General features: G+C 39.8%; 1 protein-coding gene across 1 annotated transcript; it reads left to right on the top strand.

Moving 5' to 3' along the window:
- The first annotated feature begins 18876 nt into the window (after positions 1 to 18876).
- LOC124595200 (chromatin complexes subunit BAP18) lies at positions 18877 to 64958 on the top strand. Its single transcript, XM_047133836.1, has 4 exons — positions 18877 to 19184; positions 36563 to 36654; positions 51336 to 51434; positions 64515 to 64958. The coding sequence occupies exons 1-4, from the start codon at positions 19167 to 19169 to the stop codon at positions 64744 to 64746; spliced, it is 441 nt and encodes a 146-aa protein (XP_046989792.1). The 5' UTR covers positions 18877 to 19166; the 3' UTR covers positions 64747 to 64958.
- The last annotated feature ends 7131 nt before the right edge of the window (positions 64959 to 72089 follow it).

Below are 72089 nucleotides of genomic sequence, written 5' to 3'. Positions count from 1 at the left end.
AAAGGTTTTCCCACTTCTCTTTCTCAGTTGAATTGATTCCACATGAAAAAATGAAACAATTATTAGAACAAGCACTGAAAAATTTTTAAACACATACATGAAATGATTTTTGATCAGGTCCCTGTTTGGGCGCCAATTGTAGCGTTGCTCTTGGGGGACGAAAAGAAAAAGAATTGTTATTTTATATTTTTTTTTGAAAAATGTCGAAAAAGTGAATATATTGGTGGGCCACTTGGCAACAGAATCAGAGATTGATTACACTATTATAATAACATTCGTTGAGCATTAAATACCTGAATAAGAGCAGCATATTGATATATATATTTGAGATCGTTCAGAAAAAACATTATCATTTCTGTGCATTTTTACAGCCGCGATGTAGTCATACTCAGATCAACACTAAGGGACCAGAAGATTTATAGACTTTAAAAGAAATGCAACTCTACACAAAAAAGTTGGTTCAGAAATCATAGGAAAATGATAATGTTCCTTCTGCCTCATGCTGCATTCAGCCCATCAGCGTGATCGTAATTTCTGGTGATGAAGTAACAAGAAATCTTCCTAGAAAAAATAATGTGAAAGGGTTGCAAGAAATACCCATCTCTCAGAAGTCTGGGCAATGATAAGGAGGGTCAACAATAAATCTCTGCACCTGAATCCATAAATAACTGTACTCAAGACTTTGCAGATAGTATTGCACTCCATTGGCAGAAAGATAAACGTTACAATTTAAAAACAGCAATAACAAAGTACTAGAGGCATGTAGTGATTTTTTTACTAAACAATTCACATACAAAGTACTATATGTGCTATTTAAATATTTTACTATTACAGCACCTGGAATTGATGATGATTTTCAACTTTGCAATAGTAGCAAAAATCGTACTTTCATACATATTAAATATAACGTAAAAAGCGAACTTTCTCTAGAATGGGATACAAATACTATTATATTTGCATTAAAACTCATTACAGATCCTTCGGATAAAGAGGCATTTGCGATAATTATATGAAGACTATGCTATGCAGTTTCAAATATTTGTACTTTTCAACAGTAAATCACAGTTTGGCAACAAGAATTTTTAACTGTTTGTTCCAAAAAAACTGAAATGAGTATCATGACACACAACAGAAAAAAAGAGAAATATTGTAAATAAATTGTAGCTAGTACTGGAAAATATACTTTCGTTACACAAGTCAATTGGAGACTGTGGTATGTGGTCACAAATACATGTATACATAAGTAATGAATCGAAAAGTTATTGTACATGAGTTACTATCTATTGGAAACAACATGAACTGAGTACTGCGAAAAGGTCCCTAAAGCTGAAGTGTTGAGTGTGATAACAAGTAAAAATAAAGAAAAACATGTAGTAAAGAAAAAATTGATAGAATATTAAAATTAGAAGAGACGATATTTTGTTTCTCATACACAACAGATATTAAAAATATCGTTTCTCTCGAAACCAACTAAAATATGACAACAATCACTGCTATAAAGAAATACACCTCAATATGTACACCAAGAAAATTACATCAAGCATCCATTATCATTACGACACTGGTCAAAGCCAATAGCTTGTTTCACAAATTATGCTTGAACTGATCCTTCTGCATCAGATGCAAATTGACAAATTACACAAAAACACAGTACTTGCCAAAGACTTTTGAACACCTCCTCAAGCTATGTTTCAAGTTATGGTTGGGACATAAAACAATTTTGTCAGTGTCACAGTATGACTCCCAAATCAGGAGAAGAACTGTTAAAGTATCCCAATATTGCATATCAAAAATATCTTTGCTGAGGAAGGTTATCTTACAGTTTTAGTTTTAGATATATCAGAAGTTGTAGCGGTGCTCTTGGGGGACAAAAAGAAAAATAATTGTTAGTTTATATTTTTTTTGAAAAATGTTGAAAAAGCGAATATTTTGGTGGGCCACTTGGCAACAGAATCAGGGATTGATTACACTATTATAATAACATACATTGAGCATTAAATACCTGAATAAGAGCAGCATATTGATATATATATTTGAGATCGTTCGGAAGAAACATTATCATTTCTGTGCATTTTTATAGTCGCAATGTAGTCATACGCGGATCAACACTAAGGGACCAGACGATTTATAGACTTTAAAAGAAATGCAACGCTACACAAAAAAGTTGGTTCAGAAATAACAGAAAAACGATAATGTTCCTTTTGCCTCATGCTGCGTTCGGCCCATCATTGTGATCGTTATTTCTGGTGATGAAGTAACACTGAGTAATTATAATTCAAGTAAATGAGGAGATTGAAATCATTAAGGTTAATTTACTGAAATAAGCACACTTATCTGTAACACACCTTTTTTTTTTAATGCTACGTACCTTTTCATATTAAATTACAATAGATGACCATTGTGGTTAAATACTTTATACATAACGGTCAAAATGTCCTCTTGATGCTGTCTGTTCGTAATCAGTTACAAGAAACTACATGTTTTCTGATTGAAAAAAAAATAAAATTTAGCATATTCACTCAATATTTTCAAATAGAATATAAAATACAGTTGCAGAACGCAGCAAGTCCGAGCCCGCCTTTCATAGAATACAAACAGTAAAAAGTGAGGCGCCAAAAGCCTCATTTGTCTTGAAACAACAGAATTCTTTTTTATACCATTAATCGATACATGTACATAGAGATTTACAGGCACCGCGCAAGAACGGCAAAGATAAAGAATAATAGAGTCTGTCGCTGCTATGGGATGGTTCATTTCTATTACTTTACAATTGTTCGATAACTTTAGGCAATCAGGCATTTACTATTGAGCGTATATTAATGTTTGTGAGGCGAAAATTACTAATATTACAAAGTATATGACTCTGTAGGCGTTTTCTAACAGCTGAAAATTTTAGGACACCTATGTGTTCCATATATTTGTTTTCATTTTCTTCAAAACTATTTACGTTGTAGAACGGTTTGCATCAGGCAACAAAACAACTATTTACATGGACCTTTCTCAGTGCTGAAGGAGTACTTCAAGGTATTCTAAGTCCCTTCTTATATGCGTTCTTCTCAGCAGATCTAGGAAACATAGTTTGAACCACTATTTATGCAGTAGAATATGCAGATGATGTCTACATGCATACAGCATCTATTAGCTTAGAAATGCATGGCTCATGATGAGTAATGCAACTTGTCCACTATCTGAATAGCCCTGAAAGAATGGACACAATCTGTCACTTTCAAAATCTTCTGCGGTTTTCTTTACAGGAATTTACCAAATGCACAGTGGTGGATTTACATATATGCCCACTAGGTACGGGTCTAAGCACAACACCTTAAGGGAGGCGACATTTTTTGCTCTGTATTCATTTTAATCTTTTACTTTTTAAAACAACTGCGCTTACAAACAGCAAAAATATTTTGATATTGTTAAACAACTTGCTAGTTTAAATAAACCTTAAGTACGAAATTCGAGAATACAAGTTTCGAAATATACATAGTTTACTTGGTGACTGAATGGAAATTTAACATTGGATTTCTGTCTGGTATCATCTTAATGATTGTTCAAAATATTTTGAAGTAGGCTGTCAGGATGGCAATCTACAATCCAACGTTTGAAACGTTATTATTCCAGGAATGTCGCCTTCTACTTAACTCTAACATATTTTCCCTGTGGAAATATTGGAACCCCTGAAAAGCTGTGATAAACTAATCAGCAGTTTCTTATATATAACATGTGTGGGCCTCACTATGTAAAACCTGAAGTTACTTAAATTTCTTGTAGAAAAAAAAGAATCAAGCCAACCCTCCATTACTGTAATTAATGTGAAGGCTCTGTTGTTTTTAATATCTGAGCTTTGATTTAATGACACCCTTTTAACAAATCATGTTGATACAGGGAATGTTTCACAATTTTAAACACACTTTTATACGAAAAGAACATAAGCAGAATATCTAATACTGTGTGAAATACGCTTCATAATACTTTAAAATTTTATATTTTATTTACTTAGTTACTTTTTTGGTGAGAAAAGAAGAAGAAACCAACTTTCGTTTGTCTCATTCTTTGTGCTACAGCCTGCATGATATCTAAGTTCCCACTCTGTGCAATTTAATGTAATGTGTCATTGCAAATTTTATATTAAACTCCTTAACTAAGCTTTCTTTATTTGAGGAAAGGTTATTTTTATTTTATGATGGAACAAAAGGTGCATCTGCGTGTAGACATAACAGCAATGTTCACACGAATGACAACACACCACATCAACTGCCAACAAGACTACTTAAACTTTGTAATCTGTCTTCTCTGCCCACATAAACCGCTAAAATATTATAAGAATTAGTGGGATAACAGTCGATCCAGCACACCTCACTGTAAGAAACTGCAAAAATTATTTGGCTTTTAAATTAGAGTGACAGTGTCAACCGTATTCAGAACATATTTGCGTCCCAGATAAAATTCCAGTGATGCGGGAAACAGAAGCCGCAAAAGAAACTGTCCTATTTTCTTTACGAGACAAATTCCTGCCGGCAGGTGTGCTTCTACTGTTCACTGGCAACAGAGAAACAGGCAACAATGAAATTAAATTATTCTGCATTGTCGTTCTTTTGTAGCACAGTTACGTCGAGTAATCCGAGTTGGTCAGTTCATGGCTCCGTGTTTAAAGGAAAAATCTTTGTGCTCATATGCGGTGTAGTACGATTGAAGCTGGATACAGTCTTTCCTTCTTTCCCTTTACAAATTTTTTTCTTTTGTTTTGACTGTTCGTTGACAATTTTGGAAGTGCCTTAACATAAATAACAGTGAAAAAAGCAAACGTGCAAAATCAAGAAGGGGTGGCATTTCGGGAATTATCGAAAGAATGGCGAGAACGAGATGCCAATGTTCTAAAAACGCTTGGCAGAGTAGATAAATTTTTCGCAGAAAACGTTGCAGGTTCGACTTCAAGTAGTACAGATGATATTTCTGGCACTGCAGCTGTTGCTAAAAGAAGTAAGTACAGATGAAACAAAAGTTAGCAATGAAGAAAAGCATACTGTTCCTGATTTCGAATTTCACGAAAAACTAAGTGTCGAATCTGACATTACAAAAAGAAATAACCTTGTTAGTGATGATCCTGCAGAATGGTGTGTCAGTGAATCAACAATCAACATTCTCATACAATATGATTTTTCTAATTCAAAAAGTTCAATAGGCTATAAAACCAGATATTTGAACAAACACGTATTTTACTGTGAACTTTTAAATGGAGAATCAACTTTGTGTGATTTTCTAATATACTCCTGTAGCACTGGTGCTGTTCTTTACACCATGTAAATTGTTTGGAAGTAAGGTCGCGATTGCTACTAATGGTATTGCGGATTGGAAAAATATTTCTAATATTTTATCTCATCATGAGAATTCTCTTGAACACAAAAGAGTTATCACTCTTAACAAGAAAAAAGTCACTTGGAACAATAGATAACCATTTTGAGTCATATGTTGAGACAGAAAAAATGTACTGGTGCAGTGTGTTGAAAAGGGTGTTTGCAGCAGTGAATTAGCTAACAAGTCGTGGACTTCCCCTACATGGACATATTGAAAGATTCCTATTATTACATTATGGTCAATTTATGACGTCTCTTGAATTTGTAGCAGAGTTTGATCCTTTTCTCTTAGAGCACATAAACGATATGGAAATCCAGGGCAGGGACATACAAGTTATCTTTCTTCAACAATCTGTGATGAAATAATAGAGCTGCTTTCTGAACGAATAAAAAGAATTATCATAAGCGAAATAAAACAGGCCAAATATTTATCTAGAATAGTAGATTCTTCTGAGGACATTTCACATATTAATCAATTATCTTTCGTATTAAGGTATGTGAATGAGAACAGTGAACCTGTTGAACGTTTCCTTCTGTTTTTAACAAATCCATGACATAAGTCCAAAAACTTAGCTGACAGCCTACTTAAAGTCCTGTCTACAAATTCCATTGATATTACTGACACTATAGGCCAGTCACATGACAATGCAAGCAATATGTCAGGAACCTACACTGGTTTGCAGGCCCTCATTAAAGAACGAAATCTGAAAGTGCGTTATGTGCCTTGTGCAGCACATTCTTTGAATTTAGTCGGCACTAGTGCTGCAAACTGTTCTCAAGAAGCATGTTCATTTTTCAATGTAATGCAAAATCTTTATAATTTTTTCTCTGCTTCTACACAGCGTTGGGATAAACTTCTTTCTTCCATGAAACCAGGGAGCAAAATGGTAAAAAGTTAATGAAAAACACGGTGGTTAGTAGGAGAGGATGCGCGTGTAAGTCTATATGAAAACTGGGAGGGCGTTATTAATGCCCTCAAACATATTGCCAATAATACATTTGAAAAACAACTTGTGCAAAATGAGGCTTCAGCTTTATTAAACCAACTCAGCAGACTAGAAACAATATTCATAATGACAGTTTAGAAGGACATACTCGAGAGATTTAATAGTGTAAATCTGAAATTGCGAAGTGTAAATATTGATACTAAACTAGTGCATGAATTATATGAATCACTTGTAGGATTTATTGCATCTATTCGTGGCATGTTCGACTATTATGAAAATTAGTCCATGGAGATTGTGACTGATATAGACTATGAATGCACCTACAAAAGTTCACGAAAACCCAAACTCCATCATGACAAGATGAGGAGTCTGATGAAGTCTTTCTGACTGCAAAGGGAAAAATTTACAGTCGAAAAATTTCTCCCAGCACTCGACAACTTATATGCCAAATTAGTCAGGAGGAAGGAAAGCTATACAACACTGTTGGATTCCTTCACAGTTTTCAGTAACCTTAAGAACATTGTGAAATTGGTTTCTTCTGTGTTGGGCAATAGTTTTATTGCTTTTGACAATTTATTTTCACATCTGTATGGTTTTCCCTTAAGCTACAGTTGTGGTGGCTCATTTAGTACTTTAAACAATGTAGATATTATATTCTCTATAGGTTTCCTGAGTTACACATTCACTGATTTGGCTGAAGGTCTAGCAAATAAAACTCTGCTTTGTTGGGAGATTACGACGTCTTTCTACATCAGGTTAGGCCTTCAGGTGTTTACAAGTAATTTTTTTGTTATGAAAGGAAAACGGCGTTATTCAGTAAACGTATGTCCATTATAAGAATATCGTAAATGAACTGATCTTTAATGTGCCATTTTGTACCTCCCAAAGGCCTTAGGAAACAAAGTAATGGCAAATGTGCTGTCATTTTTTATCATTGTCGATTTTTATGGCACTACATAGTCTCTATTGTAAAATGTATGTTACAAATCACTATAAACGATAGTATTCACTTTCATCCAATATTGTATTCAGGAACGTCGCTTGTTGGCCGCTTGGAGCGCTGCTATCGCTACGGGTAACGAAAACGAAACGAGTGTCTCGACTGTTATGCAAGACTGTGGTGAAACTGTCTTGTCTGTATATCTCTGAATGGAACAGAGCCACTTGTTAACATATACACATAGCACCATCGGTGGGAGATGCTAGATTCACCGCAGCAACACTTCTCTGCGATGTCACTACGTCTTTTACATGCCCAGTTTCGACCGTCTGGGACACCTACCAACTTTCATGGTTGTATCGAGTTCTGAAAATTGGAAAAAGCCCTATTTGATCAAGGGGAGCCCACAGTGCATGCACAGAACCGATATTTTTCACCATACTGCACAAACTGTGGTCAGTTAACACACACTATTATGTGTTGAAGCAAGTAAGTTTAGTATTGCTGTTGTTTGTTTTCATTTTCTATCGAGTTTATTTTGTCTGCGTGAAGTTAATAACGCCGAACTGTACTATGGCTTTATGTGAAACTGTGTTCGGAAGACTGTCATACGTTTTCCAAAGAGACTGAAATATGTGCTCGATGGGTTCAGCTCTGCAGTGCAGAGTATTAACATTAAAAATACTACTATCTGTGGCATATATTGTGAAGAAGACGATTATTTACAGGATCTCCAAGCTGAGTTAATGAAACTTCAGCTAAAGAGGATCTTAAAGATAACTGCAGTTCCTACATTGCATGTCATTAAATCCACTTCTGCTGTTGCTTCATTTTCTGTCTGACAAAGAAGTAGCAGAGGAAAAGATTGTGAAACATGTAAACATGCACTTAACACACTAGCTTCAATGTCACTGAAGGAAAAAAATGCATCAAAGCATAGAAAAGGAAAAAGGCCATGTCGATGATGAAATGTAGAGAGTTGGTAAAGGACTATCTCAACTGAGAGAAAAAAAAAACAGTGTAAAGCAGGCAGAGGAATCAATACCAAAGCTTTCAGTATCGATAAAGTGCTAAAGTGACAGCAAAAGTACATCAAACTTTAGAAAAAGTAGTTAAGGACACAAAAATTAAATGGCACTTGAAATCCAGGAAAAGCACCCATTAGAGTCAGGAAGACATAAGTAAAGCCTTATTTATGCACTCCCTGCCCAGAAAAAATCTTATATATGATTTGAGACATAATGGGTATGCCATTACTGGGATTTTCTACAGGAAGAAGACAGATACCTAATTCTTTCCGCTGTATACCTGACATTTTGAATGATGTGATGTACTTAATGAGTAAGCAAGCCACAAGCTCAAATGAAGCAGAGAGGCTCTGCTTGTTAAGCTTTGATAGACAGTCGCATATGCTACGGCCAAGAAACCGCACTATATCTGGACCACAAGTTGCTATGGCACATGGTACATGTGGCCCTGGAAGCAGTTTATATTTTAAAATTCTGATGCTACATTGAAACAGGATTTTCTGGTCAGTATCATCAAAGAGACATAGAAAGTGGGGTTTGTTGTAGTTGATATTGTATCCGATTTTTTTTTGGGGAGGGGGGGGGGTGCCGTAAAAATGGAAATGTGTGGAAGAAATTCCACTTCGACTACACAGACATACTTCATCAACCCAAATGATGAAACTAAACGTGTGGGGGTATTTGCTGATTTACCACATATTTTGAAACTTTCGAGAAACTTCTTTTTGGATGTTGGTCTTTTATTGAGCAACAGAAAAGCAATAACCAAACACGTATCCACCAACTGTTGTTGAAAGGTAATACAGAACTGAAACTGTGCTGTGAGCTTTCTGCTCATAATCTGACAATTTCTGGAAGAGATTGACAGAGCATTCATCTTGCTTGCCAACTCTCTTCCAAAACTATATTAGGGGCCATTTATTTCGTAATGTCAAAAGAAAAAGACACTGCAGAATTCTTCAAGCTGGTGAATGATACTTTTGATATTCTGAATTCGAGGGTACCGGTTTGTAAACGATCAATTGCAAGTCCTTTTGTTTATTGTATATGGCGATACAAGAGGAAGTACTTCACAGGTTCTACTCTGTGAAAAAATGAGAGTTGGAAGTCATAAAACGTTTCTGAAAGGGATTACTTACCTCGATACGGTCATTGCTATAGCGTTGACCGTTTGATCGAGCAAGCGGTCACATAACATGTACGTGTACATGGGCTAAACATACAGTGGTGTCTGGAAAGTCGCCGATCGGAGCATGTACATGCCGAGACACTTTACTCCTTTGGCACTAAAAACATGTCTTTGTTCTTCTCCAACATTCCTTTTCCATGCTCGGCCACACAAAACGTTGGGAGATACGTCGAAAACTGGGACATACTCCAGGGTGGCACAAGTTATGGATGCTGTTGAAAGATTGTCTTCTGGACACTTGTGGAAGAAACGGGCAATCTCGTCCACGAGAGACGTCGCAGTAAAACTTGAGATCTTCTTCCAGATCGTCGATGAGCAGCAGTTGCAGTGCTGACTCGTCGTTGTCGATGAACGTTTGGAGTTTACCGTCTTCTTTTTGTGCTCATGCCAGTGCAGAAAAGTCGACGGCCTACTGACACGTGAAAGACAATCGGCCACGACGTCATCGATTCCCAAGTCGTGCTTGATGTCAATATTGAACTGGGATATGAACTCTAGGTGGTTGACGTGACGAGGAGAGCAATTGGCACTGTAATGTCTGAATGCAAAAGTCAAAAATTTGTGGTGCGTGAATATCGTGAACACTCATGCTTCGACTCGAGGGCGGAAGTATTTCAATGCTTGCCAGGACCTCGAGATTGTAGGCCATCCGCATTCTCTGAGATGGTGATATTTTCCGAGAAAAAAAATGCCAATGGTTGCCACGAAACGTCTGACCACTGTTGTAGCTCCGTGCCAATAGCCGTCCGACTTGCATCCACTGCTAATGCGAGAGGTGTATCGAGCTCAGGATGAGCTAGATGTACTGCATCAGTCTATTCTGTTTCACAGCCTCGAATGCGGAACACACAGCCTCAGTCCACTGCACTGTGGAGTTGTCTTTCGTCTTAGGACCAGTCAGTGCTGTAGTCAATGGTTCCAGCAATTCTGTAGCATGAGGCAGTTGGCTACAATAAAAATTCCTCATGGCAAAGAAATAAGGCAATTCCTTGATTGTGGTTGGACTAGGTGATCTTACCTTCTATGTCAGAGGCAGGGAGACCGCAGCAGGGAATCTGTGTCCCAAGAAGGTCACTTCAGTTGTGCGAAAACGCTCTTGGCAACATTCAACACGACTCCACAATGCTCCAAACTCTTGAACATAAGTTGTAGATGCTGTCGATGTTGTTCCTCAGTCTCAGATGACATGAGCGCGTCACCAAAGTTCGCAAAACAGAACGGTAGGCCTTGAAGAAATTAATCTTTGCCATGTCTGCTAGGCGTTTCGTAATCTGATGGTCATATAGGTGCTCTCAAACAAACGAAACGGTACTATGAATGATGTCTTTGGAATTTTCTCTTTAGTCACAGACATCTGAGTATAGGCTTCAGCACAGTCTAAGATACTGAATATGTCGCACCATGCACCGTGTATCTGTTGTCTCTTAATAACAGAACAGAATATTTGCCCGGCACTGTTCTCGCGTTCAGCGCACGACAATCTGTACACGGGCGCAAGGCTCCAACTTTTATCAGCACCAGATGTAAGGCAGAGGACCATGGACTGTTTGATGGTCTAATAATGCCCTCTCGCAGCGTGATGACCAATTCGGCTTTCGCAATTGCTAGATGATCTTGTGCTAAACGTCTAGGTCGACATGAGATTGATGGTCCGTTTGTCGTCTTGATGTCATGCACTGTAGTTTGTTGAATCTGTTTAGGTGCGCCAGGTGGCCTAGTCAAATTCGGAAACTGCTTCAATGATCAGGCATATTCACCTTCATGTGCCAGCACTAGCTTTGTACTGTGGACAGTTGGACTGCGATGAAAACTGGTGGCTGTTAAACCAGTAATGCTGTCCACTAATCGGGCGTCTGCCACGTCTGGAAAGTGGTTCTAATGCACTAGGAGATATGCACTGATGATCGCTGCCCTGTCGTCTGCAACAGTGAAATATCATGTGGATGGACGACGCAGACCTAAGTTTGGCTCCATTCACTAGGTTCCACAGGTCGCAACAGTCGAGTTACTAGCAGCTGTTAGACTGAAGGCAGTTGGTGGGCAACAGCTATGCAACGAAGACTGTTTTTATGAGAAATTTCAGGGCAGAACACCTGTCGCTGATGAACAGGCGCTCGGATGGCGAAGGGCAGTCGGATGCGCCTACAATCGACTGGCGCTAGCATTTGGGAGGAAGCTGGGTGACATACATTTTTGCGCATTCTCGCCAAAACTGCGGTGGTACTAACACACAGGCTGTTGCTCTCCTTGAACAGCTCCTCGAACGTCTGCGGTAACGCTCTCTGTTGTTTCTGGCGCCGCCTTGTGACAGGAATGCTCTAACATGTGTATATAATATATCTAATTTTCCTGCGAGCAAGTCGTAATTGGCGCGCGCTATTGTTCTGCTGCTTTGCGCCGCGACCGCGCTAATCTGGGCAGCAATGATAGCTCACTGTATGCGGTCTGTCGACTCTGCCATGACATCCAATGGCATGTTAGTTTACAATGCCACTATTGTCTTAATTTGCAGCAGTAATCTACCGCTCCACAGTGTACACGATAAGTTGTCTGGCACAGTGATGGTGTCTACTTTACTGCGCAGGAGCCTCAGGTATTGCGACAGTTTACGACCACCGATGTCTTCCTGCATAAGAACTTGTCGAATGCGATCTTTCAGCGAAGCAGCGACTCTATGTATTAGTTACGCCTTCAGTTACTGCAGGTGTAGTTATGAAGTCTTGGACTTCGGTTGTGAAACGGTGGTCCAACTGGCTTACAACGAATGTGAACTCGAGGTATCGCCCGTAATTCCAGCGCAACAAATCTTGCTTCCATTTGTGCAAACCACAAGACAGGTTTACTGGGACACACTTGTGGCAAACAGACCACTAGTCTCGATATGGTGCATCCTTCAGACATCACCTGAGCTCAGTAGAAAAAACGGCTCTGGTGCCACTTCCTTCAGCTCGAGGGTCACGTCCGGGTCGCCACTTGTCAGAATCTGCGTAAATAAACCTGATCGACTTAACATTTCTAATTAATCCGATGCCAGAGGATTAAGAGCGCCAGGAAACTCTTTATTCAGTAAAAACAGGAAGCTAACTCACAATCAGTTGTAAGCCAGAGCAACAAAACACCACTAAAAACATTTAAAAAAATCATTGAACTTAAAAAATCGTGCTTGGAGGATGCACTAGTGTATGCGGAAAATAAAAAACCAGTGTCCCTGGTGGTCTAGCGCTGAACTCATTGGCAGCCGCAATTCACTATTATACACGAAACACAGGGCCCCTGGTGGCCAGCATAGAACTACCTCGACAGCCACAATTTCATTGTTACATCACGCGACACTGCAAATACACACTTTTAAGCGAAAACTTCACTTCTCTGCACTAGCGCGTAAAATCTGGAGTGTCAGACGTTGTAAGTTCATTTTTATCGCAGTCAATTGTAATTATTCTCATGAATTACAACATACTTCACACAACCACCACTCTTTTACCGTTAGGGAAGCTTGTTGTCAAGTGCTTTTCGTAATAGAAAATTGTGGTTGTAAATAACAGGTTCTCACTTCCAAAAAAGAATAGGAGAGTATAGTTTCGAAAATTTCAATGAATGTACCAGTTAAGATATGAGTTGCTGCTATTTTGTGAACAAGAATGCCTACCACGATCACTATGATATTGCGCTATTACAATATTTTTTTCGATTTCAGAAGACTTTTATAGTAATATTACATTTATTGTTCAAAGCACATTTAATTATGTATATGTAGCCAGACAAAATTACATTATGTATATGGTCCCAAAATGAATAAACCGATCACTTAGAACGAAGTCAGTTAACAGGTCAAACTGAATAAGATGAAGGAAAAATTATGTAGTAGTTGGTGTTAGAGCTGCACCTTTTTTAGATTGAAGTCAGCTGATAGGTATACCTGCTTAAAGGAAGTCCCTCACACTAAGGGCTCACCTTCTGAGGAAGTAATGTTTCCAAGTAGAGAGGGAATTAGAATATTTCATCAAAATTTAAGAGGTATTAGAGATAAAGTTGGTGAACTGCTCATAGATATTGACTCTGAAATTATTGGTATGTTGGAGCCCCACTTAAATAATTTGACAGTTCAGAGGCTTCCTTTACCAGGATAAAGATTAGCTGGCTGATTTTCAAGGAGTTCCTTGTGGGGGCATGGAGTGGCTATGTACATAAAAAACAGTATTCCATTTGAGTCCTTAGACGTATCATGGCACTGCACTGAACAGATATATGAATGCTGTGTGGGGCAGCTGAGTTTATTGAAACTAAACTTGTAATTCTTGTTGTTTATAGGTCCCTAACTCTGATTTCAGAGCAATTCTGCTGACGCTGGAGAGGGTTCTTGATTCACTTTGTACGAAGTATCAGGAATTAATTATATGTGGTGACTTCAATATATATATATTGTATATGATGGTGCAAGGAAAAGGATGTTGGCAGATATCCTAAGTTCATATGATCTGTTGAAGGCTGTGTTTTTTCCAAATAGGGTACAGGGGAACAGTAGCACAGCCATAGACAATATTTTTATTCATTCTTCATTACTAGATGGGCATTCTGTTAGTAAAAGAATGAACGGCCTTCCAGACCATGATGCACAAATTTTAACACCAAAAGGCTTTTGTACTCAAAGAGATGTCATATTTAACTACAAACTATGTAGGAAAGTTAATCCAACAGCAATAGAGAGTCTTTTAAACCTTGTCAAGGAACAAGAGTGGCAGGATGTTTATAGTGCCAATAACATAGATAATAAATACAGTGCTTTCCTCAACAAAAAAAATGGTTCAAATGGCTCTGAGCACTATGGGACTTAACATCTATGGTCATCAGTCCCCTAGAACTTAGAACTACTTAAACCTAACTAACCTAAGGACAGCACGCAACACCCAGCCATCACGAGGCAGAGAAAATCCCTGACCCCGCCGGGAATCGAACCCGGGAACCTGGGCATGGGAAGCTTTCCTCAAACATTTCTCATGCTCTTTGAGGGTTGCTTTCCATTAGAACATTTTAATAGGGGTACTAGCAGTAATAGGCAGCCCGGGTGGCTGACTAGTGGGATAAGGATATCTTGTAGAACAAAGTGGGAATTATATCAAAATGTTAGAAGTAGTCACAATCAAGCTACAGTAGCCCATTACAAACAGTATTGTAAGGTACTTAAAATTGTTATTAGGAAGGCAAAGAGTATGTGGTATGCAAATATAATAGCGAATTCATATGATAAAATTAAACTCATAAGTTCGGTTGTGAAGGAAGCGTCTGGTCAGCAGCATGAGGTCGAATCTATAAAGTCAGTTTGCAGTAAAAATATTTCTGTTACTGATAAATCAGATATATGTACATATGCACAATGATTTTCTGAGCATTGCTGATGAATTAAATAAAAGTTATTTTCTACAGGGAATTAAATAACTCTTTTGGAAAATGCATTTCCGAGACTGATGTGTGAAATACTCCTCTATGATACTGACAAGAGGGAGATTGAGGCAATAATTAAATCACTGAAGACTAAGGATTCTCATGGTTATGATGGAGAGTCTAGCTGAATATTAAAGTACTGTGCCATACATGTTAGCCCTGTATTTAGCCATATTTGTAATTTTTCCTTTAGGAATGGTCAGCTTCCTGAGCTCAGTAGTAAAGCCTCTTTATAAAAAGGGAGAAAGTGATAATGCCCATCAGTGTTTGCAAAAGTTATTGAAGAGGCTGTGTATGTAAGGATAATTGATAATTTCATATCACACAATTTGCTGTCAAATGTACAGTTCGGCTTTAGAAGTCGTTTAACAACAGAAAATCCTTTATTCTCTTTTCTCTGTGAGGTACTGGATGGGCTAAACAAAAGGTTTCGAACGCTTGGCATATTTTTTGATTTAAGTAAGGCATTTGATGGTGTTGATCACAAAATATTGCTCCAGAAGTTGTATCATTACAGAATAATGGGAGTAGCTCACACCTCTTACCTTAGCAACAGGCAGCAAAAGGTCATTATTCACAATGTTGATAATGGCTGTGATGTAGGGTCTGAGTGGGGTACTGTCTGACTAATGACCTCAGCAGTTGAGTCCCATAGTGCTCAGAGCCATTTGAACCATTTTTGGGGTACTGTCAAGTGGGAGGTGCCCCAGGGATCAGTGTTGGGGCCACTCCTGCTCCTATGTATATAAATGATATGCCCTCTAGTATTATGGGTAACTCTAAAATATTTCTGTTTGCTGATGACACTAGTTTGATAATAAAGGATGTTGTGTGTAACATTTACTCGGTTTCAAATAGTGCAGCACATGACCCAAGTTCATGGCTTGTAGAAAATAAACTAACGCTAAATCACATAAAGACTCAGTTTTTACAATTTCTAACACACAATTCAACAAAACCTGACGTTTTAATTTATGATTGGTGAAACTGAACTTTCGTGGAAAGCCCACGTTCAGGATCTTGTTCAAAGACTTAATACTGCCATTTTTACTAAGCGAATGGTATTAGAAGTGAGTGATCGTTCGACACGAAAATTGGTCTACTTTGCATATTTTCATTCGCTTATGTCGTATGGTATTATATTTTGGGGTAACTCTTCCCATTCTAAAAGGATATTTTTGGCTCAGAAACGGGTAGTTCGAGCAATAAGTGGTGTAAGTTCATGAACCTCTTGTCGACACCTGTTCACAAGACTGGGTGTTTTCACATTGGCCTCTCAATATGTATATTCATTACTGTAATTTCTTGTTAACAATATTAGCTTATTCCCAAGAATAAGCAGCTTTCACTCAGTTAATGATCGGCAGAAATCAAACCTACATTTGGATCGGACTTCCTTAACTCTTGTGCAAAAAGGTGTGCCGTATACTGCTGCATCCATTTTCAATAAGCTACCACTCGAATTCAAAAATCTTAGCAGTTATCCACGCGCTTTCAAATTGAAACTGAAGAGTTTCTTCATACGTCACTCCTTCTATTCTGTCGAGAAGTTCCTTGAAAAATTAAGCTGATTCTCATTGTATTGTTGATTGCGTTTACTTAAACTTATGGATTGACTTTTTTCTGGTTCATAAACATTTATTTTAATCTGTTATTACTATTATGTTTTAATTTCATGTACTGACACGTTCCATGACCTTGGAGATTAGCTCCCCAATTTGGTCCTACAGAACTTGACATGTAAATAAATAAAAAATAAGGGAGATGTGACTTATCCCCGTTACCTAGTCCATATATCCGTTTCAGTTTTGTAATACTAATGAGCTGCACTTAATAATTGGGCGTTTGCAGACCATTTCTGAAGAGATCATAACTTTGTTTTCCATGGGTTACTTTCATGAATGGAAATAAGTAGCTATTGAAAACAGCAACCAGTCACATTATCAGATCGATAGACTGCTATTACGAAAACGTCCCCTCTCACCTAGGTGGTAGCACGTATCAGTTCTACCACAGTCTAACGTAACAGTCGCGACGCTCAGCCTCTATTTTGTTGCCTTTTGCGCTAGCAGCGCACCAAGTGACCAGTAAATTAAACTGCTGAATTCGGCGCGATTGTGAAAGCGAAAGCGAAAAGTAGTTGTTTATTTTGGTTTGCACTGTGTTTTTTTACAAATGGAAACGTAGAGTAGCGCAGTAAATTGCAGCAAAAACAAGAAGAAGATACCACATATGTCTTTTTTAGGTGTCCTAAGCACCCTGAGAAGGATATAACAGAATGTTATTAAACTGTGTCGTCAGGATTCGCTTGCAAACTACATGTATATAGATGATTAATATTTCCTTCTATGAGCAGAAAATGATAGTGAATGTAAATAGCAGATGAGAACATCTTATGAAAAAAGACGCTGTTTACCTTTACAATAATGTTAAATTTTCGCCGCTACATGTCGAACAAAACCAGTTCATGAATGCAGACGATAATAAACTCGTGTGGAACGCAGTTAACCACATTGTTTGACGTTCCGGATAAGCCACCTCAACTGATGCTGAAGAGAAAAATGCCACAAAGGTTCGACAATCCGTCTAAAGCTGAAGCAGCCAGTTCAACCCTCCATATATCAGTGCCAGATTCATCTGAATCGTCAACACAGGCCTGCTTCGACGATGAAGTGGTAAAATTAAATGCAATTATTCGTGTCTAGAAAAAGCGTAGAATATCAGAATGTGCAGATCGCTAGACTTCGTGCAAAACTTTTATGGCACAAGGAAAGTGCCTATAATTTTATGCACAGACAGCAAAGGAAACTATCAGAAAGCTCAAGTGAAGAAGGATAAAGAAATTTTGAAGACTGTAGAATCCCGATATTTAAAAAACGATGCTCTTGACTTATTGTTAAGCCAGATAAGCATGCCTTCTGCAAGATGGAAAGACAAAAATGTGCTGTTTGCTCTAAATTTATTATATTACAGCACTCAGACATACAGGTTTTGTCAAAATGTTTTGTTTCCATCAGTGCATACATTACAGAATATGTGGAAAGGTATATAAATAAAATGTAGGATAAGTGACAATATCTTCCACCTTTTAAAGCAGAAGGTACAGCATTTCTTCGATACTGATAAACTAGTGTATATGTCATTGGATGAAAAGTTTCTAATAGCAAATTTAACATATGACAGCACTTCTAACAGTGTTATTGGTTTGAGGACCTGGGTTTTCCACTAACAGTATGTTTCTCTCACTATTTGGCACCGTAGTTGTTTGACCAACTTAGAATAATATAAAGATGAAGGTCATACTTGTGGCAACAGGCGACACTGACTAAAACACAGGAGACCAACGGAACGACAAATGCGGCGTCGATCCCTTTTGCATGTAGAGATACATGTCTATGCTTCTTATGTCTGAATCTATGTGTTTATATTCCGTTGTTATCAACTTGGTACCCTGCAGTTCTATCCAACGTTAAAAGTGTTCTTTCGCGAATGCGTTGTAAGTTGCCACTGTTCTCATGATTTTAACCCCTATTTGCGCTTATTTTAGAATCATTTTTAGAAACATCTGTGTCTTCTGATATTACACAAACTCTTGGAGGCAAAAAAGTAATTCAAGTATTTCGTAAACCACGTATGAAAGGGGTGCAAAACACACATTAAGCTTACGACCCATTTGAAGTTCTCCTTTCTCACCGCTTAGAGCGCTAGTGTTGCTCTAGCTGTCAAACGCCAACAACTTTCACAGCAGTGAATGTTGCGACTGTTATGTTAGACTGTATGCTCTAAACAGTATGAATGACCAAGAAAAAAAATGTTACCTTTTTATGTGTGTCAGTACATTTAGTTGTGATGGCTAAAAAGTTTGTATGCTAGAAGCCAATAAAAATAAAAAAAAGTTATGTTAGACTGTGGTCCCACCCTATACAACCACGAAAGTCATTGACGTACCCGACGGTCGATACTGCGCGTGGTTACGTCATAATGACGTCATGCAGGAGAGGTGAATCTAGCGTCGCCTACCAGACGTCGTTTTGTTTACCTATTGCATCTTTGGCTTAAGTATAAGCGTTAAGCGAGTAGATGTTGTCGATGTTGTTATTTATTACGATGTGATATTCTCGTGTGCGATTTAACACGTGAGGGATTATATGATTTGGAACTGCATTTTAGGTCATTAAACAGGCTGTTTTATGACAGCACTCAAGAATACTAATAACTTGTGGTGTGAAGTGTAGAAACTATTCTGTGTTGTTGCTCGTATTTAAAATGAATTCAGCTACGAAGGTAACGTTTTCATGATTTGTTTGTAAGATAAATCTTTTATATTAACATGTTTTGGTTCAAGAGAGAATATCACCCAAACCTGGTACGGATAAAAGAAAGCAAATTAAAGTCCTTGGCGATTTTGACATTAACTTTATGAAACGTTAAGATAAAAGAAATGATTTGGAATTGTCATTGAACGCATATATCTGAGTTCTGTTTCTAATTTTCCCACCAAAATTGTACACTGACATTTTAATAGGTTCACATGAAATACAAAAATTTTTACCAGTGATGAATTGCATCACTGTCAATAGGCACAGTGCATAACATTTCCTACTTTCGGCCTTGATTATCAGATACACACAATACGTAATGGACCACGTATAATACACTGATAAATCTACATGTACACATTTTTTGTTTTGGCCGTAATTGTATAAACTATTTAAATTTTTCACATATTTACATTGCAGATAAATATTCATCAACACTACAATGGCAATTCTGTTCCAAGTAGTCACTCACTGCAGTTTTGAAATTATGCATGCCAGTTATTGCCTTAATTTTTTTTAGGTAGTTTGTTATACAGTTTTTTCCTGCTTGCAAGGGTCCTTTTTGTATAGTGTTGTGTGTGAAAACTGCATATGTAAATCTTGATTATTCCTTTGTTGTATGAATTGATATTTTGGTTTTTTGGAGCAATCTTACTATTTTCATCCAAGATTTTCCTTATAAACATTATTGTTTCTAGGATATGTAATCATGGTAATGGAAGAATATGAAGCTTTTTAAATGAGGGTTTGCATGAAGATTGAGGTGCTGTGCCCTCCATCGCTCTTATAATTCTTTTTCGTGCAATAAAACAGCTTTTGCTGGGTGGGGAATTTCCCCAGCAAATTAAACCACATCTTAGTAGTGATTCTGCTTGGGCATAGTACACATTTTTTATAGCTTGTATTGATATGCATCCACCAAGAATTTTTGTACTGTAACAAAAGGTATTTAATTTGCTACGTAGGTGTTGTGTGTGTTTCTGCCATCTTAGGTCATCTTGGATCCAAACTCCCAGAAATTTGGTGTTATATACAATTTCAAGTCTTTTGATTAACAGTTCTATGGTTGCAGTTAAAGGCTGTTTATTCTGCACTGTGTGTAGATGATAGTGTTTGTTTTATGTGTGTTGATTGCGAACCATTCTGATAAATGTGAAGTGCTCTTTTTTATTTCATTTTGTTGCTCTTCTGGGGTCTTTCCTTTGATAAGCATATTTGTATCATTTGCATATTTAATGTACTTATACTTAAAGAGCTGAATGATTCCAAGTCATTTACAAACAGCAAGAACAAGACTGGTCAGGTCTAGTGTAGCAGGGGATACGACCCGTCGGCTTTGGACAATGACGTCACAAGTCGACAGAGAGCAGTTTACCATTTTCACTTTTGCTGTTATGTTTCAGTTTCGTTTTTTTACTGATTGCTTAATAAAGTGGATCTGTTTATTCTATCTCGTGAGATTTTTTTTCTTTTAAAAGCCAAAAAACACTTACCAGCCACTGAAGGGAGCTACAACACTAAGAAGAATCGCTTCTCGATTGGCGACTTGTGACGTCATTGTCCAAAGCCGACGGTTTGTATCCCCTGCTACACTAGTCCCGACTGGTCCCAGTACGGAACCCTGCGGCACACCGTATTTAACACACTGTTTCTCTGATTGATAGGAAATTAATTTTTTTCCTTCCTTCAAAAGACTTCAACTATTTCGTGTCTTTTTTTTTTTTTTTTTTTTTTTTTTTTAGATATTACTTTATTTACTCATAGGCTGGGTCTCTGACACCAACATTTTCTAGCTCTCTAAGCCATAGACCAGGGTTAATGATGTCAAATGCTTTTGAAAGATCTAGGAATATTGCTGCTGTGTGTTCTTTTTTATCTAATGCATTTAAAGCTTCATTTAAGAAATCTATAATAGCTGTCTTGGTGGATTTACATTTTCAGAAACGATGCTGTGTAGCTGAGAAAAGTTTATTATTTTCAGTGAAATCTACGAGTCTTTTATAAAAGATTTTTTGAACTATTTTAGAAGAAACAGATAGTAGAGAGACTGGCCTAGAATTTGTTATATCTGTTTCTTCACCCTTTTTGTACAGTGTCTTCACTTTAGCTATTTTTAACCTTTCTGGGAAGATTCCCTGGGAAAGTGAGCTGTTGCATATGTCTACCATGGGCCTAACTACAAAGGGTGCACATTTTTTAATGATATGGTCTGGTATGTTGTCAGTATCAGAGGAAAATTTTGATTTTAGCTCCCCTATTGTTTTTAGCATTTCCTGTTCATCTGTTGCGTATAGGAAGAGAGACTTGTTACTAGGGATAATTTTAATCTGATTTGCAGTGGCCGCATATTGAAAGTTTTGCTTCACCAGAGTCTCAGCTGCCTCAGGGAAATTCCAGTTAAAATTATTTGCTATCTGTTGGATTCAGTTATTGCAGAAGAGTTTTCTTTCAGTTTGATATTATGGTATTCTCTTCATTTTACTCCTGTTTCATGCCTTACAATGTCCCATGTGGCTTTCATTTTATTTGGTGCATTTGCTATGAAGGAACTATTTGCCATTCTTTTCACTTCTTTTATGACTTTAGTTAAAATCTTTTTCTAATTCCTAAAATAGGAATCAAATTCTAGGGATGTGGTGTGCTGTCAAGATATTTCATGAAATAATCTCTTTTTCTTCGCAGATATTTGTATCCCTGTTGTGACCCATACTTTCAGATCCTTTGTGTGACTGTGTTTTTTATGGAATGGAAAGCAAGATTCAGAATAATAACTAAAACTATTTAGGAATTTGTTGAACTTATCATTTGTACTTTTACATTCATAGATATCTTCTCAAGTTTCTCTACTCAGGTAGTTAAGGAAATGTTGTATATTCTGGTCATTATACTTCCTAGATGTAGTTGTTAGACATTCAGTTGAACCAAACTGTTTTCCTAATCTTATACTAATTTCTTAGGCTATGTGGTCCCCAAAGACTGTATTGTGGGTTCGTGTTGAATATTGTAAATATTTGATAAAGGATTGTGGCTGAGGTTTTTGTGATGTGTGTTGGTGTTTCTGTAGTAGCCTTTAAATTGAAAGTTGCTAAGAGGTTCAGTAAAGCAGTTTTTTGTTTGTACTCACTTGTAAGGTCAATGTTGGAATCCTCAGATATAATTAGTTTTCTATTTCTTTTTGTAGTCTTGTGTAAGATATTTTCAAGGTTCTTTAACATGGTGTTAATATCGCCAGTAAAGGAAAGAGTAATTAATGCTTAGGCAACAGAAAGTTTGAAGACAGCCGTGCATGAAGTTTACTCGAGGGACGTGTGTAATGTGACAAATGTCTGTTCCAAATTTAATGTGTTTATATTTGAATTTCATTCATCTATAGTAGCTGCTTTCCCAAGAAAACAATTTATGACTCTAATAAGACAGTCTCGTGGAGTAGAGAGCAACTGATTCAGCAACCCACTCAGCAACAATATCTTAGATCCTGTAGCTGCAAAAATAATCAGAATTATATTGTCTTATGACATATGAACATAAAATCATTGATTCAAGTACAGGAGACTCTTCAGTATAGATAATGTATTAGAGATACAAGCAGTGTGTAAAAGAACAAAAACAATCTTAATTTACAAAAATCATTTGTTTCATAACTTTACAAAGAAGTCTTCATCATCAAATAAAAATTCCATGAGTGAGTAATAACATTTTTGCAGTAGGATGGTGCATAACTTCATCTTCACTAAATCTAGTTCCATACCGTGAAAGTTTTTCATTTATAATTTATTATAAATTTTCATAATTATTTATTAAGGAGTCTGAGGGTAGAGTTTTAGTCTGAGACAGGAGCATACAATTTGCTTTGTTGAAAATGGTTTACTGTAAATAATTCTGGACTGGTACGGATAAATGTAAATACATGGAACAGTAAAAATTTTTAGATCCCTGAAAAAAGTCAGCAATAACTCTCAAGGCTCAATATTACACTTATTTCTAATAAACGGTTTTTTGAAGTAATAATATTCTGTTTACATTATGTATAATTCCCATATTTTACTGTAGCTTCAACATAGTTGTGGTTAACAACTTTCCTGGTGTCAGTGTCACTTGTGTAATAAGTTGTTGTCATTGCAAATGCAAGACTGTTTAGCTTGTTTGCCAAGGCTTATATGCGAAGACCCGTAGAAAGTTTTTTCCAAAAATGTTCCCAGGTATTTGACAGATTCTGCTTCCCTAACTTGTTTTTGTGGGTATTTTGGGAGTCACTTGATTTTGATTGTTTGTAAAATGTGTGAAATGTTTTATCGTGTTAGATTTTAATACATTTACACCAAACCAATTTTCTAAAATAGGTAGGGCCTCAATGAATCTTTGGGGAACTTGTTCTGTGGTCTCACTTTCAGAAAATACAGATGGAGCATCTGGGATGTTATATTTAGAGGTAAATTATTTATATAAGATAAAAAAAGGGATTGGACCTAAGATGGAATCTTGTGGGACTCCCTGTGAAACAGTATTCTATTCTGAGAAACAGTTTCATCTACCTAACATTATGACTACCCTTTGCTTTCCATCTGTTTAATATGATATTTACCATTTCAGAGTACTACCATTTATTCTGTATCTCTCTAATTTTTGTAACACTAGATAGTGGTTTCCACAGTCAAAAGCCTTCTTGAGGTAACGAGAAATTCCTGTGACTTTTTAAGATTTCCGCAAAGATAAGCAAATTTTCTCAACAAATTTGTTGGTGGCAAATATTGTACATTTCCCTATCTGGAAGCCAAATTGATGTAATGTGATAATACATTTTGCCATGAAATTTTGGATATGGATTGCAAGTTTTTCGAATATTTTTGAAAATAGTGGGAGAAGACTTACTGGTCTGCTTCTGCCTTCAGGCCTTTCTTGAATAATGGCTTTACTGTTGTGTCTTTAGAGCATCTGGGAAGCATGCTTCTTCAAGTGGCTGGTTTATTATTTCAGATAGCGGTTCTGAAACTGTACTAGAAACTGTTTTAATTACTCTAGTGAGTATTTCATCCCATCCAGTCGAATTTTTAAGTGAGAATACTACTTTTTCTACATCTTCAGCTGTAATTCATACAAATTGAGTTAGAAAGTGCCCGTTATCCTGATTAAGACCAAAGGGTTGGACATTCACTAGGTAACTACTTGCAAAAACATCTGATTTTGATACATTTACAAAATAGTCATTCCATGTCAAATGAACACAGAAAAGTTGTTTTCAACTGCTCTGATTTTCATAAGACTTGGAATGTTCATTCTGCATGTCAACAGAATGGAAAATACTAACTTACAGAATTTTAGCACAAGTAATGTAAGAGTAATGGCCACTCAAAGTTCTAAACATGTGCGCAAAATTTGACAAACACTGCTGACAAAAATGGCTATAACTTCTGTCTTAATAAAGATAGAACAGAGTACCAAGTAGTTTTGGTGATACATGATTTTATCATATTCAAAGAATGTACACTATTAAGGTCAGTGACCTTGACCTGTAACCTCAAATAGCTCTGAACATGTCACATTCAAAATTGATGAAAAAATATAATTGCTTCTTAATGTTACACTACACAGCGTAGTAAAAAATCAAGCTCGGATGACAGTGGGATTTGGAGATATAAATTAATATATACAGCAATATGTTGCTAGTATTCAGATTCCAACACTATCACTCAAACCTCTGAAAAACATTGTAGTGTTAAACAGGTGGTGTTATAACAATGCACAGTAAGGTAACAATGTAGGCAGGTTAATATCAACCTGTCAGATATTGGATGGCAGTGTGACTGCTGTATGTACATCAATAGTTGCTGCAAAAGATGTTGTGTGTTAAAATTATACAAATCTGCCTTGAAGATGGAGTTCGAGAAGATCATGTGTTGCTGTAATCCATTCAGGGAAGATGGGCACAACAGATACAAGAAAAAAAACTACAGAAAGTGCAAATTTGGATGGTGGATATGATCGGTGGCATCATGACAGTCAACAAAATATGTGATAAATTTAGTAAAAATTAATTCAGGGACAAGCGAGTGTGGCTGATTCAGCTACATTGAAACAAGAGGAAACCACAAATGTGCATAGCTCCTCAGATGAGTCAGACACATCTGTAGTCCTAAAAGTTGCATTAAATGATACTTTGGTATCTCTTGGTGAGTTCCCAATGAAAAAGAAGAGACTGGGAAAGTTGGAGCAAGTTTCTGAGGCATCCAGAAGTAAGTGCATACCATGTGTGGAAGGAAAATGCAGATTATGAAACAAATGTTGAATCTGAAATGATTATGCAATTGAAGGAGAAATTCAGTACTATAACCACAAGCATTGAGAAGATCCAAATTCTGGCACTTCTTTCGAAAAGTTGTAGCATTCCAAGGACTGAAAATGAATTTGAAGCCTCTAACTATTTTGTGAGAAAAGCAAAACAATTAGCCAAAGTAAGTGGTATCTTAGCAACTCCCAGTCCAAGATCTAAATGTCTCTTAAGCAAACAACTTGTGAAGGTGTTATAGAATTATACAACAGAGACAATAAAAGCTGCTGTTTGCCTGGGAAGAAGGATGTTGTTTCTGTGAAGGAAAATGGTTCTGGGGTTCATAAACAAAAAGAACTAGTGTTGGGAAACCTGCATGAATCGTATCAGGCATTCAAAGATGAACACCCAGGGCTGAAAATAGGATTATCGAAGTTCTGCCAGGTGCCACCCAAGAACTATGCACCCGTAGTGTGTATGTTTGCAGTATTCACCAAAAGGTGAAGCTCATGTTGGAACATTCCAGATGTAAAATGTTGACACATGCTGCAGGCTGTCAGCTTAGCACTTACAGACACTGTCTTACTCGGATCATTTGTAATCCCACACTGTCAGAATGCTGTATGTCCACTTGTGAAAACTACCCACGTACACATTGTATCATGACACATGTGCAACAGTTGTTTGGTGAAATAACATATAAACTGTGGACACATACAGATAGAACAACTCTCCAGACAAGTGTATCATCTGTGGAAGACTTCTTGGAAAACCCCGAAGACAAATTAGAAAAGCTTCCATTGCATTCCTTCACAACCATCCAAAAGTTGAAATTTCTACAAAATCTGAAGGAGACACTTGATGACAATGAACACATTGTAATATGTGATTTTTCTGAAAATTATGCATTTGTTGCAGGATGAGGTGCAGCGGTTTCATTGGAACAATGCACAGGCCATCATTGATTCCTGTGTCGCTCATTATAGACATCCAGGAAACCCTGCAGTTGATCACATTTCCTTTGTTATAATATCAGAATGCCTTAAACATGACACATTGAGTGTTCATCTTTTACATATTCACTTGGTTAGCTTCATGACATCCCATTTCCATAGAACACCCAAGTGCATGTACTACTTCTAGATGGTGCTGCAGCCCAATGTAAGAAGCACAAGAATTTTGCCAACATAACTTTTCATCAGGCTGATTTCAACATTTCTGCAGAGTGGCATTTCTTTGCCACATCATATGGCAAAGGACCATGTGATGGTATTGCTGGTATCAAGAGTCTTGCTGCATGTGCCAGTCTGCAGCAGTGCATATAACAACTCTCATACAATGACACCCAGACAGTTGCTTGAATGGTGCTCAAAGAACATTGCAACATTGTACAACTAACAGTGAGAAAAACAAAAGGGCTAATGTATTTCCTTTCACCAAAAGATGCAGAAAAAGTGTTATACATCGTTTCATTGGTTCATGGGCATTGCATCGGACAATGTTGTGGAAGCTGCGCAGTGTTTCAATGACACAGTTGCTCATCACCTTCAGGTGCTTACCGATGTGCTGCTGCAATGGCTCTCCAATATATATGATGAATAGCTAGAAAAGTGCATGTGCCAAGAGGTGACTGTAGATGATTCATTGAGCAGGACAACATCCAGTGCCCTCTGCAAGAGAAACAGACCGTAGTCTTTGCATTCACAGCATGGAAAAAGTGCGGCTGCAAATTGTGGACCTTTGCTTGCATGGACACTGTATTGGCACCCAGTTTAAATGTGCGGACTACAATTCTCTGTCTGTGTTGACTCGGATTCATTCGTCTGTGGCTGTTGATGCCTTAGTGCTACCAATGCTGGTTCCCATGCCTTGCCGAGTTGAAATCCTGTGTCTCTGTTGATAACATCGTTACTTATATGTATTTAAACTGCTCCTTTAGTGATGGAGTCCCAATATTTGGAAGTGGATGAAAGGATCATTGGCTCTCTGTAGTTCATGCTGTGTCCCATACCAAGACAGTGTTCAGCCACAGCAGACTTTTTGGCTGACCTAATCTAATGTGACATCTTGTGTTCAGTGTATCCATCCTTGACAGTGCAACAAGTCTGGCCAATGTATGATTTCCCACACTGCCATGGGACTTTATATATCCTTGGTCACCTTAGATCTAGGTTATCTTTAACAGAACTCAGCATAGTTTCCACTCATGCTGTAAGGTGTGCCAGTCTTAAAGGACACGCCACCAGCAAAGGGTAGAAAAACCATCCTCGTGGAGTTTTCCTTTTCTTCTGGTTGTTCTTGAGAATTAGTGCTTCGAGGTTGAAATGAATTATGAATCTGTGTATTAGAGTACCTGTTTTGTACGAACATAGAGCAAAGATGGCTAAGCTCTGCTGATAAGCTCCCTGCATCTGAGATAATTCTGACCCTTTGAACAAGAGTGTAACACACCCCTGGATAGTGGTGGGTGATGGCAGCTCGCACCTCATAGGTATTGGTCAGTGTGAGTTGGTTTACGTAGCATGCTGTGACGCAAGGAACCATCTTGTTTTGTGCAGAGCAAGACATCTAAGAATGGGATGTCTGTATTTTTCTCTGCTTCCATGGTGAAGCAAATGCTTTGACAGATGGCGTTAAGGTGTTCCAGAACTGCAGGAAGCATTGCTGCTCTCTGTGTCTAAACTACAAAGGTGTCATTCACATATCTCCAGAAACATTTAGGTTTTCAGCACCACTGCAGGACTCGGTGTACTCTAGTCTCCAGAAGGATCCTACTGATGCAGTACAACGGAAGACATCTGTGCTGCTCAAATCCAGCCACTTTTGTGGTTATCTTAAAAAAAGCTTAAGAGTACTAGCACCAGTTCCACCACAACTGTATAGGCTGCCTAAGATCCATAAGTAAAGGGTTCCGCTTCACCCCATCATGAGCAATGTAGGAGTCCCAACATAGTACCTAGTAAAACATCTGTCTTCTCTTCTGATCCCTTTGGTAGGAAGATGTGAACATCACATTCGAAACTAGGTAGATTTTATACAGTGACTGAAGACTTTACGTCTCAAACCAGCTGACTTATTAGTGAGTTTCGGTGTAGTCTCCTTGTTGAACGAGTGTGTCTGGTGGATTCATTACACCTTACAGGAACTAAGTTGAAGGAGGACATCTTACATCTATTCAGACATGTGCTTAGCTTGACTTACTTTTTATTTAATGAACAATATTTTGAGCAACCTGACGGTGTCGCTATGGGTAGCCCTTTGTCTCCCATAGTGATTAATCTTTTTGTGGAAGACTGAGGAAAAAGCATTTCTGTCAGTGGTGTTGAAACCTAAACATTTCTAGAGATATGTAGTTTGGACACATACAGCAGCAATGCTTCCTGCATTTCTGGAACACCTTAACTCCATCCATTCAAGCATTTGCTACAACATGGAAGTGGAGAAACATGGAGACTTCCCATTCTTGTATGTCTAGGTTTGCAGAAAAGTAGACGGTTCCTTGGGACACAGTGTCTTTCGTAAACCAACTCACACTGACCTGTATCTATGAGCTGCCATCACCCATCTCAATGCAGTGGTGTGTTACGGACTCTGAAAAAGTTATTTCAGATGCAGGCAGCTTGTCAGCAGAGCTTAGCTATTTTCGCTCTGTGTTTGTACAAAACGGGTACCCTGATAAATGGATCCATAATGCATTTCAACCTCCACGCACTAATGCTCAAGAACAGCTAGAAGGAACGGAAAACTCCATGAGGATGGTTTTTCTACCCACTGTTGGTTGCATGTCCTTTAAGATTGGCAGGCTGTTCAAGAAACACCAAATAAAATGTGTCTCCCACCCTCCAGTGCCAGAGCAAACTATGCTGGGTTCTGTTAAAGACAACCTAGGTCTATGGAGGCCAGGGTGGGAAATCATACATTAGCCAGACTTGTTGTCAAGGATAGATGAGCTGAACATAGGTGACACACCAGATTGGGTCAACCAGAAAATTCTGCTGTGGCTGAACACTCTTGACACGGGACGCAGCATGAACTATGGAGAGGCAAAGATCTTTTCATCCAGTTCCACTTACTGGGACTCCACATTAAAGAAACAGTCGAATACGTATAAGTAACGACCTGATCAATAGAGACACGGTATTTCAACTCGGCAAGGCATGGGAACCAGCATTGGTGGTACTAAGCCATCGTTGGCCACTGATGAATAGATCCATGTCAACACAGATAGGGAATTGGAGTCTGCACGTGTGCAGGGCCACGATTTGCGACCGCTCTTTTTCTTGTATCGCGGATGCAAAGACTGTGGGTTGTTTCTCTGGCAGGGGGCACTGGATATCACCTTGCTCTATGATTCACCTACAATGACGTTATAACCCTGCCCCTTGGCCCTGTGCTTTTCTAGTGAGTCAGCGTATATATTGGTGAGCCATTGCAACAACAGGTCTGTAAGCACATGAAGATGACAAGCAGCTGTCCACTGAAATACTGTGCAGCTTCCGCAACATTATCTAACATGATGCCCATGAACCAATGAAGCAGTTACTATGTCGAGAAAGTCTCTGATAGTGTTATATGTTGCTTCCCATTATTGAGGCATAGTTTGTCTAGATGATACATTTGTCATATTTGTTTCTGTAAGTCAGAATCTGTTTACCATGCCGCCCATGCATGTGTTTGGCTGGGATGTCTGTGTCATGTTTTGCGTCATTGAAGGTCACATGTGATAGTGTGTGACCTGCTATGGCTTGCTATAGACCTGTTGACTGTACTATCTTACTGTGCTGTTTTATAACACCACCTTTTTAACAATAAACCTGTTTTTCAGTGCTTTGTGTCATAATGTTGGAGGCTGAATACAATTTAGTTTGCATTAATGCAACACATTGCTGTACTAACATGAAGAAGCTAGTACATTCTTTTCATCCGTCTCAGATGTGACATGATTTGATGAGATATTCAAGGTCAAGGTCACTTACCTTAGTTGTGTACATTATTTGAATTTGACAAAATTGCATATCGTTGAAAAGCTTGTTTCAAGACCTTTCCAAAATTATTGGGTTCACTGTTCTATCTTTATTAGAACAAAGGTTACAGCAAATTTTGTCAGCAGTATTTGTCAAATTTTCCACACATTTTTAGAACTTTGAGTGGCTATTACTCTTGCCTTACTTGCGTTAAAATTCTGTAATTTGGTATTTTTCATTCTCTTCTCCTATGCAATGAACACACCAAATTTTATGAAAATCAAAAGATGTCAAGTTGAAAATAGTACTTTTCTGTGTTGATTTGACATGGAATGACTCAAAAAACACATTGAAATATTCACATATTTCTGAAGGATTTAAAATGGATTTGTTGATTATCTCAACTTTGGAAATTTATGGATTGCCGGATGTCACACCAAGTTCAGAATCCGTGACTGACCATACTGCCTTTGATGTATTTGTAAGGTTCAGAATGAATTTTTTGTGTGCCATTTCTTTTGCTGCCTTTACCACCCTTTCACATGCTACGTCACACGTAGCATGAGAAAGTTGCTGGATTTGGACAGGTTACTCCTGTAACTGAAATATCAGATCTGAAGATGGTTCTGAATGAACCGAAACTGGTTATATGAATAAAAAAAAAAATTGCGATCAAGACGGATTTTAAGTAACATTATAAAATCACTGATTGCTGTTATCCCATAAGACATTATGTCTATTTTTGCAAAACTTACAAATATTATTTTATACCTTTTTACATAATTTATGAAACCTAAATTCTTATTACTTTTCTATTTATTATGTAACCGTCCTTTTCTGACACTCGCCACTTTTAAACCAGCTCTTATCCATTTCAGTTCGCTTGTCTTTTTTTTTTTTTTTTGTGGGGGGTTTAGTGATACTTCATTAAACACATGCAAAAATAAAAACTCTGTCATAATTTTTGGAACTTGTAGTACAATGACACAATGGCCAGTCTACTTCTTTAAGCCTACAGGAAAAAAAAATTATATTTTCCTTACTGAAGCATTGTTTGATGGATGTTTTTGGTTCAAATGGTTCTGAGCACTATGGGACTTAACTGCTGAGGTCATCAGTCCCCTAGAACTTAGAACTACTTAAACCTAACTAACCTAAGGACATCACACACATCCATGCCCGACGCAGGATTCGAACCTGCGACCGTAGCGGTCGCTCGGTTCCAGACTGGAGTGCCTAGAACCGCTCGGCGAACCCGGCCGGCGATGGATGTTTTTCTAATGGCTGATCCATTTATTTTTAGTAGCTGCAAAAACAGTGCAGAATGATCAGAAATACCTAAATCAATGCAAGATTTTTTTTTATATCATCAAATGAATAATTTGTCACGATGTTATCTATACAGGTTGCAGACTTGACCTTATTGACAATGCCCAAATAGAGATGGGGATTAGTGTTCATACCAACTGTGGTTGCTAAAACTCGTAAATCCATCAAGAAAACCAACAGTGTCTTTATGCTGGAAATAGCAGATAAGCAGTTGCTAGCATCCTAGCAAAGTTTAAACTGATTGTGATGCTTGCTCTGGAAAAGTATGTGCTAAGTAAGTGGTTTAGGGACGGAAAAGTCCCACCCACTGTAATTTAAAAACAAAACTCAGAAAATACAGAGGAAAGAGAGATTGTTTCACTCTCGGTTCAAAACAAATAGCACACGGACATGTCAACAGGCAAAAGTTGGCAGAAATTTACATGTCTGCAAAAAGGTAGATGTGCAAAGTGGACAACAAATTCCACAGTCACATGTTAGTGAACGGCCTTATGTAAAATTATTTGTACGTCTACATCTATACTCTGCAAACCACCCTGAGTTGCTTGGCAGAGGGTATGTCCAATTGCACCAGTTATTAGAATCTCTTCTGTTCCATGCATGTATGGAGCATGGGAAGAATGATCCAAAGCTTTCAGTATGTCATGTGAGAATAGTACAAGTTGGGTTTCACATGATCGGTGTTTTCGAAATCCATGCTGGTTGGCATTGAGGAGGTCATCTTGTTCAAGATACCTCATTATGTTGCAGATCCGAATGTGTTCTGAGATTCTACAACAAATCAATGTCAAGGATATGGGACCATAGTTTTATGAATCACTTCTACTACCGTTGTCGTAGACAGGTGTGACCTGTGCCTCCTGTGCCTTTTTCCAAGAAATGGGCATTTTTTTCTTTCTGAGGGATCTACAATAGATGAAAGCCAGATGAGTGGCTAACTAAGCCACAAATTCAGTATAGAAACTGACAGGGATTGCATCGAGCCCCAGAGCTTTGTTCAATTTTAATAATTTCAGCCGTTTCTCAACACCACTGACACCAATATTTTGTTCATCTTTTCAGTGGTCAAGGATTACACTGGGGTAATCCTCCCGGGTTTTCTTTTGTAAAGGAACATTTGAATGCAGAGTTAAGCATTTCAGCTTTGGCTTTGCTACCCTCAATTTCAGTTCCTGTCTTATTCACTAGGGGCTGGACACGAACGTTGGTGTCACTAAAAGCCTTTACATACAGCCAGATTTTCTTTGGTTTATGTGAAAGATCACTGGACAATATTCTGCTATGGTAGTCATTGAAGGCTTCACACATTGCTCTCCTGACAGCCAAACGCGTTTCATTCAGCATCTCTCTGACTATAGTCCTACACTTTGTTATGCAGTAATCTCTATTTCCTTAGAAGTTTCTTTACAGTGACTGTATAAGTGGGTTGAAGGCTTGTATCCAGTCATTCAGTGACCAATCTTGTCTGGCAGTAGAAGAAAGCAAAAGGAAAGATGAGTTTTAAATTTTCTGTTTAAAAAATCATTGAGACAGGAGGATCATATAGATGTACCATCCGTTGACCATTGCACAGGCTGTTGTATGGAAGGTATAGAAAGAGGCATCCCTGGCAGTGAGAAGCAACTGATAAGAGTTGAATACAGATAGGTTGCCAGTCTAGATGGAATCCCATTCAGTTTCAACAGTGACCCCTTACTTAGCTTGCATTTATCACGAATCAGCACAAAGTCCCAAGTGACTGGAAAAAGTACAGGTAACTCATGTATATAAGAAGGGTAAAAGAATGGACCTTCAAAATTACAGACCAATACTTTAACATCAGTTTGTTCCAAAATTATTGAGCATACTCTTAAGACAATCGTGTAAATTGTCAGTATTGTGATATATTTTTCACTGAAAAAGTGTGCTGTAATTGTTAAACGAATTCATTCTACATCATAGGAAGAAGTCACACTAATGAACCATGGAAGTTAGTTTCATAGTTTCATGTTCCATGGATCAATTTGTGTGATAAATCCTACTTGTGTGGATCCTATTTGTGTGGAAAGAATCATTTTTCATCCACATCACAAATTAATTTGTAAAATGGCTACAAGCTAATATTTAGAAGTTTTTTTTAGTACAGATGTTAGTGGGCCCCTAATTTCTACCCATCACGTTTTACACATTACAGTAGTAGAAATTCTTCTACAGTATACAAGGAGATGTCAAGTAGAAACTTGTTCAGTTTGTTTTCAGATTCTACTTTGCTGTGTGTCAGACATTTTATATCACTGGGTAAGTGATCAGAAATTTTAGTGGTAGCATTGTGCAGCTCTTTTTGTGCTAAAGACAATTTGAATTAATGAATGTCTCATTTTTTCTGGTATTTTAATTATATGCATAATCATTCCTTTGGGACTGTAGTAGATTATGTACAACAAAATTCATCAGGGAATGCAGTAAGCAGTAGTGAGAATGCCCAACTTCTTAAACAAATGTCCGGAAGATGATAGTGGGTGAGAACCACACATTATTCTTACAGCACATTTTCGACCAATGAAGACTTTCTTTCTTAAAGATGAGTTACCCAGATCATTATTCCATATTACATTATTGAATAAAAATATTCAAAATATGTCAATTTACTTGTTTGTTCCTCCCCAAGATTTGCAATGATTCTAAGTGCAAATAACTAACTAACTGCCTTTCGATGTGCTGCTGAAATTGCTGTGGGAAATCAAACTGGACAATAAACTGAATAGTTACCTGCTGGTGTTGAAATATTGGAAGAGTTTGCAATTTCTCTCTAATAATGACGTGGTTATAAACAGTGTGTTAAGCCTGTGAAGGCATGGCACAGGTGTAATATCTAACCAACATGGTTCATTGTTTCGGTGATTTAATAGTACATACCCTTTTTTTGTGTAATAGCCATAGATTCTTATGAAATAAAAGGAAAGCTTTCATATGGGCGCTGTTTTTTTTATTATTTCATTTTATTTACTGGTATGTCATCTTACAGTGATTATTTATTTGTCACAGTTGCAATTTAATGTATCACTTATGTATTAATTTATATACCACTTACATATTCACTGAAATAAATAAAAAGCTATAACTTGCCAAAAGTTGCTGCATCTCTCCACAGACAGCATGTCTGCCCGTACACGTTATTTTGTTGTGCCTCATTCATGACAATTGTAAAGCCACATGCCCCCATATAGGACCAGTAAAGAAACATTTAGAGAAACATTTGTATGAATATCAACAGCTTAGATGTCAGGATAATACTAACTGAAGAAGGGAACACTTAAAGATGAAAGGAATGTATGGAAGGCTACACAAAGGAAACATACATACAGACAACTTAGTGGAAGCCAAAGATGATGCAAACAAAGATGAAATGGATAGTTTGGTATTTACAGAGAACTGAAAGACATAATTTGAAACAAGACACCCTGAGTAGCTGACATTCCCTCAGAATTATTGAGAACCTTGGAAAATAATTTATCAAGAGTGCTTGAAGGTGGTAACATATGCCAGGAAAGTAAAACATCGCACATCATTGTGTTTATCTACTTCAACAACCACATATTGACTTTGCATGAAATTCAGATTCTGTCTTGGATTTCTTATGCTGAAAATTGTATGTTCTTTGTACTGGTAGTATTTCACTTGTAGGTTTTAATTATTTTATATTCTCAAACATTGTATTGATTACTGTGGTTGGTTGACAAACCATTTATACAATTTCTCTTGATCTGTAAATGAAAGCTTAGACTTCGAACTATGATAATGTTCCAAGTGAAGAGAAGATTGAAGAATATGAGAGGAGAATTGAAGAATAAGATAGAATACATCAGCTTTGACCATTGAAGCCATCGACTGGTATGGCAACTACAATGTCATACAGTGATGCATATTTTAAGGCAACTATGATGTCATACAATGATGCATGTTTTAACTATTGAAGTATACAAATTCTTGGATGAGGATATTCTTACCATTAATGTCTTCAGACTCGAAAATTTCATCCCACAGCAGAAAATAAAAAATGAAATCATGAAAGTTGCACTTAATCAGTAAAAGAGATTGTCATGATATAGTCGTTAGCTTTGCTAAATCATAATAAAACTTCCAGTGTATGAGATAGGGGGAAGTGAGTCATCAGCATAAACAGAAAATGGAACTATCATATTATTCTCCTTTGCAAAGATCCATTGCAAATTTATAAGAAACCAAAGCGTCTTGGGATTAATATTAAAACAATATAGAAAATAAATTATTGGCAAAGAAATGACTGCGCAAACATACCAAAAAGAGAACTGTGTCATTCTTGTGACTTTCTTACTTCTGGAAGAGCATAACAAATTTTTCTGTCCATATAACTCAGTCTAATAATCATGAGTATAATGAACCAGTTTTTTACTTAACAGAACTTGAAAGTAGGAGAGAGTTGCTAGCAGAGTATTTGCAATGGTGAGTCCTGAGTCGTTTCGGGGTACCTAATTAAGATGTAGTGTTACCTACAAAAGGCAATGATCCAGGATTGAGAACTGATGAGGCGCTCAGTTTTAACCCATCAGTAAGTTAGGCAATAAGTAATTTGAAGATGCAGTGTTGTCACTGTAGACACACACTTTGTTTCCTGAAGTAATAATATCTGGCCACACAGGTAAATAATAATGGTTAACATTAAAAGCATCTAGTAATATAAGATGAGCATATTCATTTTGCAGAAACCAAGAATCATTTTTCTTTTGGTTTGACATTGTGTGTATTGTTATTGGTTTACTGTTGCAGGTTGGCGAGATTTTTGCTGCAGCTGGTGCAGCATTCAATAAGCTAGGTGAACTAACAATGCAGCTTCACCCCACAGCTGATTCTCCAGCTGGGTAAGATTATTTTAGAGATGGGGAGTTCACGTCAGTAATTGTTGACATGATAATTGGATACAGTAGAGCTGTGTTGTGATCTTCAGTCCAGAGAACGGTTTGATGCAGCTCTCCATGCTACTCTATCCTGCACAAGCTTCTTTATCTCAGAGTAACTACTGCAACCTAAATCCTTTTGAATCTGTTTAGTGTATTCATGTCTTGGTCTCCCTCTATGATTTTTACCCTCCATGCTTCCCTCCAATACTAAGTTGATGATCCCTTGATGCCCCAGAACATGTCCTACCAACCGATCCCTTCTTCTAGTCAAGTTGTGCCACAAATTTCTCTTCTTTTCAGAACCTAATCTTCAGCATTCTTTTGTAGTACCACATTTCAGAAGCTTCTGTTTTCTTCTTGTCTAAAACTATTTATCATCCATGTTTCACTTCCATACATGGCTACACTCCATACAAATACTTTCAGAAAAGACTTCCTGACACGTAAATCTATAATCAGTGTTAACAAATTCCTTTTCTTCAGAAACGCTTTCCGTGCCATAGCCAGACTACATTTTATATCCTATCTCCTTCGGCCTCCCCCTGCGGGTTCGGGGGTAAGAATAGGCCCGAGGTATTCCAGCCTGTCGTAAGAGGAGACTAAAAGGAGTTTCACATGTTTCGGCCCTTATGTGATGGTCCCCTGTAGGGTTTGACCTCCATTCTTCAAAATTTTCCCGATGAGCGAGCCAATTGGGTAAGGGTGCCCCACATGCTGCATCGTGTCCATCGTGCATTGAGATCTTTAGCCCTCTTTCTCATTGTCACATTTCAGTCCCGCTCATTCTCCATCTCTTGGATGAGGACACATTCCTGGGTGCGTTTTCTACCATGCACTATGCAGTGTTGCTTTCTGCGTCGATGATGACCATGGACTTCTTTACACCTGATATCCAGCACAGTTGCCAGTCCGTTGTGGTGGGGCTGCCATGTACCCTGTTTGTTGTAGCCCTCTGACCACACAGGGATCGCTCTGCTGATGCCCGTACTGTTAACTCCCCACGTATACCAAGGGGTAGATGCCCATCCCCCTGGGGCATCGGGACTCCTGGCAGTGGCCATCTGCCAGATGGCCTTTGCTGCACCCATGGGGAGGGCCCCTGGTCGGAGTGGGTGGCATCAGGGCGGATGACACGCGATGAAGCGTAGTCCATCATCTCTTGCTGGTGGTGAAACATCAGCAGTCTCTAAGCTTTCAGGAGCTCAATTCAACGCACAGAAGTACAACCCCAAATCATTCCCCTCCCTGGCCACGCCCCCCCAGGGGGTCCACAACTCTTTCGTGGATACGTGCGTGGCGAGCACGGGGCCCCGAGCCATTGCAGCCTTCTTTCTCTCCCGGGCTGCATTTCCTTTCCCTTCCCTCCTTTCCCCTCCATACCACTTTCCCCTCGCCCTCTCCTCTCCCTCTATTGGTGTCCTTGCTTATGTTGGCCCCTGCTATCCTCCTGGTTCTGTTGGTTTTACACTCCGGCTTTGTTGCGTAATCATCTCCTCCTTTTGGCATTCCTTGGTCCCCCTCTGGGGTTTGACCTCCATTCCAAAATTTCTCTTCCGTAGTGTGAGCCATTTGGGGAAGAGCACCTTACCTAGTGTCTCCGACGTGTGCCCTCCTAGTACATTCCACCTTTTCTTTTACGTCGTTGTCTGATGCTAGGGTGCATAGCCAGCACGGTAGCCAGCCCGTGTGGTGGGGTCGCTATGTACCCTTTTGGTTGAGCCCCCTGAACACACAGGGATCACACTTCTGATACCTGAGCTGTGACCTCCTCATGCATGCCTTGGAGTGGTTGCTCGTCATCCTGGAGCATCGGAACTCCCGGCAATGGCCGCCGTGCCAGACGGCCCTTGCTGTGGCTGGGTGGCGCCCGTGAGGAGAGCCCCTGATCGGAGTGGGTGGTATCAGGGCGGACGCTATGCAGATGAAACGCATACGGGTCCAAAACTCTGGCCGCTCTTCTGCGGCCGTCTCTCTGCGTGGTACTGATTCCTCAAGTGCTGCTTCTCTTGCCCCTTCGGCCTTCCCTTCCGTGGCTACCCCCTGGGAGGAGGGTCAGGCCCGTCGTCTAGGGGCAAAACCTTTCCCCCGTTATCTAGTTTGCACCAGGACTGATGGAGATACTTTCACCAGTGTCAAACCTTTATTCTTTGTGGAACACATTGAAGACAAGTTCGGCGAAGTGGACTCCCTGAGCAAGATGCGGTCGGGTTCGTTACTGATAAAAACTGCTTCGGCTGCCCAATCTGCGGCCCTTCGTGCCTGTACCCATCTTGGCACAATTCCCGTGTCCATTACCCCTCACCAGTCTCTAAATATGGTACAAGGTGTGATTTTTCACAGAGACCTCATCCTTCAAACTGATGAGGAACTTCGGGACAATCTCGGACGGCGGGGTGTTCACTTTGTTCGGCGTGTTCAGAAGGGTCCTAAAGATAATCGTATTGATACTGGTGCCTTTATCCTGGCCTTTGAAGGGGATACCCTTCCTGAGAAAGTTAAGATTATGGTCTATCGCTGTGATGTGAAGCCGTACATCCCACCTCCTATGCGGTGTTTTAAGTGCTTGCGTTTTGGCCACATGTCTTCTCGCTGTACCCAGGACCCTCTCTGTGGTGACTGTGGACGTCCACTCCATGAGGGGAGTCCCTGTGTTCCCCCTCCTGTCTGTGTAAATTGTCATGGTAGTCATTCTCCACGTTCAGCAGATTGCCCAGTCTATAAGAAAGAAAAAACGATACAGGAGTATAAGTCTCTTGATCGTTTAAGCTACACAGAGGCCCGTAAGAAATATGCACGATTGCACCCTGTGTCCATGACATCTAGTTACGCCTTGGTTACATCTTCATCCCTTCCTCCCCCTTCCTTACCCCCATCCCGGACCCCTCTCCTTCCCCCCTCCCCTGCGGGTCCCACACCTTCTCCTCTGGGCGCCGCTCCCCCTCCCCAGCCGGAGAAGTGTCCCACTCCTTCGGCGTCTGCCGGTCAAGGGCGCCTCTCCCGGGATGCCCCTTCCCGGCACCTTCCAGGTCAAAGGTCTGCTGCAGCGCGGCGACCGCGAGAGCCGCGGTCTATCGGCCCCCAGGTCGCCCGGTCTCTTTCTGTTCCTGATCTTGCTGCAGCTGGCTCCATTATGCCACACAGCCCTCCTCGACCTCAGCCTGAAAAGAAGAAGAAACATAAGTCCCGGGACAAAGAGCCTCTGGTGTCACCGGAGGTCCCTTCCCCGGCTTCACAACCGGATTCTGACCTGTCGTTTATGGATGTCGCCCCCTCCTTGTCGGTGACGGGTGGGGACCTGGCGGTATGACTGGATTTAGCGTGTTCAGCCCTCATTTGAACCATCGTTCTGTGGTTCTCCAATGGAATTGTAATGGCTACTATCGTCACCTTCCGGAATTGAAATCCCTTCTTTCGTCCTACTCAGCAGCTTGTGTGGTTCTCCAGGAATCTCATTTTACTGATGCTCACTCACCGACCCTCCGTGGGTTCCGTGTTTTCTGTCGAAATCGGGTCGGACCCTTGCGGGCTTCTGGTGGCGTTTGTACGTTGGTCCGTACAGACATTGCTAGCACGTGGATTCCTCTCCAAACTACATTGGAAGCGGTTGCTGTTAGGGTCCACTTAGACTCTGCAGTCACAGTATGCAATCTTTATCTCCCTCCTGACAGGACTCTTACACCTGCTGCCTTAACCACCCTTCTTCAGCAACTTCCTGCTCCCTTCCTCCTCCTTGGGGATTTTAATGCTCATCATCCTTTGTGGGGCAGTGCCTTTCCATCTAGACGAGGTCTTATTATAGACCAATTTATTGCAGACCACGACCTGTGCCTTCTTAATGATGGCTCCCCTACTCATTTCAGTGCTGATCATGGTACCTTTTCTGCCATTGATCTTTCTCTTTCTTCTCCCTCTCTCCTCCCTTCATTACACTGGTCGCCACACGACGACCTTTGTGATAGTGACCATTTCCCGTTGATTATCACGCTCCCTTCCCGCTCCCCGATGGACAGGTTACCTCGTTGGTCTTTCCACCGCGCCGATTGGCCTCTATATACTGCACAGGTCGAGTTTTCTCCCTCTTTGTCGGGTTGTATTGATGACGTCCTACGTGACGTGTCTGACGCGATTGTTCGCGCTGCTAACCTTGCTGTCCCGCGCTCATCTGGACAATTTCGTCGTCGGCAAGTCCCGTGGTGGAGTACGGCCATTGCCATTGCCATCCGTGATCGCCGTCGAGCTTTGCAACACTTTAAGAGGCACCCATCAGTAGCCAGCCTTTCTACCTTTAAGTGCTTTCGCGCTAAAGCCCGTTATTTAATCAAACAGAGCAAGCGGATATGTTGGGAATGATTCGTTTCTTCCCTTGGTTCCACTGTCCCTCTGTCACGGGTATGGGCTACACTTCGCTCTCTCCAAGGTTGCCATCGGCAGTCCACCCTCCCAGGCCTTCACCTCCCAGATGGCATTTGTACGGACCCATTAGTTCTCGCAGAACATCTTGCGACCCATTTTGCAGTGGCATCAGCGTCGGCCTCCTATCCAGCTGCTTTCCTTCATCAAAAACAGCAGGCTGAAGCTGTCACCTTATGTTTCACCACTTGTGAGTCAGATTCTTACAACGAACCTTTCACTGAATGGGAATTTCTTTCTGCTCTATCTTCTTCTCATGATACGGCCCCTGGCCCAGATTCCATTCATAACCAGCTGCTTCAACATCTCAGTGCTCCACAACCGCACCATCTTCTTCGGGTGTTTAACCATATCTGGCTCCAGGGTGACTTCCCTTCTCAGTGGAGGGATAGCATTGTGGTTCCTGTCCTTAAGCCTGGTCAGAACCCCCTATCTGTTGACAGCTATCGGCCAATTAGTTTGACCAATGTTGGTTGTAAGTTACTTGAACGGCTGGTAGCCCGTCGGCTCACTTGGGTCCTCGAATCTTGGGATCTATCGTCCCCTTACCAGTGTGGCTTTCGAGAGGGACGATCTCCAATCGATCATTTGCTTCGCTTGGAATCCGCAGTTCGGCAGGCTTTTTCCCAGCGCCGCCATTTGGTTGCAGTGTTTTTTGACCTTCGCAAGGCCTATGACACGGCCTGGCGCCATCACATCTTACTAACCCTTCATCAGTGGGGTCTTCGGGGCCCACTCCCGATTTTTATCCGCCAGTTCCTGATCCATCGGTCATTCAGAGTTCGAGTTGGTACTGCTTTTAGTTCTCCACGGACCCAGGAGACGGGCATCCCACAGGGTTCTGTCTTGAGTGTCCTTCTTTTCCTCATTGCTATCGATGGACTTGTGGCCTCTGTCGGTCCCTTGGTCGCCCCTGCCCTGTATGTGGATGATTTCTGCATTTGGGTTAGTTCCTCCTCGATGCCATCTGCAGAACGGCAGCTCCAGGTGGCTATACGGCGTGCCTCTGCATGGACCCTCTCACACGGGTTTCAATTCTCTCCTTTAAAATCGCGGGTGGTCCACTTCTGTCGCCGTACTACGGTCCACCCTGATCCAGAGCTCTATCTCGCTGCACAAAGATTGCCTGTGGTTCCACAGTTTCGTTTCCTAGGTCTTCTTTTCGGCAACAAGCTCACTTGGCTGCCCCATATCAGACTCCTGAAGGTAGGATGTTTCCGTAAACTCAATGTCCTTCGCTTCCTTGCCCACTCCTCCTGGGGTGCGGACCGTTCCCTCCTCCTCCGTCTTTATCGTGCTCTAGTTCTGTCACGTTTGGACTATGGTTGTCAAGTTTATGGTTCAGCTGCTCCTTCCACGCTGCACGTGCTGGATCCAGTCCACCATCGTGGTGTCCGTTTGGCCACCGGTGCCTTCCCTACTAGCCCTGTTGATAGTCTCCTGGTTGAAGCTGGGATCCCCCCCCCTTTCTGTTCGGCAGTCCCAGCTTCTGGTGTCTTATGCGCTTACTATCCGTTCTTCTCCCGCTCATCCTTCCTATTCTATCCTATTCCCAGACCATGGACGTCGCCCGCCTGACTCCCGCCCTCGGGCGGGTTTACCGGTTGGGCTGCGCCTTGCGTCTCTTAACCGTGATTTTCGGCTTCCTTCTTTGTGCTGTCTTCCTCACTCCCTCCCCTCCACCCCTCCTTGGTTAGTTCCTCGGCCTCGAATTCGGATGGATCTCCGCCGTGGTCCGAAAGATTCCATCCCCCCGGTGGTGTTCCGTTCCTTTTTCCGCCAAATTTTATGGGAGTTTCGGGATGCTGTTGTTTTTTACACTGATGGCTCTAAATCTGCTGATCATGTTGGGTATGCCTTCACGTCCTTTGTTGGAACGGAAAATCATCTACTGCCACCCTCATGTGGGGTGTTTACTGCGGAATTGATGGCAATTTCCCGGGCCCTTACCTTTATTAAACAATCCCAACACAACCGCGTTTTGTTATGTACGGACTCGATGAGTGGCCTTCTTGCTATTGACCGGTGTTTTTCGCGCCATCCCTTGGTCTCTGCCATCCATGACCATCTCGCTGATCTTCACCGTGCTGCTTGTTCCATTGACTTCCTATGGGTCCCGGGCCATGTGGGTATCCCGGGTAATGAGCTCGCTGATCGTTTGGCTGGGGGAGCAGTTACTTACCCCCCGTTTTCTGTAACCCCTCCTGCAGCGGATTTACGGCTTCACATCAAATCCCACTTTGCACAGTCATGGGCCAATTCTCGGGAGGCTACTCCACTGTCTAATAAACTTCGTGCCATTAAGGTGAATCCAGGCCCATGGCGTTCTTCCTTTAGCCTCTCCCGCAAGGACTCGACCACACTGTGTCGTCTCCGCATTGGCCATACCAGGCTGACCCATGGTTTCCTTTTGCGTGATGAGCCACCCCCGCTATGTGGTTGTGGAGCCTTCCAGTCAGTGGCCCACATTTTGGTTGAATGCCCCCTTCTTTTGGCTCTGCGTGCTAAGTACAGACTCCCCCACACTTTACCTTTGATGTTGGCTGACGATTCCCGGATGGTCTCTCTGGTTCTAGGTTTCCTCCGGGAGAGTGGTTTTTATTCTCAGTTTTAAAGTTTTTAATCTCCCTCTGGTGTTGGGGCAGGGCGGTGAGTGTTTGGGTGTCTCCCACTGTAGGCAGTGTTCAGAGATTCCCGATTCACCTCCCTGACCGGAATCCTCTTTTCTTTCCCTTTTACTCTGTTTTTACCCCTTCTTTTTAAGGCTTGGTTAGTTTTTCTATTCCCATACGTACTTTCTGCATTATAGCAGTTGTACCTTTTAAGTCACAGGTGGTCTTGCCTATGCTGCTTCAGCATAGTGTTGGGTTCGTTCTCTTGCCAACTTCCCTCATTTGTTTTTACTAATGACAACGTGACTGCCCTTTTACGTTTCCCCTTTATCCGTTTTATTTTTCTGACTATACTGAGATCTCCCGTTAGCAGAATGGAGTCTATTTGAAATAAGGGACTGATGACCTTGCTGTTTGGTCCCTTTAACCTCAAACAACCAACCAACCAACCAACCCTGGCCACGCCATGGGAGTAACGTCAGGCTAAGAATGGCAGCGGATCTTACTCGCCCCAGTACCTTGTATGTTCTAGAGCTGATGGGGAATCTTTCATGACGATGAAGCCTCAGTTTTTTATTGAGCATTTAGAGGACAAGTTTGGGGAGGTGGAGGGATTGTCCAGAATGAGATCTCGGTCAGTCTGGATCAAAACAGCATTCTCTGCCAAGGCACGGATGTTACTCACTTGTGACAAGCTGGGAGATGTTTCTGTAACCATCACACCACATAAGAGCTTAAATGTGGTCCAGGGTATCATATTTCACAGGGACCTGCTTTTGCAGTCTGACGATAAACTGCATGCCAGTTTAGAGCGGTGAGGTGTTCATTTCATCCAGCATGTCCACCGGGGTCCGAGGGATAATCTGGTTGCCACCAGTGCCTTTATCTTGGCCTTCAAGGGTGATACATTGCCTGAGAAGGTTAAGATGATGGTCTACCCCTGTGGTGTAAAGCCCTATACTCCTCTCCTGATTAATGCTTTAAGTGCTGGAAGTTCGGCCATATGTCTTCCCGCTGTACTTCCAGCATCGCATGTCGAGATTGCAGATGCCCATCATGTCCCAATACTCCATGTGCCCCACCTCGCATCTGTGTCAGCTGTGGAGAGCACCATTTGCCTTGCTTGCCAGACTGCAGGATTCTCCAGAAAGAAAGGAAATTCATGGAATACAAGACCTTGGACTGACTGACGTACTCTGAGACTAAGAGAAAATTTGAACGCCTGCATCCTGTGTGTATGACATCGTCTTATGCCGCCACTACAACAGTTCTGGCACCATCAGCTCTGCCAACCCCAGTCACTTCTCAGAACCGGAAGACTACACCGGCCCCTTGATGGTGGGGGGCATTTCCCTCCCTGTTGCTCCCGCACCACCTACTTCAGGATGTCTGTCCCCACTTCTAAGCCGGAGAAGCGTATGTCTTCTTCGGCTTCTCTCGTTAGGAAGGGGTCCCTTGGGTCACTCTCTTCCAGGTTTCTGCTAGTGGGAAAGATGACACCTGCCAGTGGCTGAAGAGCTCAAAAGCAGCTGGTCGTAGGTCTTCACGCTCATCCTCAGTCTTGGAGACTGAGCCAGTGAAGCCCTCCCAGACAGGGAAATCCAAGGAGCAGCAAGAGAAATCCAAAAAGAAGACCCCTAAGACCAAGGAAATTGCAGTGGCACCCACACCACCACTACCTACAAGCTTTGTGTCTGAGAATGGCATGGAGATTCTGGTGTCTGCTGAGGACCTAGATCTCGCCAGATCCTCAGACACAATGGATATAGACTGCTCAGGCAATAAGTCGGTGGCAGCAGATGACCCTGAGGCGTAAACAGCCTCATTGAATGTTCCATGCCTTGACTGTGGGAGTGTAATTTATGGTTTGGCGACGCCCTCAGCATTGCATTTGCTTGACCCATTGCACCTTTGCAGAGTTTGACTAGTGACAGGAGCTTTTAGGACGAGTCCGGTGACAAGCATACTGGTGGATGCTGGAGTCCCTCCATTGAAGATCAGACGTACACAACTGCTCGCCAATTACTTTGCACACATTCATAGCTCTTCTGAACATCCTAATTACCGTCTTCTTTTCCCAACCACGCCGGTTCATCTGCTGTATAGGCAGCCCAGGTCAGGGCTAACAATTGCAGTTCGCATACAGTCGCTTCTGTCTGAACTGAAGTCCTTCCCTTCACCACCTCTCCTCGAGGTCCATTCACGTACACCTCCGTGGTGTAGCTGAAGGCCGAAGCTTCGCCTGGACCTTTCGCGTGGCCCTAAGGACTCCGTTAACCCTGCGGCACTCTGCTGTCACTACCTCTTGATTCTTGAAGTGTTCCAGGGCTCTGAAGTGGTTTACACCAACGGCTTGATGGCTGATGGTAATGTTGGCTTCGCCTTTGTCCACAGAGGCCATATTGAACAGTATTCCTTGCCCAATGGCTGCAGTGTATTCACTGCAGAGCTGGTGGCCATATCTCGTGCAGTTCAGTATATCCGTTCATGCCCCAAGGAATTGTTTCTTCTGTGTACTGACTCCTTGAGCAGCCTACAAACTATCGACCAGTGCTACCCTTGCCATCCTTTGGTGGCATCCATCCAGGAGTCCATCTATGCCCTGGACTGGTTCCGTCGTTCACTGGTGTTTGTGTGGACCCCAGGACACGTCTCATCCCAGCCAATGAACTTGCCGACAGGCTATGCAGAAACTGCTTCTGGAGACGGGGATCCCTGAACCTGACCTGCGTTCTGACTTACGCCACAGGGATTTTCGGCTTTGGGAGATGGAATGGCGTAACAGTATGCACAACAAACTGCGTGTCATTAAGGAGACTTCGAATGTGTGGAAGTCTTCCTTGTGGGCCTCTCGCAGGGAATCAGTTGTCCTCTGTCGGCTCTGCGTTGGCCATGCTTCGGCGACCCACAGTTACTTGTTGCGCCATGAAGACCCACCTCAGTTTTGGTGCGGCGCGCGGTTGACATTGGCCCATATTCTGGTGCACTGTCCCACTTTGACTGCACAGCAATGAAATCTTGAGTTACCGGACTCATTGCCTCTCATTTTGTCTGACAAAGCCTCATTGGCTGGTTTAGTTTTACATTTTATTCGTGAGGGTGGGTTTTATCATTTGATCTAAGTTTTTGCACATGTCCTTTGTCCCTCTGTGTCCTCCACCTTAGTGCTTTTAGGATGGAAGTTTTAATGTGTTGCAGAGTGGCTCGCTTTTCCTTTTTATTCTCGTGGTCGGCCAGCCACTGTAATCTGCGTTCGTGTTTTACTCTCTTCTGTTTCTAGCGTCTCTGTTGTTTTCTTGTCCTCTTTTGTTCCTTTTAGTGTTCATTGCCTTTCCTTCATTCTTGTGGTTTTTGCTTTCTTTTGGTTTTGTGTTATATGTCTTGTTTGTTTTATTCTCACACTTGTGGCATTGTTCTATTAGGAACAAGGGACCAATGACCTCGTAGTTTGGTCCCTTCCCCCCCTCTTTTAAACCAACCAACCAACCAACCTCCTTCGACCATCATCAGTTATTTTGCTCCCCAAATAGCAAAACTCATCTACTAGTTTAAGTGTCGTATTTCCCAATCTAATTCCCTCAGCATCACCTGATTTGACTACATCCAGTTATCTTTGTTTTGCTTTTGTTGATGTTCACCTTATATCCTCCTTTCAAGATATTGTCCATTCTGTTCAGCAGCTCTTCCAGGTCCTTTGCTGTCTCCGACAGAATTGCAGTGTCATCAACAAACCTCAGAGCTTTTATTTCTTCTCCATGGATTTTAATTCCTACTCCAATTTTTCTTTTGTTTCCTTTACTACTTGCTCAATATACAGACTGAATAACATCGGAGATGTTTCCTTTCATGCCCCTCAACTCTTATAACTGCCATCTGGTTTCTGTACAAATTGTAAATAGCCTTTCGCTTCCTATATTTAACCCCTGCCGCCTCTGGAATTTGAAAGAGAGTATTCCAGTCAACATTGTCGAAAGCTTTCTCTAAGTCTACAAATGCTAGAAAAGTAGGTTTGCCTTTCCTTAATCTACCTTCTAAGATAAGTCGTTGGGTAAGTATTGTCTCACGTTTTCTAACATTTCTATGGAATTCAAACTGATCTTCCCCGATGTTGGTTTCTACCAGTTTTTCCACACGTCTGTAAAGAATTCGTGTTAGTATTTTGTAGCCGTGACATATTAAACTGATGGTTCAGTAATTTTCACACCTGTCAACACTTGTTTTCTTTGGGATTGGAATTATTATATTATTCTTGAAGTCTGAGAGTATTTACCCTGTCCCAAACATCTTGCTCACCAGATAGTAGAGTTTCGTCAGGGCTGGCTCTCCCAGGGCTATCAGTAGTTCTAATGGAATTTTGTCTACTCACGGGGCCTTGTTTCGACTTAGGTCTTTCAGTGCTCTGTCAAACTCTTCATGCAGTATCATATCTCCCATTTCATCTTCATCTACGTTCTCTTCCATTTCCTTAATATTGCCTTGAAGTACATCTCCCTTGCATACTTGTAGACCCTCTATATACTCCTTCCATCTTTCTGCCTCCCCTTCTATGTTTAGAACTGATTTACCATTGAGATCTTGATATTCATACAAGTGGTTCTCTTTTTTCCAAAGGTCTCTCTTAATTTTCCTGTAGACAGTATGTATCTTACCCCTAGTGATATATGCCTCTACATCCTTACATTTGTCCTGTAGCCATCCCTGCTTAGCCATTTTGCACTTCCTATTGATCTCATGTTAGAGACGTTTCTATTTCTTTTTGCCTGTTTCATTTACAGCATTTTTATATTTTCTTCTTTCATCAATTAAATTCAGTATCTTTTTCGTTACCCAAGGATTTCTACTAGCCCTTGTCTTTTGTCTTTTTGCCTGCTTGATCCTCTGCTGCCTTCACTATTTCATCTCTCAAAGCTACCCATTCTTCTTATACTGTGTTTCTTCCCCCCGTTCTTGCCAGTCTTTTTCTAATGCTCTCTCTCAAACTCTCTACAACCTGTGGTTCTTTCAGTTTATCCAGGTCTTATATCCATAAATTCCTGCCTTTTTGCAGTTTCTTCAGTTTTAATCTAAGTTCATAACCAGTAGATTGTGGTCAGAGTCCACATCTGCGCCTGGAAATGTCTTACAATTTCAAACCTGGTTCCTAAATCTCTGTTGTAGTATTATATAATCTATCTGAAACTTTCCATTGTCTCCAGGTCTCTTCCACATATACTGTCTTCTTTCATGATTCTTAAAGCAAGTGTTAGCTATGATTTAAGTTACGCTTTGTGCAAAATTCTACCAGCGGCTTCCTCTTTCATTCCTTACCCCCATTCCATATTCACCTACTACTTTTCCTTCTCTTCCTTCTCCTACAATCGAATTCCAGTCTCCCATGATTATTATATTTTCTATTGTCTTTGCTATCTGAATAATTTCTTTTACCTCATCATACATTTCATCAATCTCTTCGTCATCTGTGAAGCTAGTTAGCATATAAACTTGTACTACTTTGGTAGGTGTGGGTTTCATGTCTGTCTTTGCTACAATAATGCGTTCACTATGTTGCTCATAGTAGCTTACCCATGCTCCTATTTTTTTAATTCATTATTAAACCTACTCTTGCATTACCCCTATTTGATTTTGTATTTATAACCCTGTATTCACCTGACCAGAAGTCTTGTTCCTCCTGCCACCGAACTTCACTAATTCCAACTATATCTAGCTTTAACCTTTTCATTTCCCTTTTTAAATTCTCTAACCTACCTGCCCGATTAAGGGATGTGACATGCCATGCTCCAATCCATAGAAATGTATGTGCAAATTGTCCCTGCCTTAGTAATTGACAGTAAGCCACTTGATAATGGAGGTGCAGTCCTCCAGAGTACATAGTAGGAAGAAAAATAAATGTGAGTGCTTACAGCAATTTGCTTTTTCAACTAATATTCTTTACAGTCACAGTCAAGCCTAACCACACACACACACACACACACACACACACACACACACACACACACACACAAACAACATATTATGAAATGTTGTATTTCATTATTTATTCTTTTAGTTGTTGTTATTTATTTGTCAGGCTATACATTCAATACAGTTTGTAGTGCATTTTCAACAGTTCATAATAAATTTGTAATCAGTTTTCAAAAAGTTATACTCCAATATTAATGGAATATGTTACTTTACTTCTGTTATTGTCTCTGTGTTGTTTTCCTTTACAAAAGCACATGTGCCCATAGTACAAGCTAACAGCTGCAGTTATGTTATATGTTGAAGGTGAGCACTACCAAGACCAATCCATCAACTAGGGAACTATTGTTGAGTTGTTGTTTCACCTGTGAGGTGTAGTATGCAGAGGCTTCATCATGCCAGAAGTAAATTGCATTATTTGTAGCCCAGGGAGTATCCTTCAGTTGTGTCATTCATTCCTCCAAAATAAAAGTCACAGAGTACTGTCTCCAACTTGAAGATGTTGCACATGCTGTAGGTCAAAATGGCAGAAGCTTTTTGCATGTAATGATTGCCATACATATAATGTACGTATGCAGACTGAAGCGATGTATGAAAATTTGTACCAAGGCTGGTATTCAGATCTGAGTCTCCTGCTCATTAGGCAGTTGTACTAACTATGCCACACTGCACAGCGACTTTGCACAACTGCACGGACTAACCTAGCATGCCTCTTTCCCCAATCCAAATACCTTTCCGTGCTTCAGCCTACTTGATACACCCTTTACACCTGAACAGCATTGCAGAGTTAATCCAACTGTATTGGAATAGCAGCTCAGCCTTGAATGGGGACGGCAGATTGTGCCTTCATCAAATGAAATACCAAGTGGGCTGAAGAGTGAATGGAAATCAGGACTGAGGAGGGAGGTGTGTGAGTGTAGTCAATGCAATCGTGCAAAGCCACTGTGTCAGAGTGGAATAGTGATTAGCACACCTACCTAGTGATCAGGAGACCCAGGTTTGAATCTCGGTCTTGGTACACATTTACATTTGGTGCTTCAGCCTGTGTATGTACAGCACAGGTGTCTGGACGTGAAAAGGTTTTGGAATCCAAATAGATTCACACGTACCATACACGTGTTGGTGAAGCGCTACATGTGCAGGAGGTGGTTGCATGCTAGTGGCAGAACTGTGACAGATGCTATTGTTAATGTGTTGTTGTTCTGCTCATGTGTTGAACTCATCCAGATGCAAATGTTGATTAGGCAGTTCACTCGTTTCATGCAATGTGTTAAAAACTAGTAAATATGTGATTATCTGGAATTTGAGAAGTTGGAAAGTGCAGTTAGTATTCTTTAACAGAATAAGATACACTGCCATTGCAGTGTCTTTTATTTGAATAGATTATCCATTTATAATTAGCATTTTTATTGTGCTCTTAATGTAATTGTAGTCAAGTATGTGTATTGGTTCTTTACAATTTTAAAATAATAGTTGTTTACATACTAAAACTATTCAATGTGTCTTTTACAAACAATTGATAGTCCTTCAATGTGAATCACTTATTTTCTTTTCGTTGTTTCACTCTTTTGTTTGTTCATTGGTAGTACTGCGCGTTGGCACTGTTTACTTAAATTATTTACTGGTATAACACAGTAAAAAAATTTCTTTTTTTTGTGGCAGTAAATGGACTGATGAAGAAATAGAAATGCTTCGGCAGGCTGTCAAACACTTTGGTGAAGAACTTACGAAAATAAGTGAGCACATTAAGGGCAGAACTGTGTAAGTTAATGCAGCATGTGGGATCTTTTTCACTGACAAGTTTGTGCTGCTCCAAGCAGACCTAGTTTTCTTTATTTTATAATCATTATAATACACTTTAAGTTTGAAAGTTTTTATGGTCCATGATGCTAGGACTAACGAAGTTGTTTTTTGTGGACCAATGTTTGTTCAGTATCGAGCTAGTTACAAGGTCAAAGGTCATTTAACTCCAAAACTGTGAAGAATTTAGTGACGTGTCAGATTAACAATGCAGGGGTGACTGAACAGACAGTTTACATACTTAACAAGGAAGACTTTATAAGAATAAACCTATATTAATGTTTCAGACTAGTTTCTTTTCTTCTAAATATATTTTTGTCTTACGATTCACTATATGCTATATCCTTGTTATTTGTGGAAGATTATTGTGTATCGCTGGTGCACAAAAAGGAATACAGATTTTATTGGTAACTGATGTCAACAAAACTCATATTCTAACAGTTCAAGTGGATGTAAACTGTACAATAGAGATGTACAACAAGAGAACTCTAGAAGTAATGTTAATTTGATGAACTGAAGGGGGAAGATCAATGTGGAAATGAGTGATCACAGATTAATTAGTCCCATAATTATTGGTTGCTGCATTGCATTTAACCCTCTATTGCTTGATGTTTTTTTTTTTTTTTTTAACAAACTGGTAGTTTATGTATAATGTTAAAGAAACCACTTGTATATGCATTGTTGTGACAGGTCATCACAAATGAATTGTGCTCTGAACAGTTGATAAATGTCGTGGTTATTGCTCTTGAAACATGTAAGAATTGAAATATATTTACAGACTAAATGAACACTTATCTTTTGTTATACAACTTCTCCTTTGCTGTGACTGTGGGTCATGTTAAAATTAGATACATTAATAGAACCACTCTGAAACTTGTGATGAAACAGACTGTCATTGGTAATACAATTCGAAGCACTGTTCAGTAGAAACTCTCTTGTGTAGCACTGTTCATTCAGTAGAAACTCTTTCTTGTAACACTATTCTAAGACAATGTTCACAAACATATGCAAGGACTTGCATATTAACCTTAAGAGTGTAACTGGTTGTCGCTAACTCTGTTCTTGCCAGACGCGGTACTCTTCTTGCTGCTTTCTGTGGGCTAGGCATTGACTGGAGTTTAGCCTGGCATAGAACAAACCTCGTGTGTGTGTGTGTGTCGGTCTATTTCAAGGCAGGCCACCGATGGTGGCGTGGAGAACTTCTGTGGGCGTGTCTCGTTACTTGTCTCATTGCTGTAGCCAGTGATCCTCCGGTAGCAAGGAGCATCTTTGTGGTGTTGATAGTAGATGCCAGCACCACACCTATCAACTACACCACATTCATGATGATGCTGTTTGGCAGTGCACACAGACTCGCCACATTGAGGTAGACTGTGATTAGCGTCATTATGTGAGCAGAAACAGTTCAAAATGCATAATCTTCACTGAAGGTCGCATGTACATAAACACTCTTGAAAGCAGCTGAAAGAGTGAGTTACTGCTGCCACTTATATCATGCCTAGTCAGTTTTGTAAGGTATGTAAAATGAGAGCACAGATTATGTTTGTGTGTCTCTGTAATTTTACGGTTAATAATTAATCAATGTTTCTGGTTTGTTGCCATATGGCAACAAATCTAAAGTACTGAATAAATCAAAATTTCTATGTTCAACCTCTTATGTAGCATTTTGTGTGCCAGACCCTACCCCCAGATATTTTTTTTTTTGCTGAAATTAGTTCCCTAAAAAAAGTCAGCCAGTTGATTGACAAACAGCTAGTTGTAGTTGGACTATTACTTGGAAGTAATGGAAATAGAATCCTTTACAACAGCAAGAATATTATTCGTACAATGTAAAAAAGAAATTTATAATAAATGTAAATACAAAAACAGGAAGTTGTGTTGCCTGTTATGCTGCTTAAGAGACAGATGAAACATTTAACGCAGTTCAGAAATTACTCTGTGTCAAATTCTATTCAGATGTTTCTGGGTTCTGAGGTGGAGCAGAACACACTAGTTACACTATATGCAACTTTTCTCCCTGTTGTCTTAACCCATTTGCCTACAGGCATTTTGGTGGTTCCGTTTATTGCACTTCTGTGATGGGTACAGCTGACAAAGTGCTGCAGCAGCCTCATGTTTTGTCTGGAAGTTCCTGTTTCTGTAGTATTTCTGTGACCACACCAGTAGATGACAGTAGTGGTACATTTATGAAATTGAATCCATCAACTGAGTTTGCAAGCATTCAGTTGTTTCATGAGCTCAGTGAGTGACAGCATGCTCAACATGTACTAAGAAGTAGCTGTGAGAATTCTGTGTTTTTTGGAAGAAAGTGTTTGTAGTGATTCAGACAGTGTTGAAAACATTGATAGTGCAAATGGTATATTGCAAAACAAAGAAAACAGTATTGGTATTTTTTATAATTGGCAAATTGAATGTACACAACAAAGTAATGTGTTAGTAGAAAATTGCAGCTACAACATTGGTTTTTGATCCAAGCAACAACACGAGTTCTGTTCCTGTAACAGTGAATGAATTGAAAGTGCAATTTTGCCTCTGCATCCTTCTGTTACAGACAGTGAAACCTCCCATTCTAGATAACTGGTAAAGAAGAAAAATAATTGAGATTCCAGTTTTCGCTGAAACACTACTACTGACAAGGAGACCGCACGGCAATAGGATTTTTGTAATTTTTCATATTAATAATATGTGAAGTTCAGAAGTCAAGTATTAATTGGCCAAAGCAGTTTGATGCAACCCACAAACGTTCTCTAGAAAATCTACTTTCAAATTTTCCGATTCGTTTTTTGTTGATGGGTGGCTTGGCTCTGTGGTACAATGCGCACCTACCTTGTGGGGGGGCTGGGTTCACTTCCTGGAGATTGCAAAATTTTAAACAGAAGTGCATGTCCCACAAGCATTTTTGGGAAGCATAGAATACATAAAAGTGGAAAAAAAAAATTGATAGCGCTCGAGACTGGTAATTGTTGTTTTTGAGTCATGTTTTGGCTCTCCCCCCTCCCCCTTTCGTTCAGTTCAAATACCTATGTCGTTAAAATAGAAAATTCATCAAATGAAGGGGGTTTATGGCATAATCATGTAAGTCAATGTTGCCCATTTTGAGAAATTTTATCATTTTGTAAAACACTGTACAGCAAAATAAGGAAAGTGTAATAGAAGTACAGTCATAGACTTGGTCGCCGGTCAGTCACAGCAGAGACTAAGTTGTTCACTCATGGTGGCCAATATAACAGGCTGCCATTCAGAATTCTAATTCCGGCCATATGCACGACCTGGCAACACTGCAGGGTGTGGACATGTGTATGGAGGACATGCCATCATTCTTCTTGAGCTGCTAGAGAGCTGTATGTGCTTTTGGTCTAGAGTAGACCAATGTAGATATGAAGTCGTGAGTTTGAGACACCTCGATGCCTTACTTTTTTAAATCGTATTTCAGGCATCTGCTAAAGTTCTGTCTGATGGAACCTCAGATATAATTCGCTTCACTGTCTAATACACCAGTAACAGCAGAACTTGCAGAAAAAATTCCACCAAACAGCTTATGGCTGCATGAAAATCAGAACAGTTCATGCTGAAGAGTTGCCTCATCCTACACTGGCTACTGGCTGCCACCCATATGCCACCCACCGCCTAATGCCAGGCACCATGCAACAGCTGAATGTGGTGTGGTTTTCCAGCAGAATGAACAGTATATTACTTTACTAATTACGATATGGAGAGTAGGCAGGAAAGCAGAGTACCCTTTACAGCAGTGAAGATTTTCGCACATATGCGCATATCTTTATTTAGCTGTGACTGCCAGGTGCCACAACCCCCTTCTGAGTTAAGGTACCAGGCAACACAACTGTCAGAACAGTTCAGACGTCATTCTGTAAGTCATCAGGAGAGAGACTGAAAATCAAAATAACATTGTGTTCAGAATCCCATTCAATCCAAAATTGAGTATTGCTTAAGGTAATTGAGAGTTAAGGCAATTAAACATTGATAATACCCATGTGAATATTTTGATAGCAGAATGTACCTATTAATGCACAACTATCAGGAATTAATTAAGATCAAACTGCAAGAACTCAAAAAAAATAAGTAAAGGCTCTGCCATTTGCTCTGTTGTGTGAACATCTATTGTTATTTTGGATCTCAGTCATAGGCAAACAGCATGTAGAAATTCATTCATAAGGCACTTTTCGCTTTTCTTGGCATGCGTCATTAGCAATTATGTTGTAACTGTTGTGAGTTGGTGATAGTAACAGCTGAATGATCAGAGTGATATAAGTGCTCAGTAAATCTGATGGTGTTATGCTGTCCTCTTGGTTGAATGGCATTAGTGGTGACACACGTACTCTAGTGCTGAGTACTTAAGCAAGAAAGTGTGGGACTGTTGGTGCTTCGCCTTCCCTGATACATTGCCTTATGTTTCCCTCAAGAACAAGCGGGGAATGGAAGCAAGAACTCCTAACGTTTCGAAGGAAACACCTGTCAATATGCTCAGTGTAGCATATGTATCACATGTATCATTAGCACCTAATAGGCACAGAGTTCATTCTTGTGCTAAATACACTAATTCTACAGGTAGTTCCTTAACAAATATTACTGTCTGCTATGCACCTGAAGTGTCACTTACTACACATTTTATATTTTACAGTTAATATAATACCACTATGCCACCCAGATACAATTTTTATCGCTGTTGCGTGGACTTGGCCAATCCACATTCCCCCCTCCCATAGTGCCATCTATCCGTAGTCCCTGTCCATGTCCTCTGTACTTGCTACTTTGAGATATCAACACGGGGTTGGACATAATTATGCATCCACACTGAATGTGCTGGAATCATTGCCCATTGAGGTGAATCAGTATTATGAACGCATAGTGTCTGTTCTTTCAAACATGTCCGGGTAATGTAGTGGTTAATGCAGCTGCCAAGTAAGCAGGAGATCCCAGGTTCAAATCCTGGTCTGGCACATATTTTCACTTATTGCCATTGATGCCGCACAAAGTCCTGATTCAGCTGATATCAGTAGTTCCTTTCGTTTCCTCCTCCTTCAGAGTTACATAATATATGTCACAGCTGTGGCTTCCACGCGGTGTGTGTCCTTTCGAATATGTCCGAAAGAGCAGACACTATGCATTCATATAATTAATTTGCTTGCTGGGCAGTGGATCCTCCACTTCAGTGTGGATGCACAGTTATGTCTGACTTCCTGCAGAAATCTCGAAGTAGCGAGCATGGAGGACATGGGCAGGGATTGTGGATTGGTGGTGTTAGTGGGGATGTGGGTTGGCTGAGAGATGTGCCAAGATAGACCTCACAATTGTGATATACACTGTGTCCAGGTGATGAAGTGGTTAACGCAACTGCCTAGTAAGCAGAAGATCCTGCATTCAAATCCCGGTCCGGCACACATTTTCACTCATCACTGCTGATGCAGCTCAAACTTCTGATGCCACTGATATCAGTAGTCCCTTCCTCTCCCTTCCCTTCCCTTCCCTTTCCTTTTCTGTATCCCCCCTCATTCAAAGTTACATAAAATTTTATATAAAATGCCATCTAGAAAATGTTTGACTACTGAGTGATAGGCAATAGACTTCCAGGACTTTAGCTGAATTATCCTACTATGTTTTCTAGACTTGTAACTTTGACGAAATATTCTGAACAATCTGCGCGTAATAAGTGACAGTAAAATTGCATTTTTGACTGCAAGAAGTTTATTTTACAAGTAAATGACAATGGCTAGGAAACCTGCCTCTTTCTGCCTTTGCCTCTACTACAGCAATGTGAGAATGTTCACGTTCTTGATGCCTTACTAGTTGTTTTCTGCCATTGTATGTGGTTTCCAATGCAGTAGCCTTTGTTGATTGGAACTTTGTTATTTGTAACTTACAAAGTCACCTTGCGGGTGTTCACACCTTGCAGTCAATGCTGTGTTTCATTCCTCTATTTTGGGGATAGTGCCAGTGACACTTATTCCAAGAAAAATATTTTCCAAGTCTGTTATTATAGAAAAAGATATGTTGCCTACTTATAACATTGACAGTATAAGCACTGGAGATGTTCCAGAAATGTGAATGTTGTCTGATGATTAGCTGTTTAGTTTTCAATACTCTTAGGACAGAAAAATGCAAATAACTGTGGCAGTTCTGGATGTGTGATGTTTAGTTCACAGTCGGTGCACATTAGTAACTATGCTCTAGTCCGTAACCTTGTTACAGAAATGCAAATAAGACTCAGTAACATATGCTTTTTGTATTCCGAGCCTCGGCAGCCACATCTTTAAGACAGAATAGCTTTGCAGCCAACTCAAGCGCCATAGGCTGGTTTTCTTCCTGCTAGTAATCTAACTGAATCTTGGCAACAACACTGGATATGTTTGGCAACTATGTGAATGACGAGTTACTTCTCGGCTGGCACAAAATTATCCTGCTAAATTCAATTGATCTATTCGTCCCGCTTTTGTTGAATAACGTGAGTGATTTGCATATAAGGTGTGAAATAAGTTTGTCGTCGTGTGATTTTGAGTCCGGGAAAGTTGTTCCATGTGGAGATTGCAACTAATTTCATCTTTTACTTTGCAGTTTAGCTGTCGTAGCCACAACTGGGGCAATAAGGGAGGCAGCGAAACTATAGCTTTTCCCTAGCACTGAAGTAACATTGTCACCTATGAAGCAAAGGTCATATTTGTATCAGTTTTGTTTTTCAGAGCTACAGGAAACCAGATCTAAAGTCAACAAGGAAATCTTATTTATTTTATTTATGAACTGCCACATTTATGTACTGCTTGAGAGTGACACAAGACAGTGAGTAAACACAGACCATTTTGAAGTCCATTGTGAGTAATAGCTTGCTCATTTGTGCCGATGTAAGCTCATTGGTGTTACGGGTACCTTATGTTTCATAACAATAGACTTTCTATTAGCACAGTGCGTTATCTTACCATTATTTTATCTCGGACAGAAATTAATCATCAACATACTATTTTCTCATGTTATCTAAAAATAGTCTGACAGTGCTCAGGTAGTTTACCAATTGTCTGTAGAATTCTACAGGATCTGGATTAAAGATGACATCAAACCAGGTTTGAATTGCATTTTTTTCCAGAAAGGCTTTTTGATAAGGAGCAAGAATGATAAACAGTCAAGGACATAAGATCAGAAGAATAAATGCATTAGGGATTACTTTTGAAACAAACTCCTGGATAGCTTTGTTTGTGAAATCAGCAGAGTGCATTATCTTATAGTAGCGACGTGTGATGCAGTTTCATTGGTCGTTTTCATTATCCCTCACCTGAAAGATGTGTTAGTTGTTGGCAACAAATACCAACTGTGTGATAGGCATGCCCCAGGGGAGAGGTCCGCAGTGCACAACACCCTTTTTGAGCTACTGGATGCAAAATATTATGTTCAGACTGATTTTGCTTGAGTACATGTTTTTTATTAGGTCTCAGCAGTTAATTTCTTAAGAAGTTAACATAGAAGCATCATAACACACCACCAGTAACAATACGGCATAGGAATTTTCAGTGAGCGAACTGATGTCCTTCAAGAAAAAATGCAGCAATGGTCATTCCTTTGACTTATGTTGCTTTGAGTTAGATCATCCAGTACTCCCCCAGACTTCTGAACCTTGCCTATTGAATACAAATGTCGCACAACGTTTAAATGGTCATGGTTCACCACAAATGTTTGTTATCAAGACTTCCTGTAGTGCAAAGCCATTCATGCCAGAACAATCTGTCTTGAAAGAAGAAAATCGTCTTCTGACGTGTTTTCCCAAAAGCACTCACTTCACACACAATACAAAGGTTTGAAGCTGTTTGTTTTGCATTCACTCTTCTATTAAACCCATAGCCTATAGTGAGTCTCAAATGTTGATAATACACTCAGTGCAGCGATCAGCTGGTCTGATGACATCTGGCATAAGGCAGTGGGTGGCGTATGGCTGTCTAACGTTTTTGATGACTAAGAGTGTGTGTAGTGTATGTGCAAACTCCCCACTTCTCTTACATGAGTTGACTTACTTGGGAATGCGCAGCTGATCTTCTTCTCTGGATAGCCGGCGTCTGGAATCTGGAATCTCTACAAACTACTTCTCCGAAGAAGACGCTAGTCACAGGAACCTTTAAGACTGTCTCTCTCTCTCTCTCTCTCTCTCTCTCTCTCTCTCTCTCTCTCTCTCTCTCTCTCTCTCTTTGTGAAATAATGAGGTACTTGAAGAATACTTTTCAACAACTATCGGTATATTTGAACTTCCACAAAGAACAAAATTCACACTTCTCACATAAACAATTGACTTCTTGTAAGTCACTTGTGTCGTCTCACATTAGAAACAATTAAGTTACATTTACAACAGAGTTGGCTTGATAACCATGACTATTATACAGGAATCATACACATGTCCTGCCTCTTGCAAGTTCCAGTTAAAAGTTACTTAAAAGTCTTCTCAACTAATACGTTCTTTTGCCACTAACAATAGTCACAGTTATAAAACAGCACAGAATAACACAGAAGTTACTTGGTTCTGCTGTGTGCTTTCATTACAACTTCCATGGCGCCACCGACAAGTACTTGTCGGTGCCGTTCGACCGCCATGTCTACCGACTTCTCACGATAAACTTCGGACCTGTACACACAGACAGGTGATGTGCAGTACATAGGGTTTCTTTCTCCCACGCACATTTAAAATGTCGTGTGTTTGAGATGGTGGAAGGCCGAGTGGTTCTAGAATTTACGCGGAAATTCTTGAAACACTACAGCTGGTAGCTGGTGCCTGGTAGCTATTGTAGGCCAAGGAAACTCTTGTGCACGATCTGTTCTGATTTTGTCGCAGCCACAAGCTGTTTGGTGGAATTATTTCAGGAAGCTTTTTTTATTACTGGTGTATTAGTGAAGCAAATTATGTTTGAGGTTCCATGAGACAGGACTGAAGCAGACACCTGAAATTCAAATTAAATAAGGCATCAAGGGGTCTCGATCTAGCGACTGCATTTCTACATTGCACGACAATTAGCACTAGTCCACAAACACATAGAGCTCTGTAGTGTCTCGCGAAGAATGACAGCTCTTCCTCCATGCACTTCTGCATCCTGCAGTATTTCCAGATCGTGCGTATTGTCGGACTTGGAATTCTGAGTGACAGCTGGTTATATTGGCCACCTTAAGTGAATGACTCCAACTTAGTCTCTGTGGAGGCCAGCTTTTATGTCTGCATGTCTTGGATATTGAGTCTGATAAGGGATAGTGTTAATACTGGAACATTAAGTGCAATAATGTTACTATTATCACCATAATTATTATAAATTCCTTCAGGTAACATTCAGTTAACTGTACCTGAGCACAATTAAGTGTAGTAATAGTATATTATCATCATAATGTTATAATACAAAACTTACCTGAAAACAGTTTTGATAATGTTAAAATAAAACAAACTTTTCTGTGAAACGATAATAATAATAAAGAAAGAAAAACTTCCCAGTGGCAGCACAGAAATCTTATTTTGTTTCATGGCATTGTGGTGCAAGTCAGGCATACTTCACTTTGCCATAACATGTATCATACAAACCATTTCATAAAAGAACTTATCCTGCCATCTACCGTATTTACTCAAATCTAAGCCGCACTCGAATCTAAGCTGCACATGAAAAATGAGACTCGAAATCAAGGAAAAAAATTTTCCCGAATCTAAGCCACACCTGAAATTTGAGACTCGAAATTCAAGGGGAGCGAAAAGCTTTAGACCGCACCTCTAAATCAAAACAAAGTTGGTCCATTGTAATATGAGACACAATTTAGGTCGAATGAATGAAGATACAGCTACAGTAGTTTGGTTCGAGTCGTAAGCTTAGCAGTTAAGCTTTACCAGGTAGCCATTGCTATGCGTCAGGCGCTCCATCCGTATTTATACAGGTACCCTTCCTTTTTCACGTGCTTCGTCTGGTTTGAAATGATTGCTTGTTTTTCTTTGATCTGATAAGTGCCGTTCTCTTTGTTATGGGTGTTTACGTCACTCTAAGCTGAAAATGCATTATTGTACTGTGTCATCCATTGTTTGTCGCATTTTGACAATGAGTGTTTACGGCCTGTCTGCTCGCGGCATGGCTTGCTTTTGTGCGCGCTACCGCCACTTACAGTAAAAAAAAGAGGACTTACCTCATTAGCAAAACAATGGCACGAGACTGCCATTTGTTGTTACTTACACTGCTGCTTTCTTTCATAATGATCAACAAGAACCAAATAATAGACTGCGTTTGACAGAAGATGTTCTGAATGAGAGTTTAGCGAAATTTTTTTTTCCGTTTGAAAATCTTTGCAGACGTCTCTTTAGTACATGACATTCTGCACAGAAATTAGTCATCTTAGATTTAAAAATCTAGTCAGTTGCTGTGCTTCATTTCTGACAGTATCGCTATTCAGCATAAGAATAATACGAATATAAACACTACGCATTATGTATATTCTTCCGCATTTGCTGATGTCTCACTCTAGTTTCGTAGTTTATTAGGCAGACAGGATTTAAATGAGATAGCAGCAAACATGAATGAATACGTGGCAAAATGTTTACATTTGTATTATTCTTATGGTAAAGAGAATACTGCATGTGAGTCACAATTCATAAAAGTTCCTGTTAGCAACCATCTCTTGAAAAAATTCAGAATGTAGAGTTGGCCGTATTGACAAACATCCCGAACAGTCTTGCCAGTCAGATTTTCATAGTATATTGAAAGGCTGCTACATTCGAAGGTGAACAATATGGAATTTGTATTTACCTCATTGGATAATGTATGAAAATGCAGTGGTCGAAACTCGAGGCGGAGAAGAAAGCTCATCTTCAACTTTTTTTTTTTGGCGCCAGTATTTATCTTTGTGCCTGCAATGCAAAGCATGCCTGTGTAACGCCACATATATTCAACGGCAGAAGTTGGTTGTGGCGGCACCTACCAACATTTTTCAGAACTTCCACTTACTTTGCACTCGATTCTAAGCCGCAGGTGGTTTTTTTGGATCACAAAAACCGGAAAAAAAGTGCGGCTTAGATTCAAGTAAATATGGTATGATGCTATTATGCATGCAAAGACGTACCTCACTATGCTATCCAAAAGAGTGCAGTTTCTACTATATTACATAGTACTTAACTGATTTTTCTCAGATTTATAATCACACCAATATACAAGCCTTTCAAATATATTCTAGTTAAATATATCTAATTGTCATTTTTATGAAAAATTCATGTCTCTTTATTTTTTGTTACATATGCACACAAAAATCCAGTTTTCATTGCAAATATAAGTTCTTAATTACTTGTCTTTTATAAAATATTGTTAATAAAGGTGTTTCAAATTAAAAATAAAAATAAAAATAAAAATAATTTTTTTTTCATCTATATCCATTTTAAACTTTGTGGAAATGCTCATAGAGTATGCACCTTTGTTTGAAAATTTATGGCACCTAGGAATCAAACCCAGGCCCCACACATGGCAGGTGAGCATTCTACCACAGAGCATATGACACATCAAAAAAGTGACTTTGATTTAGAGTACTAAAGACTCCTCGAAAAATTCAAAGTTAATTTTCTTGAGAATTTTTGAGAATTGCATTGATCTGCTTTTGGATATTGATATTTGAGTTCTGAACTTGATCCACTATAAATGTAAAAAGAAAATATGGAAGTCCAATTGTCATGTGGTGTTCTCATGAGACAATTCACAGCAGTCCCCAGGTATTTTTGCATTGCTACTTTTTCATCAGAAATACTAAATGATAAACTGAGGAAGGTACGAAAATAATTCTGTAATTAGGCATGATCATCAAATTTCAAGGAATGTTTGTTCCTCAACATTGATGAAAATGTAATTAAATTTAGGGACGGACTTTCATATGTCCAGTACAATCCATGAAAGAGACCTAAATTTGACATATAAATATATAAAGTTGTCCTTCAGAAAGTAAATACTGTCACAATCTGAAGATACACACTAGAAAGGAAAAAGAAAGTGGTAATTTCCTGCCAGTTGTATTCTAAATGTGTGCAGCACTGTTCCACCAGTAAATGATACTGCTCTCCCAACTGTTCATTGAATTGCTTCATAGTACACTGGAGAATGTGGGGCTGCATAACACTGGAAGAACAGAGATTAGACCTAATTGTTTTATCAGTTACAGTGAAGAATGGGTGTAGATGACATACACGGATTGTTGTCTGTCCTCTTGTGGAAATGTATGTTGAGGGGTATAAGAAAATAAATTTCTATCTTCTGGACATGACAAGGGTGCAAGCATAATCTACCATATACTGAACACAGCACACTACAGGATGAAGTTCACTATATTCCAGCTCACTGTAGCAGAGCAGATTTTGAAGATTGTGATTCTCCCTAACTGCCTCTTTAAGGGACAACCAGTCTATGGAAAAAAATCCATTAACATTCAAGGCAGGAGTTGGGGATCTTACCCATGTTAACTGAGGAGAAAACCACTCAATCTAGAAACTTCAACATCTGTTATGTTTGTGGACATCATGGAGAATTGTGTTTTGAACTAAGCAATGTAAAGTGGCCCTTCATTTGGACAAATGCTTCATGGTGTACTGCACACAAAAGAACTGTGGTATTTGTGAATATTTGTGAGACAATAAGTGCTAAGATGTCCATGGTTTGTAATTGGTCATGTATATGCGAAAAAAATGTATGGTAAAAATAAAGATGTGGCAAATATTATTTCAGAAAATCGTAGGTGACTGGGTTAATCTACTAAGATTATGGTGTCAAGGTAAAAATTTGACTCTGTTCCACATGTGATGATCTAGTGAAACAGCTGATGTATCAAAAAGAAACTCTTGCCCTCCTATGTATTATAAGTGTTGTGACATGCAAATTTCACAAATTTATTGTACCATTGTATGTAAACTGAGTATGTGTGCTGTACACAGGAAACTTGTTAATTCATCATGTAATTGTGGCAGTCTCTTCATTTTTGTTTTTTGGTTGCTATTTTCATCAAGTAAAAATGTTCATACTAAGATAATTTTCATGTATCTATTTCCCCAATTTTCAGATCTCAAATCAAGACTACTCTTAAGAAGAAAGCTTTTGAAGATGCAGGTCTCCCAGTCAGGACAATTACCAATGTGCAAACTCAGCAGGTTTCTCAGTCTGGAATGATGGGAAAATCTGCTGAAGTGACGCTGAACATGCTGAATGCCCATGAATCAGAAGTAGATGTTGAAGGGTTACCAGAAGATGTGAAATTGGAGTTTGATGGGGCTACAGAAGAAGTAACCTCATAAAACTCTACTTGTATTGTGTAAACATGTTTCACTGCAATGAACATTTGTGATATGCAGAATAATTCATTTTCATCCTGTAGATATGTTTTGTAACTTAATGTACCTTGAGGAAGCATTTGTGCAGCCTCTAACCATAAACTTGTTACTGGAATCTGTGATGAAACTTATAAAAATAAAGTTATTCGTTCTTGTGTCTACAAGCGAAAAAAATATTTTCTGTGAATGATTCTTGTTATAATGATTAAACCAGGAACTTGAGGGAATGATGACTAAAAGGGAAAGTCATATTTCGGAGGAGTGAAGTTAAAATTTCCGTCCAGGCTACGTCTTTAGATTCTTCATGATTTTCTGAACCCACTATAGGCAAATGTTTGGTTGGATACTGAAATAGACAATTGTTGGTTCCTTCATCCATACACTATGTGAGACGGCTCACTGTCTTCATGTTGACATTAAATTATTAATATTCTTTTTCTAAAACTGGATAATAAGTCAAATTGGCTCAGTCTTTCACAGCCAATCTTCAACAATCTAACCTCTACAGTATCAGCCATTCTCTGCCATCTCCTGAAGATGCAGCCCAGTCAGGTATTTGACAAATCTACTGGGAAAGTAGGAGAGCGTTTCTGGAACTGTGAAGCTTAGAGCCAGTCAGTGATGCATGTTAAGATCGTAATTAATTGCTTGTAAAAGACAAATGTATGAATTAATGTTTCTGTTTTGCAGTTTGTTTAAAATGTATCAATCAGGTAGTAAGAGGTTGTTATTTACTATAACAGAATTTTGCATCAGACAGGTAACAGTGGAGCGATTAACTTGCTGATTCAGTGTTGGACCACAGGAATCAGTGAGGAGCCTAGTTTCTGGAACCATCTGTGCACTATTGGTTGCAGAAGTCAGCATCCCACAAGTGTACTGTGTCAAATATTTAATTTGAACATTATCCACAATATTTCTTGCTATGGTATTTCTAACAGGATTCCAGAATTTGAAACATGAACAGCTGCTAGCATGAGTTTCTTAGAAGTAGATACCTTAGGGGTTGTGAAGCAACTCAAATCGCTTGATAGGGGCAAGTCTTCAGGTCCAGATTGTATACCGATTAAGTTCCTTTCAGATTACGCTGATACAATAGCTCCCTACTTAGCAATCATATACAACCGCTTGGTCACCAATAGATCTGTGCCTACAGATTGGAAAATTGCGCAGGTCGCAGCAGTGTTTAAGAAGGGAAGTAGGAGTAATCCATCTAACTACAGACCTATATCATTGATGTCAGTTTGCAGTAGGGTTTTGGAGCATATACTGTATTCAAACATTATGAATCACCTCAAAGGGAATGATCTATTGATACGTAATCAGCATGGTTTCAGAAAATATCGTTCTTGTGCAACGCAGCTAGCTCTTTATTCGCATGAAGTAATGGCTGCTATCGACAGGGGATCTCAAGTTGATTCCGTATTTCTAGATTTCCGGAAAGCTTTTGACACCGTTCCTCACAAGTGACTTCTAATCAAGCTGCGGGCCTATGGGGTATCGTCTCAGTTGTGCGACTGGATTTGTGATTTCCTGTCATGAAGGTCACAATTCGTAGTAATAGACGGCAAATCATCTAGTAAAACTGATGTGATATCAGGTGTTCCCCAGGGAAGTGTCCTGGGACCTCTGCTGTTCCTGATCTATATAAATGACGTGGGTGACAATCTGAGCAGTTCTCTTAGGTTGTTCGCAGATGATGCTGTAATTTACCGTATAGTAAGGTCATCCGAAGACCAGTATCAGTTGCAAAGCGATTTAGAAAAGATTGCTGTATGGTGTGGCAGGTGGCAGTTGACGCTAAATAACGAAAAGTGTGAGGTCATCCACATGAGTTCCAAAAGAAATCCGTTGGAATTTGATTACTCGATAAATAGTACAATTCTCAAGGCTGTCAATTCAAGTAAGTACCTGGGTGTAAAAATTATGAACAACTTCAGTTGGAAAGACCACATAGATAATATTGTGGGGAAGGCGAGCCAAAGGTTGCGTTTCATTGGCAGGACACTTAGAAGATGCAACAATTCCACTAAAGAGACAGCTTCTGTTAGAATGTTGCTGCGCGGTGTGGGATCCTTACCAGGTGGGATTGACGGAGGACATCAAAAGGGTGCAAAAAAAGGGCAGCTCGTTTTGTATTATCACGTAATAGGGGAGAGCGTGTGGCAGATATGATACGCGAGTTGGGATGGAAGTCATTAAAGCAAAGACGTTTTTCGTTGCGGTGAGATCTATTTACGAAATTTCAGTCAACAACTTTCTCTTCCAAATGCGAAAATATTTTGTTGAGCCCAACCTACATATGTAGGAATGATCATCAAAATAAAATAAGAGAAATCAGAGCTCGAACGGAAAGGTTTAGGTGTTCGTTTTCCCCGCGCGCTGTTCGGGAGTGGAATGGTAGAGAGATAGTATGATTGTGGTTCAATGAACCCTCTGCCAAGCACTTAAATGTGAATTGCAGAGTAGTCATGTAGATGTAGATTATACCATGAAAGGAGCTCTTTAATATGCATAGTAAGTGGTTGTGGTTATGTATAATATTTGGGTTAAAAAGTGAAACTTCATGTTCAGGCCCTGAAGACTGCAATGTTGACTGCCTGCGGTGTCATCCTCTGTCATGATGACATGATGTGGATGTGATATGGAGGGCCATGGGCTTGGCACATCGCTCTCCCAGTCATTGTCAGTGTTTAGATCTTGGAACTGCTGCCTCTTGGTCAGATAGCTCTTCGGTCAGCATCACGAGGCGTAGTGCATCCCAATCCAGTCTTCCCATCAAGTAAAAGTCCTATGCAGTACCAATAATCGAGCCTGGGTCCTCTGCATGGCAGCCATCTAAACTGACCACTCAGCTGCAGGACAGATATACATTTCAGTTGCATTAAAACAATATTGATATTAATCAGTCAACCTCATACACCTATGCCGTCCTGTGCAGCTGCTCTTTATATGGCATTTCACTGTAATGACCTTTTAAAATATGGTACTTATTCGATTTACGGCCCACAGTGTTTCATTACAGGGCCAATAGCAATGCTCTATTCAGTTTGTTACATGGCCAGTAATGACGATCTCTTTAGTTTCAGCTTCTCCCTTCATATGCTCTGCTATATTTTGTCTTTGTCACACTTCATTTCCTATGATATCACTTTATTTGTTTCCAGTGACTCGGTAGTTTGACATGTTAGTTTCTGTTTTATTTGCTTGAATTAATTGCTGAATCATAAACATGTTTGGTATGTGTAAATTAGAAAGACTGTGTTTTCATTATGGATGTAGTTAATTGGTTTATTCATCACATATAATCATTCCTTTTTTTTAAGAAAAATGCCACCATAACATTTGAAGTTGGATATTGATTCTAAAAAAAAAAGAGAAGCTGAAATCTTTGAAGTTTTATGCGACATGGAAGCTGGTGAAAAAAAGTTTAATATTTGTAATGCAATGGGCCTGGCAAAGTCCACTGTTCAAAACCTATTGGATAGAAAAGAAGAAATCAAAATGCAGTACTATCTGCTGCTCACTCAAGTGTTTCAAAATTGACTCACCAAAGAAGCAATGCAATGGAAAAAATGAAACTCAAAAATGAAATGTGCAAGAGCTAGTGCAGATGATGATACAGGTGAATAATATCTCAACATTTCAGAAAGAAATATTGAATGAGGTGGATACCAAACTGAACAAGTTTTTGATCTAGACGAGACAGGATTCTATTCGAAGTGAATACCTGAAATAACTTACATTTCAAATGCGATACATCTGTGTCTGTATATAAGGTGTCAAAAGAACAATTAACTTTGCTCCTTGGTGCTAATGGTTAGGTGATTTTAAGCTAAAACTACTTTTCGGATATGTTTCAGAATATTCCAGCTGTTTTAAAGGCTTGAATAAGAAAGTTTCCCATAATTTGATAGATTACTAAAATTCTCATTGAGGGCTGGTTTAAAAATTTATTTTTGTCTGAAAGTAAATAAATAAAGAAAAAAAAGAAATTTGTAGGTCAATAATTTAAACAACAAGGCATTGCTTATTTTGTCTTATGCTCCAGGGCACCCAGTTAATTTATCTGAATTATCTGCTGATGTGGAGATTGAATCTCTTACCAAAAATACAACTGTTCTGTTCCAGCCAATAGGTAAGGGTGAAACAGCCATCTTAGAACTCTTCATAAACTTATACACGAAACCGATGGTGAATCTTCAGTAAAACATTTTTGGTAAACATACGTTATCAGAGATGCCATAGACAACATTATAGAACCAAGGAGGGAATTAAAATCAACCACATTGAACCAAATTGGGGGAGATCTTATCAGAATGCATAAAAACTAATGAACCTGAAGTTGATTCTCTTTCTGAAATTTGGCAACTCCTATTAAACTTAGGAAGCCATCTTGCTTCTAAAGATTTGGAAGAAGGTAATTTGATTGACCTGAGTGCTCAACCTGCTGATCGCGATCAACTGATTGATTGCCATGGTTTTATAGGCTGACCTGTCGTAAACTTTGTCAAATCTGTGTAAATGATTTGCTTTTGTAAAATACCAGTTTGTTGACAATGAGTGTTTCGCACGGTATTTGTAGGCAGTAAATCTGATGATACCGTCTCTTTCTCTTACATCAGCATTTCACCAGCTTTAATACTTGTGCCAGGCAACAGTATTTCCTCCTGCATGGTGCTGTGATTCAGGGTTACTATGTGAGCGACAAGAGCACTCAGGGCTACAGGATGAGGTGTGGTACAGTGCATGCTGTTAGGGCAGGGGACTAGCTCTGCCTCCAGTAGGCAACACAGTTTTCAAGCTTCCATGAAACAACAAGTACAAGATGAAGGTAATGTTCAAATGTCAAAGTATCTGCGTTTATCGAAACACTTCCTCAAATACAGCTGGAATAGTCCGATTAAAAACACCTTTGTATCAAGAAGCCAACCTGACAGCACTGAGGACAGAGCTAGAAAGCTGATATTCAGAGTTCAAGGCAATGAACCTATTCTCGCTTCTGTAGCTCAGTGTTTCCAAAAAGAGGATGTGGAAGAGATTTCAAGTAAAGAGAGTATCTTTTTCTCTTTTAGTGAGACTGAACGTGAAGAAGAAATAAGTTGATTTCAGAATGACATTTTGTTAAAGTAGGAATGCAATGTAGATAACTTTTGGAAAGTGGTGACTGTAAAAACATACCTTAACATTGCAAACGCTACATAGTATCTTTTATTGTTTTTTGGATCACCTTATCTATGTGGGGCAGCATTTTCAATGATAAACATAGTGAAATCTGAGTGTAGAAATAAACGTACTGATCCTCATCTTTCATACTGTGTAAGGTTGACTCTGGCCAATTATTCACCAGATTATTAGAAACTTACCAATGACACGCAAAACCAAGTATCTCACTAAAATTTTTTCAATGTGAATGGAAATTTTTTTACTTAAGTAATATCTTGAAAATTGAGTAGTAGGCCTACAACGTTTGATGGAGAGAAGATAACCTTTCATGCATTTTGTGTAATTAAAATGATTAATTTTGCCTACAGTGTTGTTTTGTGCTCAAACTGTTATGAATTTTTAAGTCAGTATATCTCTAAATGTACTAAACTGCGTATAGTAGATCTCAAGCGTACAAAGGTTGAGCACCTCTGACCTAGATGCTGACGGAGAGCTACCCATCCTCACAGCTTCACTTCTCCTAGTACCTCATCTCTTTCTTCCAAACTTCACAGAAGTTCTCCTGCAGAACTTACTGGACTGGCACTCTTGGAAGAAAGGATACTGTGGACACATGTCTTAGCCAAGGGGGAGGCGTGTTTATAGTGATAAGAAGTGCAATAGTATCGAAGGAAATTGACGGAGATCCGAAATGTGAAATAATTTGGGTGAAGGTCATGGTTAAAGCAGGCTCAGACATGGTAATTGGATGTGTCTATAGGCCCCCTGGCTCAGCAGCTGTTGTGGCTGAGCACCTGAAGGGTAATTTGGAAAACATTTCGAGTAGATTTCCCCACCATGTTATAGTTCTGGGTGGAGATTTTAATTTGCCAGATATAGACTGGGGGACTCAAACGTTCATAATGGGTGGCAGGGACAAAGAATCCAGTGAAATTTTTTAAGTGCTTTATCTGAAAACTACCTTGAGCAGTTAACCAGAGAATCAACTCGTGGCGATAACATATTAGACCTTCTGGTGACAAACAGACCCGAACTATTTGAAACAGTTAACGCAGAACAGGGAATCAGCGATCATAAAGTGGTTACTGCATCAATGATGTCAGCCGTAAATAGAAATATTAAAAAAGGTAGGAAGATTTTTCTGTTTAGCAAAAGTGACAAAAAGCAGATTTCAGAGTACCTGACGGCTCAACACAGAAGTTTTGTCTCAAGTACAGATAGTGTTGAGGATCAGTGGACAAAGTTCAAAACCATCGTACAATGTGCGTTAGATGAGTATGTGCCAAACATGATCCTAAGAGATGGAAAAGAGCCACCGTGGTACAACAACCGAGTTAGAAAACTACTGCGGAAGCAAAGGGAACTTCACAGCAAACATAAACATAGCCAAAGCCTTGCAGACAAACAAAAATTACGCGAAGCGAAATGTAGTGTGAGGATGGCTATGCGAGAGGCGTTCAATGAATTCGAAAGTAAAGTTCTATGTACTGTCTTGGCAGAAAATCCTAAGAAATTTTGGTCTTATGTCAAAGCGGTACGTGGATAAAAACAAAATGTCCAGACACTCTGTGACCAAAATGGTACTGAAACAGAGGATGACAGACTAAAGGCCGAAATACTAAATGTCTTTTTCCAAAGCTGTTTCACAGAGGAAGACTGCACTGTAGTTGCTTCTCTAGATTGTTGCACAGATGACGAAATGGAAGATATCGAAATAGGTGACAGAGGGATAGAGAAACAATTAAAATCGCTCAAAAGAGGAAAGGCTGCTGGACCTGATGGGATACCAGTTCGATTTTACACAGAGTACACGAAGGAACTTGCCCCCCTTCTTGCAGCAGTGTACCGTAGGTCTCTAGAAGAGTGTAGCGTTCCAAAGCATTGGAAAAGGGCACAGGTCATCCCCGTTTTCAAGAAGGGACGTCGGACAGATGTGCAGAACTATAGACCTATATCTCTAACGTCGATCAGTTGTAGAATTTTGGAACACGTATTATGTTCGAGTAGAATGACTTTTCTGGAGACTAGAAATCTACTCTGTAGGAATCAGCATGGGTTTCGAAAAAGACGGTCGTGTGAAACCCAGCTCGCACTATTCGTCCATGAGACTCAGAGGGCCGTAGACACGGGTTCACAGGCAG

This window comes from Schistocerca americana, chromosome 2 (assembly GCF_021461395.2).
Source record: "Schistocerca americana isolate TAMUIC-IGC-003095 chromosome 2, iqSchAmer2.1, whole genome shotgun sequence".
Classification (NCBI taxonomy): Eukaryota; Metazoa; Arthropoda; class Insecta; order Orthoptera; family Acrididae; genus Schistocerca; species Schistocerca americana.
The sequence above is the reverse complement of the archived record's forward strand: the minus strand, read 5'-3'. Positions and strand labels throughout refer to the sequence as shown.

Coding starts and splice junctions, on each gene's coding strand:
- LOC124595200 (XM_047133836.1), top strand. Junction 36,655..51,335: donor ACAGCTGATTCTCCAGCTGG/GTAAGATTATTT, acceptor TTTTTGTGGCAG/TAAATGGACTGATGAAGAAA. Junction 51,435..64,514: donor CACATTAAGGGCAGAACTGT/GTAAGTTAATGC, acceptor CCCAATTTTCAG/ATCTCAAATCAAGACTACTC.